Source organism: Solanum dulcamara, chromosome 9, assembly GCF_947179165.1.
Source record: "Solanum dulcamara chromosome 9, daSolDulc1.2, whole genome shotgun sequence".
Taxonomy (NCBI): domain Eukaryota; kingdom Viridiplantae; phylum Streptophyta; class Magnoliopsida; order Solanales; family Solanaceae; genus Solanum; species Solanum dulcamara.
In genome coordinates, this window is record NC_077245.1 from 10,151,919 (window position 1) to 10,205,155 (window position 53,237).

At 31.9% G+C, this 53,237-nt stretch overlaps 4 protein-coding genes across 6 annotated transcripts; 2 read left to right on the top strand and 2 right to left on the bottom strand.

The window, feature by feature from the left end:
- The first annotated feature begins 1,128 nt into the window (after positions 1-1,128).
- LOC129904053 (uncharacterized) lies at positions 1,129-6,868 on the top strand. 2 transcript variants are annotated; one of them, XM_055979578.1, is made up of 6 exons: positions 1,129-1,319; positions 3,343-3,470; positions 3,543-3,722; positions 4,156-4,254; positions 4,776-5,018; positions 6,236-6,868. In XM_055979578.1, the coding sequence occupies exons 2-6, from the start codon at positions 3,396-3,398 to the stop codon at positions 6,656-6,658; spliced, it is 1,020 nt and encodes a 339-aa protein (XP_055835553.1). In that variant the 5' UTR covers positions 1,129-1,319; positions 3,343-3,395; the 3' UTR covers positions 6,659-6,868. The 2 variants fall into 2 exon arrangements, with proteins under 2 accessions (XP_055835553.1, XP_055835554.1); XM_055979579.1 differs by having other exon boundaries at positions 3,546-3,722.
- Positions 6,869-7,791: 923 nt separating this feature from the next.
- On the bottom strand, positions 7,792-11,573 carry LOC129904444 (2,3-bisphosphoglycerate-dependent phosphoglycerate mutase 1-like). Of its 2 annotated transcripts, none has more exons than XM_055980015.1 (9): positions 11,104-11,573; positions 10,247-10,518; positions 9,815-10,038; positions 9,438-9,556; positions 9,192-9,348; positions 9,005-9,106; positions 8,799-8,918; positions 8,182-8,235; positions 7,792-8,102 (listed from the first exon to the last, which is right to left on the bottom strand). In XM_055980015.1, exons 2-8 carry the CDS (start codon positions 10,515-10,517, stop codon positions 8,191-8,193), a joined length of 1,038 nt encoding a protein of 345 aa, XP_055835990.1. In that variant the 5' UTR covers position 10,518; positions 11,104-11,573; the 3' UTR covers positions 7,792-8,102; positions 8,182-8,190. The 2 variants fall into 2 exon arrangements, with proteins under 2 accessions (XP_055835990.1, XP_055835991.1); XM_055980016.1 differs by lacking the exon at positions 11,104-11,573 and adding an exon at positions 11,016-11,102.
- Positions 11,574-24,919: 13,346 nt separating this feature from the next.
- LOC129903161 (probable cellulose synthase A catalytic subunit 3 [UDP-forming]) lies at positions 24,920-29,440 on the top strand. The gene is made up of 14 exons (XM_055978664.1): positions 24,920-25,000; positions 25,085-25,280; positions 25,354-25,553; positions 25,643-25,748; positions 25,839-25,995; positions 26,216-26,482; positions 26,565-26,910; positions 27,023-27,160; positions 27,247-27,372; positions 27,467-27,679; positions 27,771-28,038; positions 28,141-28,328; positions 28,418-28,768; positions 28,856-29,440. The coding sequence occupies exons 1-14, from the start codon at positions 24,920-24,922 to the stop codon at positions 29,438-29,440; spliced, it is 3,222 nt and encodes a 1,073-aa protein (XP_055834639.1).
- Positions 29,441-36,506: 7,066 nt separating this feature from the next.
- LOC129902712 (FCS-Like Zinc finger 5-like) lies at positions 36,507-37,431 on the bottom strand. Its single transcript, XM_055978084.1, has 2 exons — positions 36,957-37,431; positions 36,507-36,858 (listed from the first exon to the last, which is right to left on the bottom strand). Exons 1-2 carry the CDS (start codon positions 37,268-37,270, stop codon positions 36,675-36,677), a joined length of 498 nt encoding a protein of 165 aa, XP_055834059.1. The 5' UTR covers positions 37,271-37,431; the 3' UTR covers positions 36,507-36,674.
- Between the last annotated feature and the right edge of the window lie 15,806 nt (positions 37,432-53,237).

A 53,237-nucleotide genomic window follows, 5' to 3' on the forward strand; every position in this document is an offset into this window, starting at 1 on the left:
TATCTTTTTTACTTATTACATGAAATTTTCTTGAAGTTGCACTTCCGTTCTCTTTATGTTTTTCAATTCTTCTCCCTTTTTTAGCCCCCCCCCCCCTCCCTCCCCCTTTTTTTCCCACTACTGGTCCGGGATGGACATGATAAGGTAGATATATTATATCGATAGAGAAATTTCTAATATCACGATTTCAATATTATGATTTTGGTATGATATTTCGTACTTATATTATGAAAATTTGGAATTCGGTCTGTATTGAAGTATGTAACTACATATAAATTTACATATATTATTACGTATAATACTAGCAAATATATAAACTTTTTATATATGATTATAATAATAGCAAATATAAAATAATATAAGTACAAAATTAATTATTAAGATGTTAGAACTTTGATTATTATATTTTGATTGAAATGTTCTTTTTGGGTGGTTTGATTTAATGAAAAAATTGTTTGTACTTTTCTAAAAATAATTTATATATATGTAAGGTGTTACTAATAATTGAGGCGTTTTTTGAAAAATCAAATTTATAATTCTTTATTATAAGTTGGAGTCAATCAAACTATAATTACCAAATCTAATTTTAAAATATCAAATTAATTTGATATAATGATAATAGAGTATAATTTAAAGAAAAATTACTTAAATACACAACTTATTTTTATCATATTCTCTAAAATTTTCTACCATTTGAAACAAAATACAAAAATCTCTACTCTCTCTTATTCTCGAAAGTGATGTATCGATCGGATACATTAATTTACGTGATGTATCGGAACGTCGGATACATCACTTTATGCAATGTATTAATCAGATACAATATTTTACGTGATGTATCAAGACATTTTGGAATGTATTCGGATTCCATTAAATTTTTTTTTTTATAATTTTAAAAAAAATAAAAATAAAATATAATTAACTCTTAAAATTATGAGATTCGTGTAATAGTTGTTAATTTAAAACCAAGAATGGAAATTATCGTACTATACTATAAATTCCCTACCGGTGGTCAACTTGAGGGACCAAAAGTAAAAATTACCTTACCTGCTTGGAATTTTTACGATTTTGACGTTTTGTCCCTTTGTCACGACCAGGAGGTCCTTTTATATAGGACTGACTATCTTGTGATTTTTCTCACATGGTGTGCGCCATTTATACTATTAGTCTATTATTCCCATTTTTATATATGTTTAATCACTATAAACAATGCTGTAATCTCTGCCAAAAACTGACCTTCTTCCAGTTGACCCTGTTTCTTGATCATTGAGGAGATCTTATACACCATTATCAAATTCTTTAAATTTACAGTCACCCAGGTAACAACTACTCAATTCATCTTCTGGGATTTTTCCTTTTTTGAAAATAATATTTGGTTCATGTTTTCTTGAGATTATAACCTGTATATTGAATTCTATGATCACTACAACTGTTGGAATTTGCTTTTCTGCCTTTTAGCAATTATGAGTAAGTTCGTTAACAAGATGATAATTGGACTTAAACCCCAGAAAGAGGATACTAGAAACAAGGGTAAATTGCTGATGTAACGCACTGCATACTGGAAGTATATGCAATTGCAAAATTTCAATCACTGAGTTCTGTATAATTCGATTGAGGGAAATAATTTGTTGACTTTTGATCTGAGCATTCAATTTGCTTATTGTTTCTTGTTACAATGAGGCGGCTGGGTTGAGGAAACTAGGTTTGGTCTTGGCTGTGTAAATCTCAGGCTACGCCAAGAATGTGAGAAAAGTGAAGTGTTTTTTTTTTGGTAAAGAAAAGGTGAGGTGGTGTTTTTTTGGAATAAGAATCAATGAAATGAGGATGTGCACTTCAAATATTACCTACGGAAGGGAGCTTCACCTAGAGTTTCTACTCATGTTTGAGCAAACTGAATTTAATGGATGATGACTACCATTTCATCAATAATAAGTTTCTCAATGGTAGTAGAAATGAAGAAGAGATTGATAGATTCTAAGTGGTGTTTCTGATCTCTTGCAGACAAACCATCAATCTAGGTTTGTATTGTTCCTTAGGCAGTTTGTTCCGTAAGAACTTAGTGGATATTGGCAATATTTTTGTGTTTACATTTGCCTGTTGCGTCGTCTGGAAAGCCGAACAGGAAATCATGTTAGGGATTAACACATTTTTCCTCCTCAAAGCTTCTCTTAGTTTGAATCTTGACTTTTCAATCAGGTAATTTGAAGATTTTATACTAAACGTATTGCTCTGTAGAGTTTTTATCCATCAATTATCTGATTATGACATGTCATGTGATGCCTAAATGGCTTAATGACATATTTGGCAATTGAAAAGGGAGTGCTAAACTTGTGGTGGTGGTGTCTGGTATAAAGTGTTGATCAAGTAAGAGTGGGTAAAGAGAATGTTCTATTATCATTTTCTAGTTAGAATGTCATCAGTTGTGACTTTGAACTTCATATATCAATATCAGAAGATTTGTTGCAAACTGCTGGTGAGTTCCACTTTGAGGTGCTAATGTACTGGTAGAAAAACTAGAATCTTTAATGTGCTATATCATAAGATATTATGATGAAGATACACGATGAGGTTTTTGATGCTTTTAACATGGCTTGCTAGTTTAAGGGCTAAACATTCAAAATGTTCAAATTCCGATGTTAGTTCAATGGAAGCTAACTAATGAAAACATGCAAAGGATAGTAGTAAACATACATGAAATACCTAGTCAAAGATGATAAATGAGGTGATACAAAAAAATTGTGGTAGGCTATTATGCCTTTCCTTGCATGAGTCCCATGAACCAATGAAGGCTGATTAGGATTTCTCATCTACTATATAGTGCTCAACAGATTATCCTGCTTACACAAGTTGCAATCAGCAAGTTTCTTGTTAGAATTATAAACGGAAAAACTGATACTAGGTATGTTTTGTAAATGTGATTTAAGCGTGCAACTAATGTCATTTTTGAGATGGTTTTAACTTCAAGGTTTATGTTCAGAATTTGCAATCCCACACAGTTGCTAATATTGGGAGGTGTTTCTTCATATTCACGTCTTGCAAAAGTTCATCACTCTAATGGGGAAAGGGTTCTCTTCTCCTTTAAGTCCTTGAGAACAAAGGGCTGCCTGAATAAATAATTAGATGGGCTTTTATTTATTTTTCGTTTTTTGATCTCAAATTTTTTTTAACAAGACAATGAAAAAGTTGCAACTATTTTCTGCTACATTTATGAGTTTTTTTTTTCCTTTCAATCTGTGGCTCTTGCTTGAGTTGCGTTTGTTCTGATCTGTGGTTATAGCTGTGTTCTTTTCAGGGTTGCACTATTACATATGAAATTTTACTTTGTAGTCATTTTCATTACAGTGTGCAGTGGTTGAATAGTTTAACTGATTACACCAGTAGAGTTCCCTGAAACTATGAGTACTGGTCCAACAAAATCCACACCAAATGGCTTTGAGAATTCTTTGAGATCGGAAGAAGAACAGAACAAGGTATCTCAACTTTTTAAGTTTCTTTCATGGTTTTAAGCTGGGTTGTGCTAATAAACAGTACTTTATTTCTAGCAGATTGACGAGATGAGAAAGTTGATTGGGCCGCTTTCAGGTAAGTTCGCCCTTTATTGTTCTGATGTATCCATTTCAAGATATTTAGTGGCTCGAAGCTGGAATGTAAAGAAGGCAGCTAAGATGCTTAAAGCGACCCTGAAGTGGAGATTGGATTACAAGCCTGAAGAAATTCGCTGGGTACTGTTACAGAAACCCCTTTCTCTCTCTGTCATGTTGTTTTTTACCATCTTCAAAAGTGTCTAGATGCTTGTTTGGCACTTATTTCTTGATGAACTTATGGAACCTGCTTTTATGGGTCTTTCATTCTTTTTCTTGTCCTTTTCTTTTTTGTGGAGGAGGGAGAATGATGCTTTTGTTAATTAAAACTAACTTCTTTTGAGATTAACGCCCCCTCAATTGGTAGAGACCTGTGGCATGATCTGCTTTATAATTATCATTTATTGGTGACTTTTTTTCCTGACAGATTGTATTGTGCATTACCTCAGTATATCTGCAGGATTGTAACCTTGAAACCTGATAGCAGTATTTGTGCTGATCATGTTGATAATAGTATCCTCTGTTGTTTCTTGCTATTTTTTAATTCTTTTTAAGAAGCATTTCTTTGATACAGGATGATGTGGCTAGTGAAGCAGAAACAGGGAAAATTTATAGGTCAAACTATAAAGACAAGCATGGGAGGCCAGTTCTTGTCATGAGACCTCGTTGCCAGGTAGGTTTCAGTTTTGCTTTTTCTTTCTTGGGTAAAATACTTGTGTGTTACAATCATATCACTTATGATTTTCTTATCCAATTGGTTAATTGAGAAACTAATTGCAAGGAAAATGAACATTTTAAAACCATTTAAACTCAACTTAGTTTAAGTATGTGGACTTGTTTATTTGTTGATACGTACTCGATATGTGTGTGTGTGAGTATTTTATATGGGCAAATGCAGTTATATGCTAATTTTCAGAGTATTGAACATGTCAAACCTCTTTGACACGGCTATGTCAAGGCAAATAAAGGATCTATGTTATATAGGCCCCAAAGCTACAATGTCTCTATCATTCTTTTTGTGTTATTTATATTACCTTTATTTCATGAACTGATTCAAATTGATTATGCTCGTCAGTCGTCTGTCAGCAACTAAGAAAATATACTTCAAAAACTGCAATTCATAAGTTATACCAATTAAAGTTTGGCTAAAGGAACTACACAAGCTTGATAATAGCATTTTGTCTCTCCTTGCAGAACACTAAGTCTGTAAAAGGACAAATCAAGTATTTAGTATATTGCATGGAAAATGCTGTAGTAAATCTCCCAGAAGACCAGGAACAGATGGTCTGGTTGATTGATTTTCATGGATTTAATCTGTCAAATATCTCCATCAAGGTGACAAAAGAAACGGCTCGTGTTTTGCAAGACCATTATCCTGAAAGGCTGGGGATAGCTATTTTATATGATGCACCCAAGATATTCGAACCATTTTGGAAGGTAATTTGCCCTCAAACTTGTTTAAGTTAGCAGTTGTTAATTTTGTGAATGTTACCCAACAGGATTCTGCTTTTTAATTTGAACTGAATGAACTTTTGATTATAATCATTGGCATGGACTGTGACCTCCAATGTTAATATTGAAACTAAAGATCATCTTAAAATAAGAAATTTCCCCTACCTTTCAAAACGAATACGAGATTTCCTGACACCAGATAAAAGGATATACTTTTGGTAAATTAAGATTGCAGCAATAGGCTCAGTGTCAGGTAAATGCCAAAGAAAAATCTTCATGCATGGGGTAGTATGAGAATCGCATGACTTCCGGCATGGTCAATTGGTGTTTGCAATTGTTATATCAGCTGTTTCACTTTTTAATACTCCTGTATCAGTCTTCTGTAGGCCTAGTCCTTTTGCTCTGAGTCTGAGTTTGCTGGTAGCTTGTTGTCATGCAAATTGGGACTAGCTTTGTTAGCCTAAACTGAGTCGAATTGTAATGACTTCTGGCCTTCTGGGGCTCCAAGAGATTGTATCTGCATGTCTTGCATCTTTTGCGCAGTTGTTATGACTTAATTAGAAATTCAGTCGTGGCTGATGGATTTTGGTACAAACAATGGCTTTCCCAAAGGACAGAAATGCTGAAATTTTGAAGGATAATGTCTGCAGTAGAAAACTTAATTCATGTATCACAATGCATGTAATAGAGTAAGAAGAAAAGAGGACAGTGTTGTCAATCAGATGATCATGGACTTCTATTTTTATGAAATCTGAACAGACATTGAAACAGAGAGAACTATAAAAAATAAGTGAGGGAAGAATGGCACGTGAGAACTGAATCAGGGCTTTTGATGAAAGTTAGTTTTACTTGATCAAGAAAAAATAACTGGAAAAAGATAGGCCTTCTGAAGAATAGACAGAACAGTGAAACCAGGATTGTTGACAGATAAATTATAAAACCAGGAAAGTAGGAGTTAAATATCAACTACTTATCCTCCTCCAATTTGGTTGGGTTATTCCACGACCATTAGAGCAAAAATATGTGCTTGCTTTAATTTTAAGCATTACAAGTTATTGCATTACTTAAGGTTACTTTTGCTTGATTCCAAGGAATTCCCTTTGGACTCAGTTTTCTCAAATAAAGATGACGCATCCCTTACTTGCAGCATCTCCATTTGGGTTACCAGGCAACCAATTCTTTTATTTATTCAAAACTTGCAGATAGCAAAACCTTTTTTGGACCCAAAGACTGCCAGCAAAGTCAAATTTGTGTACTCAGATGACCCCAACAGCAAGAAAATGATGGAAGAACTGTTTGACATGAGTTTGGTGGAGTCTGCATTTGGCGGAGATGATAAGGCTGATTTTGATGTCAATAAATATGCTGTGAGGATGAGAGGAGATGATAAAAAGTTGTCTTCTTTCTGGAAGAAAGACGATAATTCTGCATCAAGTGCACAACCAACTGTGACAGCTGACCCCTCTTTAGAGCCAACAAATTCAGATTCTGATTCCGAAGTCTTATATGAGAAAGCAGAGAAACCTTCTCTTGATGTTGATGAAGAGGAATTATCAATTGAAGAAACTTTGCCTGGAACTGACAGTACAAATGAGAATATTGACATATTAAAGCAGTGTAACTGAGGGGCAATGTCTTCAACTTTTTAGTTTTTACTGTTTTTCTTTTGTAATTGCTCCAAGTTTTGCTGACTAAATGCTCACAACATGGGCAAATTAACCATTTCTCCAAATGGTTCAGAACTGAAGTACTCAGCAGTCAGCAGAGAACATTTTAATCAAGGTGATGTACTGAATGATATGTTATAAAATGAATGTTGTGGATATACTTACCAATTCTCCAACACAAGAAAATGTGGAGAAAGTAGCTTTAGCTCTAACCCCAAAGTACTTAAAAAACAAAATAACCTCTATGAGCAGACTTGTAACCTCCCCAGATTAAGTTTATTTTCTTGATAGACAATAGATGTCCCTTTTGCAAACTGGTAGTTCATTCACCGTCGTCTGCGTAACTAACTGTCGTTAGCCATCAAATTGCTTTTTAGGAAAGTTCAGAATCGAAGCTGCAGCAACATGAAGCAAATAGGAAGCTAAAAGGTGCTTCAAATTAGTTTTGTGCGCATGGAGATTGAATTTTACTAGTGTATATAGTTGATAGCGGAAGAAAAGATTGTAGAAGTTGGAATATTAATTTGGCCGTATGAAAAGTTCTATGAAACAAACATTTTTGGAACGATCCAAAAGGTTCAACTTGTTGAGTATGCATTGAGAGATGGAGTATCAAATAGCATTCTTTGATGAACTCAGTAGGGGAAATCCACAGCATGATTTTGCAAGAGACAATTTGTGCAGGCATACAATGGTGGGGGAAAAAAGCTAGGCTGCACAGAATTTGGTGCAAAGCTTTTTGATTGTCAAGTTATACAGGACTGAGCAACATCCAACAACTCCAATCCTTCTAGTTTAACTGAAGTGGCTTAAGTAGCCCTTGAGGAGTCCATTTTTTCTCTCCATCTGAGCTTTCAAAGATATACCGACTATCAGATGCCGTAGGTTGTCTATCTTCTAACATTACCGACATTTTGGATTTTCATAAATTTCACATAAGATAAAAGGCTCTTTTCTATCGTCAGAAACAAATTTTGTGTTTCCATTTCAACACAAGTGAACATGAGCTTGTTTTCCATGTGGCAATTATTTGATCAATACTAGAAAAAAGGAGAGAAGGAAATAGCATAGTGCAAATGGAACAACATAGCTAGCTGAGAAAAGAAACCCCATGTATATTCTACATTGTCCTATTTATGGACTGTATAGATGAACAAAAACACTAGTGGCTCATTGTCTTTTTTCTGTCTACTCATACAGATCAAAACCAACATATTCTACATTACAATTCACAGCATCAACAGATACAGAACAACACTTATGAAAAATGTGGCCGAGTTGTTTGGCCTATCTATGCGAAGACTACATTGAAGGTAAACTGGAAAAAACAAATCACTCCCATTTGCAAGAGAAACTAGTCTCCAAGAGGCATATCAAATCTACTTCAAATGAAAGCAAACCCCTGCACAAACCATGAAATAATTAGATTCAAGAATCATAGCAGATGTTTCAAGGAATAGAACACCAGTAAATCCCCATACCTTGTCACGTTACTCAAACATATCATCTAGCTTTTGTCTGTACTGAGCCAACTTCTGTGATTAAGAAAAAGAAAGGAGTACATGGTCATACAAAGATAATCAATTAGCTATTATCGGCTAAATGCTAAAATGCAGGACTTTAAACAAATGTAAAGACTACTTGTTTTGCATTTTACTATGTTCCTTTTTGACTTGTTTCTTCTGTACTAGCTGGGTCTACAAAATAAGATGGGGTTGGGGTGCTCTATGCCCGACTAGAATATCTCAATTAATATTGGAGAATTCTTATTCAGACAACTTAAATCAAATGAAACTCCAAAGTATAGAGGTAGCAAAAAACCTAATTTTCCGATTCTTAACTATATGATTAAACAGCATCATACTTGTTTAGCAAACTGTTTGAAGTTCAACTTTGTGCTATAACCCAATTGTTATGCCCAAGAATAACCTTTGCATGTTCAAAGCTATTTTTCTTTATCGTTCCCTTAAATCAAATTAACCAGTAGAGCAACATGATTCTTCCATACTGCACTTTCATCTGACTGTTCGTTAAACAAGAATGTGACATCTAGACAAAGACGAAACGACTTCAAACATAACTTTGAGAAGTTACATACCTTCGTATAAGCATAGACCCCTGCCTCGGTTGGTGCTGGAGGACTTCCTCTGCGAATAAACCTTCCTTCTTTGAATATGTAAAGCATGGGGATTCCAGTGGCAAGTTCCAAACTTATAACCTGATAAGAAGAGTTTCAATTCATAATGTTTCTTAACATGGCAAGACATAAAATGCAAGAAATTCCTAATAAGTTTGAAATTCCACCTCTTGGGATGTTAGCTTGTCAAGATACATAATGATGGACCTCAATGAGTTCCCATGGGCTGCAATCATTATATTTTTTCCACCTGCCAGTTCGGGTTCAATCTGCAACATTACAGTAACAATGTCATTCCATGAAACCCAAAACAGGATTGGTATTATGATGGAACAGAAATATGCTTCAGCTTACGTGCTCTTTGAAGTAGGCAACAGCTCTCTCTGCACACATTTCCAAACTTTCTCCGTTTGGAGGAGGAATATCATAGCTACGACGCCACTCATGAACCTGCTCATTTCCATATTTATCAGCTGTTTCCTGCTTATTAAGACCTTGTAATTCCCCATACCTACAAAATAACAAAGTCATACATCAGAACCATCAACTGATATATTAAGGTGTAGGAAAAATAACCTTAGAAGGAGAAGATATTTTTACATTCTCTCATTTAGTTGCCAAGCTGTTACAACTGGTATACATTGCATGTTGGTCTCTTCACTAAAGATCTGACTCCAAGCTCCTGCTTGCTCACTCTCTTCATGAATGATTGTTGGCACCTAAATTGACATGAAAGTGGCAATGATAAGTATTTTACGGTACCAATACAGAAGCCTCAAACACTTCAGAGCGGAAGGGTAAACCAACTTGAAAGGAGTCTACTCCAGTTTGAAAGAATGTCTAGGCAAACACACTAAGCTTCTAATCAACCATAATATTTCTATCTGTTGCAATACAGTTTCACCCAAACACATCTTATCCTTGTGAACTGAAAGTAAGAAAAATCCAAATGTTACAAGCTTTAACCACAAAATTACCTTCTTGCGGCGGTGCTGAGTCATGGCAAGCATGGCAGTCATTTGAGCACGAATCAAAGCAGAAGTATAGATCATGTCGACAGGTATATTGCTAATTCGTTTCCCGGCTTCAACAGCCTCTTCCACACCCTTTGTAGTTAAAGGCACATCTACACAACCAGTGAACAAGTTCTTTTCATTCCACATAGACTCTCCGTGTCTAATCAGGATCAAAGCAGCTTCACCTGAAGGGAAAAGGGGAGATGGGAATTAGATGTGGTGCTGTGGAGTAGCTTAAAACAATCATATAATTTATCCCATGAAAATCATTTCTGGGAAGGGGGACAAGTACTTCTTAATGTGATAATGAAAAAAATGCTCACAGAAACTTTTATCTTATGTTGTGCTTATGATTATTTTGAAAATAACAGTTCAAGAGATGGACTATCATACTTGTTTTCTTGTTGGAGTTACTGGTAGTGGTACTTGATGGTGCTGAAGCTTCATCGAAAACCGTAGCCTTAGAAGCAGATGCTTGAATTACACAAGCACTTCTCTTTCTAGAACAAAAATTTCCTCCTCTCAACAATCCCACATCAACCTTGAAACCCTTGGACACCGATCTAAAGGAAACATGCCCATAATCAGGACACAATCCAGAGTTACCATTGTTTCTACAAGACTGAAGAGTCCCAACCGATTGGTGAAGTGTCGTTGCAGCCATACTAAGATCAGAGAAACCATAATTGTCAATGAAAAATTCATGCAGATCAAAAACAGCAGCATTTCAACTAGTTAAGATGAAACAAAGAAAGTACAACACAGTATACTCATAGAAACATCAGAACAGAGGAACTAATTCTTGAGTTCCAAGAGTTAAACACAAAATGTTGCCCTCCTTCATAAGGGAAATTTCTACATCAAGATGAAAATGAATGTGCTATGAACACAAACAATGATAAACTTCCCTAAAATCCCATCAATTGAATAACTAAGCATTACCAATAATAAAATTAATCAGCAATCAAGATAGATCTAATTCAAGATTAAGAACTACAAAACCTACTGACTAACGAGTAACAAGATATGGCGTCGATTAATCAAAGTGGGGTTAGCCCATATCAAATCATACATACATTTTATCAACAGATAAAAGTAGAAATCGTAAAATCACAAATCAACCTATTTACATCGAACATATCGAAATGAAAACAGAACTCACATAACCAAGAAAAAGAAAACCCAGTGAAGAACACAGAGATCAACACCAGAAAATGCAGAATATACAGAGAATTAATAAGAGATCATACGCTTATTTATACGGCCAAACGATGTGAGGAGATGCTTGCGAGTCGGTGAAGAAACCAAAGCAATAGAAACTAGAAAAATCTTGTTTTTTTCTCACTTTTTCGTTTCTTTCTTTTGGTCCGGTTAAATGGGGGAAAACGAAAAAGGGTGTTGAGTTTATATCAAGAAAAGTTGGCGGAAAAGAAGATGGAATTTTTTTTATACAACCCCAGTTTCTTCACATTACATGCATCAAATGGTATATAGATTCTGTTTTTATATGGTAGAAAGTGACTGAAAAATCAAGATTATGAGGGAAAGGGAAGTTTAGAGAAATCGTTTTCTTGAAAAATGAAGAAAGAAAAGCCAAGAAATTTCTGCCCAGAAAGTGTGTATAGTTGGCAATTTAAAGTTGAGGAGAATATAATATAGTGTCAATGTGGGTAGGTATGGCTGTATGTGTGACATGGTATTTCAATTTCCTTCTATTTCCCTTCTCATTTTGACCATATTTTTAATCTTTTCCCATTTTGACTCCCTCCTCTCTTCCTTTTTGTTTTTTCATTATCGTAGTGTCTCAAATTAGGAGCATGTATCGGTCAATTCGGTTTGATTTTATATATTATTGATTTTTGGTTTTGAAATATGTTAAATCAATAATAAATTGATAAGATATTTTTTTATCAGTTTTCGATTTATCGTTTTTGATCCTTAATGGTTCTGTTTCGGTTTAACCAATAAGATTATATAACGTCTCCAAGTTGCAACTTGACGCAATAAGAAAATAATATAACTTTACGGAATATTCATAAAATAAAAACAATAATGACTAACATGAAAAGAATTCTACAAGTGCAACATAAATAAAAGAAAATATAGTAAGCAATAAGGTATTGATATTAATATTTAATATTTATTTAGGGGTAAAGTAGTAAATTACTATTGTCTTAATGGGTTAACGGTTTATCCAATAACCCAATATTAAAAATCAATATCAAACCAATAACCCGATAATTTGTTTTATAAGACCATTAAAAATCCATTAACCCAATAACCCAATAACAATAATCCAATAACATTTTTTTCAATTCGATTTTTGTATACCCCTATTTAAAATAGCTTATATGTACATACCTCAATCAATATTTGTTATCTTTCATCGATATAGAGAATAAGTCTATTATTCAAAATTTAAACAATTGAATAATGATTTTTAGGGAAGATGTTCTCATAATTAAAAAGCAATCTCTACTTAGTTATGATATTTGTCAACTAACAACCCCTTGGTCAAGTGTATGCGAAGTCAAAGTACTTATTCTTTTTAGAGTTTAAAGTATTTGGCAAAGATTTTAGAAAAAATAATTTTTTTAATGTACGTAAATTATTTTTCAGAAGCTGAAAAAGACAATTTGTTTATTAAGTCTTTTTGAAATATTGGTCACATATAAATTGTTGTTTTAATATTTTTTTTTAAAAAAACAACTATTTTTGAAAGTATTTTGCCAAACACAAGTTATTACTTTTCAACAAATAAAAACAATGTTGTAAGTTTGATCAAACACAAAACACAAAGACTTAAAAGTTTGAGCAAACATATGTTAATTCCCTAAATGAGAATTCATATTTGATTTTTTTTTCCTTAATTTTTTTGAGAGTGAATAGTGATGAGAATAGAATTTAATATTTAATCGTGTGTCATTATTTTATGATATAGGGATCTAAGTCATTTAAAAATTACCTATACCAATTTGCCTAATTATAACATTTAATCAATCACATTTATTTATTTATTTAAAAATGTAAATAGTGAAAGGTTGAATTCAAAGTTAATAAATGGTGGTTAGTCGACAATCCTTGAAGGGTTCATAGGGACATAACCCTTTTTGAGTCTCAACAACACAACGACCTTTTTTTTTTTTTTTTAATTAATACAAACACCAAACAAATATATTAATTTGCAGCTCTTCAAAAAATTGGTCATTAAGATCACCTAACTCCTGCACGTGCCTCCCTTTAATGTCACGTGCTTTGGAAGTTAAATAATCTATGGCTGCTAATTCCATTTCCACCCACCGAACTAACAAACAAACAGGACAGGGATGCGTACGTTCAGTAATTCTGATTTTGATTCTCCTAATGGCTTCACACATTTTAACTTTTAATAAACCTGTGCTTTTGATTTCTTTTATGTAGATTAGACGATTGAATAGTTAATAATAATACAATTTTAACATAATACATGAATGGTTAGACGATTGAATAGTTAATAATATTGAATTTACAAATTAAAATTATGAATCATCCTTTTAATGGATCTTATGTTGGATTGTTGACCTCCTACCATCCTTTCCTTTTCTGCAGAGTGGATTTTTCATACGATTATTGAACTAATAGCTATTATTTTAAATCCTAATTTTCTTGTGCATTATTTATTTATTTATATAATTTCTGGAGCATTACTTATGGCAACTCAGATTATAGTCAAACCTAATACTCTATTCGTTCTTTTTTACTTGTCAAATTTTGATTTGGTACATCTATTAAGAAAATAATAATCGGTATAGTTAGTTTACTATTTTATCCTTATTAATTGATAGAGTTTTAAACATATTTACTCATTATATTTTTCAAAGACATTAACTCAATGTTAATAAATTGAGGGTATAATAGAAAGAAAATAATTGTCCTTTCTTGATTTGTCAAAATTGACAAGTAAAAAAAAATCAAATTAATTTTTTTTTGACAAGTAAATAGAATAAATTCGAACGGAGGGAGTAATAAGTTGGTGAGGGAAAAGAAAGATTCGGACCTCGCAAAAATATGCTCTTTGCAATTCAAACTTAGTCGACCTAATGCCTACTTCCCAAAAAGCAAAGTAGGAGAGCATATTTGGACCGTTTATGAAATGAAAATAATTTTTTTATAGATTTTCGGGACTAGTCTCTTGGATTAGACTCTCATATTTGATTTATAATATTGGTATTATTATAGGATATCGATCAACGCTTAGAGCTCTGACTTAAAATAGTGGCCTAGATCCAAGAGAGGTGTCAATCTCCTTGGTCCTCAAGCTGAGTGATTATTTGTTAACTGTCCTTGATTAATTAAAAAAGAAAAGTACTATTGGGTTCGTAGGCTAAATGAGTTCTCCCACCTAATAGACTAATCTTTTGAATTGTGCTCCTTGGTCTATAACATAGATTGTTGGTTAGAGGAGAGTTATTCATGTATTAAAATTAGCATAACCATATCCAATGTTTGGTTATAAAAATAGGAAAAATGATTTCCACATAGAATGTAGCATAAATTATACAATGTTTTGATTGTTCATTTTCTCTTTTCCACATAAAAACCTAACATTGCTCCAAACGACCCCTTAGAGGACAATCTTGTTTGTTCTGTCTGAGTCAGTGCCATAGCGGAGTTTTCTGACATAGTAATGTTCATTTCTTGTTATTTCAGCTAAATTTTCAGGCATTAATTAACGCCTAATTCTCTCTTTGCAGTAAACGAACTATGGCGATGAAATCAATAACAGTTTCACTGAATTTATTTCTGCTGACCAATGATGCACAGGTAACAAAATGCCACATTTATAATAAATCGGCTCTTAACTACTCATCTTAATAATGCAATAACTTCAGCACACAACTAAAAATTCATGCTTTTATTAGGGACATTGATTTTGTAAATTAAAAAAATGCAGTCCAATGCACTAAGCTTCTACTATGTGTGGGGAAGGGACGTTGATTATGTATTCTAAGCAAATACTACATTTTCAAATTATCTAATCACAGCTTGTTAATTTTGGTTCAAATGCATGTATTTTATTTTTTCTAAAGTATACCTTCAAGTATTTAAAGTCAAGTAATGTAAGATATTGAAAGATGCAATGCCCTTTCAAATTGGGAAAAGGTGGAAGTCACATAAACATTGGCATAATGCTTAGCTCAAAATTGCAGCACTGTTTCATATTTTACTACAGATAGAGGAAAGTCAACATCATATTAGCAATTGTTTGGAAATTTGAAGGCTGTAATAAAGTTTGGACCTTAAATAAATAGACATATACAACATCTATTTGGGAAAATAAAAAGGGGGACAGGGAAGGGGCGGGATGTCTGTTATAATCACGATTGTGTCACAAGCTGACACCATGGGTTCTTTACTTTTTTGATAGGACGGAGGGGTTTTGTTCATTATAGAACAAGCAGTGACTACTTTTTCAAAACCGTGCTTGATGCCCTGCAAAACTCTGCCTATAGGTTAATTCCCCTGTCCCTCTTTCAACTCTTATGGTGCTACATGGGGTTAGGGTTATTATAAAAATATTTTGGACAACAGAAACCAACAAAACAATGACTCTATATGGATCACCAAATGATCATTCATACTATTCAGCGAGCTACTATTTGAGTTGGCCTTTTTTTTCTGGATGTCTAAGAGGCGCGAAACAAGACCAATAGAACATATTTGTTGTATCTAAAGTAAAATATGGAAGCTAGACGCATAATGTAAAATAAGATGAGAGATCAAATTTGAGTGTTTGTATTTACAAAACACATTAAACGCACAACAAAGTCGTCAAACTCAAATATTGCCAAATCATAGTATCAATGTAGGCATTACTCTTCAAACTTGCAGCATTCAAATGGTATATTGTGCTAAGTAGGATGACACATTAATTTTCCCCTTTGCAGACTTGCCAGAAGCAGTCAAAGGTACAAAATCGAATAGTATTCTTTCTTTCTCGTACTCATTCCACATAGTACACTGATATACTATGTTGCTCGGACTCTCCAACAACCCACATTACCAAACTCGTGAACTTGGTTGAAATTTCCCTCAAATCAACAAAATGTTCAGGCCAAAATCGACATGTACTTGTTTTTTTTTCTAATCTTGTGAACTACTAGATGATTTCAAAACAATCAATCTATGAAAAGCATTCTACTATAACTTAATATTGCATATTCGAATGATTTTCATATTATGAAATGTGAACTACAGGAAAAGAAAAGGCGGACAGGATACGTTTAATTATGAAAGACAAATAATTTACCTGTTGCAAGTACTATGGCACAACAACAATGAATCAGATAGGATATTAGCAAGCATTTGAAGCTCAAATTTGAAGTTTTGATTTGAAATCGATATTTTTTATATAATGTTTGAACAAAACTTCAACCTCAATTTAAATGTTGATTTCAAATCTCAAATCATGGATTTAATTCCAAGTTTGTGATTTCAAATTTTTTTCAAGTATTGTTGATTTACTGTACCAGCTGATCTTTATAAACCTATCTATATTTGAAAATTTATAATAAAATATAATTATAAATAACATGTAATCAAGTATATTTATTTATTTTTTTAAAAATGAAAATATGTGATTTATTAATTCGACTAATTAACATTTCCGTCGGTAAAATTGTGTAAGAATTTAAAAAAACTTGATAATTTTTACAAATTAATGAATTTCCATGTTTATAAGGAGACGAAAAATACTGCCTTTGAACTTTAAACTCCCAACAAGACTTCACTTTCTTATTGTATCCAAGATCATCTTCAGAAGAATCAGAACCATTACTTAAAATACTTGTCAACTATCAACAACTCCCAATAAGACTTCACAAATTTTCGGACTAAACTAATAGTTGTATCAAACATAAAATAAAATAATCCCACAATTTATTTATAAATTATATTTAATTCTTTATTTCACCAACCAAATGGCCCTTAAAAGTTTTGCTTCTCCACTTATAGGGATAAAATTTTGGATTGAATGCGCCCTCCTTTTGCTCGAGGCTCACTCTTCGGTCAGATCTCTCTATTTATTCAAAACTAGGGTGATGAAATCAATACATGAAAAAATATTTCACTTAACTCATTCAATTTATTTCTTCTAGTTCAGCTTATCAAAAATTGGGATGATATGAAGTAAACTAAATCATGAAAAAAATTGTTAAAATATTTCTTATTAATTAATATGTTATATATAACTATAAAAAATATATTATTTTATTAGATACTAAAAAATAAGATAAGAACAAATAAAAGAATTAAAAACTTAGTATAAATTGGACAAATTGAATTATAACCCTCATTTTAACGGGTCATTCACATAAATGCCCCTATTTAGGGGTGATCTTTAATTTTTGCCCCTCAAAATTGTTGGCCTTAAATTTTTACCCATCATAATTTTAAGTTTAAAAAGGGCCGAAAATGCCTTTGGCAGCGAAAAATAAAACAAAAATTGCAAGGGAAAAAAAATCCGCAAGACATAAGTTATGACCCAACACAAAAGAAATTAAGTCAAGACACGGATTATGCCCCAAGACATAAGTGTAGTGATACAAACTTTCTCAAAAGGCAAAGATATAAGTTTAGTGACTCAAGTGTTACTCCTCCTGTATTAAGGTATGCAAATCAGAAATAATAAAAATAAAAATTAAAAACAGTATCTGAGTCCACAAAATTCACTGTGTGTCCTTAAGAAATTTTATCCCCTCAATGTACTCGAGGTTATGGATTATTTCCTCCCAAAATAAAACGGATAAACCATTAAAGAAGTAGCGGTACCTCAAACTTCAATAATTTCAGCGAACTCAAAAGTCAGCAACAAAATCACACAAAGACTCAACTTTGTTTGAAAGAAAATATATATGCAGAAGAAGGAGAAATTTGATGTTTTAAAAATGAGAGAAAAATCCTCTATTTATAAACAACAAAGGGTAGTGTGAACAGGTGCTTATTGTGGCTTATCGAAACAGACACAACCCTTCTCAAAAGTCACAATCTTTCAGAAAAATCGCAACTCCTTAAAAAGGTCACAATTTTTTGGAAAAGTCACAACCTTTTCGAAAATCATAACCTTTCAAAAATGTCACAACCTTTCATTTCTCATTCACACCTTTAAAACCCAACAATCCCCCACATGAATGGAGAAATGATTATTGTTAAAACATATGCATAAAAAATTGTTTGATTTGTAAGTAAGAATTAATTGCATTTGGATAAGTAGGTTTTCCTTTGAACTTTTCATAGTGAACATATATCGGATATACTCGGTCAATCGATAGATTTGATATCTTTGAACCGTCGAGCTTTGGTGTATACTTAGACAACATAAGTCACACAATCAACCCTTTAACTATTTTTAGTTCTCATTGTTTTGTTCGTTTTAGCCATGAACACTTCTTGGTTCATAAGTGCGTAGAGAACTGGCCTTACCAGATTCTCCTTGAAGCAACTTACACTTCACACTTACATAGGTGATATCTAAATGTGTTATCCCCATAGAAACACCATTTAATATGTCCTGTATCAAACTTAGATATCATTAAAATATTTCAATGTCTTATCTTTGTTACTGAACATTGTTGCAGCATGAGAATGAATCATAAAAATTATTTTGACAATGTTGAATCATCATAATAACTTTGTTTGATCTCCTTGAACCTAGATTTTGGGATCTCCAGTCTTCTAGGTAGAGTTACCGCCACAATGATTTGTCCTCGGCCATAGTCTCACTCACTTTGATGATCACTCAACTCCCTATCTAGTTAGGCCTTTTGTAAGTGGATTCGACACATTATCCTTTGACTTTACATAGTCAATTATGATAATTCCACTCGAGAGTAGTTGTCTAATGGTATTATGTCTTCATCGTATGTGACGAGACTTACAGTTATACATAACGCTATTAGCTCTTCCTATTGCAGCTTGACTATCACAATGTATGCATATAGGAGCCATTGGTTTGGGCCAAAATAGAATATCTTCTAAGAAATTCCAAAATCATTCTGCTTCTTCACTGGCCTTGTCTAAGGCTATAAACTCAGACTCCATTGTAGAGCGAGCTATATATGTTTGTTTGGATGATTTCTAAGATATCTCTCCTCCATCAATGGTCAAAACGTATCCACTTGTAAACTTAGTTTCAGTTGACCCAGTAATCCAATTCGCATCACTATATCCTTTAACAACTGCTAGATACTTATTGTAATATAAAACAAAGTTTTATGTATGTTCTAAATACCCCAAAACTTATTTCATTGCCATTCAATGATTTTGGTTGGGATTACTTGTGTATCGACTCAATTTACTTATAGCACAAACTATGTATAGTTGTGTACTGTTCATGATGTATATCAAACTTTTCAACACTCTTGTATAATCCAATTGAGCTTGACTTTCACCTTTATTCTTAGCAAGATTAAGATTCACATCAATTGATATTTTTGCACTTTTGAAGTTTAGGTACTTGCATTTTTAAGTACCTTTTGGATATAATGAGTTTGAGACAATTCTAGACCTTGAAAAGTTTTGTGAATTTTAATTCCCAATATCAAATCGGCAACTCCTACATCTTTTATAAGAAATTTACTAGAAAGCATATCCTTAGTAGCATTTATGTTTTCAATGTTGTTACTCATTATTACTATATCATCCACATATAAGCAAACAATAACAACTTTGTTTGAAGTATGTTTAATGTAAACACATTTATCACACTCATTAATCTTAAATTCATTTGTCAACATGGTTTGGTCAAACTTCGCGTGCCATTATTTGGGTGCTTGTTTTAGTCCATAAAGTGACTTAACAAGTTTGCAAACATTATTTTATTTATCAGGAAACACAAAGCCCTCAGGTTGTCCCAAGTAAATTTCTTCCTCCAATTCTCCGTTTAAAAAAGCTATTTTTACATCTATTTTATGGATTTCAAGGCCATATACTGAAGCTAGTGCAATTAACACCCAAATGGATGTAATCATAGTTACAGGTAAGTATGTATCAAAATAATCAAGGCCTTCTTTCTATCTAAATCCTTTAACGACAAGTTTTGCCTTATATTTGTTAATAGTTCCATCAGCTTTCATTTTTCTTTTGAAAAATCCATTTTGAGCCTAAAGGTTTGTTTCCTAGAGGAAGATCAACCAATTCCCAAGTATGGTTGCTCAATATTGAATCAATCTCAATATTGACAGTCTCTTTCCAAAATGATGAGTCCGCAGCGGACATAGTTTCTTTGAATGTTTGAGGCTCATGTTCAAGAAGAAATGTTACAAAATCATATCCAAATGAAATAGATGTCCCTTGACGTGTACCGCGCCTTGAATTCTCTTTAGTAGGTACATTGTCCTTTGGTTCTTCTCGAGGTCGTTTAGACCCTTCATTAGATACTTCAAATCTAGTTTTATACGGATAGATATGTTTAAAAAATTCAGCATTATCTGATTTTATTACCGTATTGTCATGAATATCCGAATGTTCGGACTTATAAACCAAAAATCGATATGTTTTACTATTTGTAGCATATCCAATGAAAACACAGTCCACAATCTTAGGTCCTATTGTGACCCTCTTAGGTTCAGGAACTTGAACTTTGGCTAAACACCTCCACACTTTGAAATATTTCAAGTTTGATTTTTTTTCTTTCCATTTCTCATATGAAATAGACTGTGTTTTGTTGTGGAGAACTTTATTGAGTATTCGATTTGCTATAAGGATGGATTCCCCACACAAGTTTTGTGGTAAACCTTAACTTATAAGTAAGACATTCATCATTTCCTTTAAAGTTCAATTTTTCCTTTCTGCAATTCCATTTGATTGAGGTGAGTAAGAGGTAGTAATTTGATAGATGATTCCATTTTCCAAATATATTTCTGTAAAAGGAGATTCATACTCTTTACCTCTATCACTTATCATTTTTATCTTTTTACCTAACTGATTTTCAACTTTAGTTTTGTATTACCTAAATACTTCTATTGCTTCATTATTACCACTCAGCAAATAGACATAACAATAGTGCAATTGTCAATAAAAGTTATGAAATACTTTTTTCTACCACGAGATAGTGTTGACTTCATATCACAAATGTCAGTGTGAATCAATTCTAAGGGATCATTCCTTTCAATAGATTTACAAGAATGCTTAGTTTACTTAGATTCAACACAAACTTGATATTTTGATTTATTGCACTCAAAATTAGGTAAAACTTCTAAGTTGATTAGTTCTCACAAGATTTTGTAATTGACATTTCCCAAAAGTTCATGCCATAAACAATTTGACTCAAGCAAATAAGAAAGACCAGAAATATTGAGTTTGAAAAGACTCTCCGTGAGATTAATCTTTTTCTACAAATATTTTATTCTTATTTATTAGAACTTTGCCAAATACAACCATTGTTTAAAGTCAATACCTTGATAGTTGTCATTTCTAAGAGGACCTTTTCATAACCTTCAATTTTGATTGTTGCAGAATACCCATGAACATAGTCTCATCGGGTCCAATAAGAGCATATGAACCGAATGTTTCTTTATAATAGAAAACATGACACATGATTTTTTTTTAAAAACAATATTCATGTCTATACAAATAATTGTATTTTAATATACATGTATTTTCATGAAAGATCACAACATTTTAAGTGACACTTTTTCATAAGAGAACAAAACTCTTTTGAACAAGTGTGTGTATATATATATATATATATATATATATATTTAATTTGATAGTTTCATAAGAGTCATATCATATCATATACTAGTAAAAGAGAAACCCAATGACCAAAATATACTCTAAAATATTTGTGGGTCTAACATAATACAAGAATGTCATTCAATTTCATATCTTCTGCTTCCACATTTAAATTAGATATCAAGGCTAATTATGTCTTTATCACAAGCAAAGAACCTCCATATTTTAAATATGATCTCAAAATATATATTTTTCAAGTATTTAAAAATAATTTTTTACATATTTGTTTTCTCATGCTTTCAAATGTATACTATCAAAATACATATTGACAGCATAAACCTCTTTTAAAGATAATATTCTACAAAAAAATTGTAGTGCTTCCATTTCCTCTGACAATGTTTACATACTGTCAAAGTTTAATTTATAGAGGCATCCATTGCAGGCACAAAATCATTAATTTTATGTCACTAGTATATTTTTTTTTCTTCTGTCAAAATTAGATAAACCACTTAGTATTGAAAATACTAACACTAAAGACTACATCTTTGTACGACTTATTTCTTCTTAACAATGAAGTTTTTATATTCTTCAAATCGTCAACTGAATGAACTTTGAATGCTGATGAAGTTTTTATGACTTCAAATCAATTTCAAATTCAGACAGAGCAGAAAATCAAGAGATTTTAATCTCCAAAAACCAAAAATACAACACTGTTTTTAGTTAACGATGAAGTTTTTGTATTCTTCAAACTGTTTATCCTTTATATTCTTGACGAAGTTTTTATACTCTTCAAGTCAGAATATTCATTCAAACATAGTGTTTAATAAATTGGTGAAGTCTTTACATTCTTCAAATCAAATGCACAGTCTGATTTATTCGGTGAAATTTTTATATTCTTCAAATCAAAGGAGTAGAAAATCAAAAGATTTTAGTTTCCAAACATCAGACACAATCAAATTCCACACAGAGTAGAAAACTACACAAGTTTTAGTCTCCAAAACGAATTAAAAAAATCATAAGAATATGATTTTCTTTTCAAAAAACTTTCCCTCATTACCAAGTTTGTTGGACTGACTTTAAATCTATGAATGGTAAATTCTATAGAGTTTCCACGTAGTCAGACCAAATAATGGCTTTTTTATGGAACAAATTTAATATTCGATGAAGTTTTTTATATTCTTCAAATCAAATATTAAACTTTTATTTTCTTCTTCTTTTCTGGAAAAAAAATATCTTGCTATCTACGTTCTTGGATTAAGATCCTTGAAAGATGCAACCAATATTGGATGTAATACACACAAAAGTATTTCTCTACCCAATTTTATCACAACAGATAATAAACCTGTGAAAATAGTTTGTGAAAACTATTAAGACAATAACACAGTATTTAACTTAATTATCTTTAATTTGACCAAGGTTATGGTAAGAAAAAAATTATTACTTTGTAGTTTCAAGTCTGAGTTTCCTTCATAATGTACTTACTTAAACATAGCAGAATCATATAAATACCATGGAAATGACTTCTAAGATACGTCATGCCCAATCCAAAAATCTTAAATACAGAAAAAATATATTAAATTCCTTAAGCTTGTTACTCCTCCTGTATTAAGGTTAGCAAACCAGAAACAATAAAGATGGAAATAAAAAACAGTATCCAAGTACACAGAATTCACTGTGTGTCCTTAAGGAATTTAATCCCTTCACTATACCCGAGATTATGGATTATTTCCTCCCAAGATAAAATGGATAAACTATTAAAGAAGTAGCGGTACCTCAAACTTCAATAATTTCAGCGAACTCAAAAGCCAGCAACAAAATCACACAAAGACTCAACTTTGTTTGAAAGAAAATATATGTGCAGAAGAAGGAAAAATTAGATGTTTTAAAAATGAGAGGAAAATCATTTATTTATAGACAACAAAGGGTAGTGTGAACATGTGCTTATTGTGGCTTATCGGAATAGACACAACCCTTCTCAAAAGTCACAACCTTTCAAAAAAGTCGCAACTCTTTAAAAAAGTCACAACTTTTTGGAAAAGTCACAACTTTTCATTTCTCATTCACACCTTTAAAACTCAACATCAAGTTATATCTTGGCACAAAAGTTTAGTGGCTCAACTTATGCACATGATAACATAAGTTATGTGGCACAAGTTATGCCCCAAAAAAATTAGTTATGACTTAGACAATAGTTTTCTAAAAGTCTTGCCCTGCAAATAAGGAATTATCTATAAAGGTAGAAGTTATGCCCAACGAATTTAGGTCATAGTTAAAGGTACTTTGACACATAAAATTTCTTTAAATGAATAGTAGGGGGGAAATCAAATACAACAAATTTGAGGGGCAAAAATTAAAAATCTCCTCAAATAGAGATAATATCAAAAAAAATCTACATTTTAACTCATTTCAATTTAAATAACTCTTATTTCATTTTGATCCACTCAAATTGAGTCCAATATACCCAACTCCTCTATTCATAACCAATATTAAGCATATGTTGATAGAATAGAAAATAAAAATAGTGAGTGATGGTGCCAACTAAGAGAAATATAACTTATGTTTATACAAGACGAGTAACACTTACAAATTAGGCGGTGCAATGCAACCAAAATTGGTGACGAGATTGACCGATCGAGAGAAGATGATAGAAAAGTGAAGTGTCCCTTTTTGTCCAATGACAACTATATACCTTAATAATATGCCAAAAATATAACACAGGATCAATGTTGATGATGATAACAAGAGTCAAAGAAAATGATATAAATAGAAAATTAATCCAAAAGTGTGTGAGAGAGACGTGAAAGAACGGCACAAAACAGTTGGAAATAACGACATGAATCTTCCTAATTTTGTCTTTTTTCGTAGTGCACATGTTCTAATGAATTGGTGGTCTGCTTATATGTACTAGAACAATTTAAGTGATATTAGAGCCAAGTCCATCTATGTTTGGCTTCCCTATCCAGCTCCAATTGGACCTGAGCATGAAGGGGTGTTAGAATATATATATATATATATATATATATATATTTGTTAGAATAAATTAGAATCCCACATGGATTGGAAAATGAAATGATGGTCGGCTTATATGGATTCTGTCAATGTTGTAAGCACATTCCTAAAAAATGTACCATGATGAATTTTTGAAAATTTTTGAGTTTCATACAGAGAGCAGAAGTAGAAAACAAAAGAAGTAAAAGTAAAAATGGGATCAACTAGAAACTGCTTTCTGTTCAATTTGGCTTATGTAATAAATATTCATATATATATATATATATGTATGTATAACCATCAGAGCTAACGTCTGTTTCAACATTGAATTTTGAGTTAAAATCATTTGAGGCCAAGACTAATACCATGGAGGTCAGTGCTGGTCTAGTTGCAGGTACTCACAACCGGGATGAAATAGTGGTTATTCGTCGTGATGGTGAATTTTCTGTAAGTTGTCTACTTGATCAAGTCGTGTTTTGTAGTTCTTGTTGCAATGCTATGAATGTAATCATGTTGATTTATGGTCATCAGGCAAGGTCAATGCAGCAGCAGAGTGGTCATATTTGCAAAATTTGTGGAGATGAAGTGGGGTTCACAATAGATGGAGAGCCCTTTATAGCTTGCAATGAATGTGCTTTTCCAGTTTGTAGGACTTGTTATGATTATGAGCGACGAGAAGGTAGCCAAGTCTGTCCTCAGTGCAAAACTCGTTACAATCGTCTAAAAGGTAATGTGAAATGTACTGTTATTAACTTTTTTGGTTACAGTTTATATTTCTGATTCTTGAACTTTTTTTATAGGGTGTCCTAGAGTACATGGTGATGAGGAAGAAGATAACATTGATGATGTTGAAAATGAGTTCAATTTTGAAAATGATCGCATAAAACATGATTTCCAGTATTATGGTTTTGAGCACTTTGAGCAATACATGCCTTCTCGCGACTCAAGACATCAACTTCCACAAGTTCCTCTGCCCACTGTTATGCATATGCATTATCATGTAATGGTTCATTCAGTTTTAATTTTCTTTTAGCTATGATAATGTATTGATGAACAAGACTAAGATAACATATGTACATTGCTTTGCAGGTAGATACTGATATCGATCCAGACAAACATGCATTGGTACCGATGGGGTCAGCAGCGTTCAATGGCAAAGGGGCACTTGCCCTTCCCTACCACTACAACACCAGAGGTGATACACTATAATAAGACATTGAATCCAAAGTCGGAATATATACAAGCTGCAGGGATATTGGTGAATTCTTGAATTTTGTTTTTGCAGTGCAACCAAGATCTCTGGATCCTACAAAGGACTTAGCTGTTTATGGATATGGAAGTATAGCTTGGAAGGAGAGGATGGAAAGTTGGAAACAAAAGCAAGAGAAGCAACAGATGATGAAAGACGGGGAGGATCGCGAAGATGAATTTGATTTATCAGTGTAAGTTCTGTACAAAGAGTAGAGGAATTTCATGTTGAAAATTGTATTATGTGCATTTCAGCTAAAGTCAACCTTCCAGTTAATTTTTTTATGTAACTCCCAACTCCCAACTCATTACTCAATTTCGATTAATATGGCAGCAGTTAACAGCTGGTACTATTTAATCTGTTTATGAAATTGTCAAATTTGCTGATTTTTCTATTGCTTTTCGTGAAATCAGGTTGAATGAAGCAAGGCAACCATTATCAAGGAGATTGCCAATTCCATCTAGCCAAATCAACCCGTATAGAATCATCATCATGATCCGGCTTGTCGTTCTTGGTTTTTTCTTTCATTATAGAGTCTCTCATCCTGTTGATGATGCATATGGATTGTGGCTAGTCTCTGTAATATGTGAAATTTGGTTTGCTGTATCATGGATTCTTGATCAATTCCCTAAGTGGCTTCCCATTGAAAGGGAGACTTACCTCGATCGATTGTCCCTCAGGTACTGTGGTTAACCAAATTTACTCCTCTATCATGTTTACATTCCCTTTGTTAATAATAGCTAGGTAATTTGTGCCTTTTAGATATGAAAAAGAAGGGCAGCCTTGTCAACTTTCTGCAGTGGATATATTTGTGAGTACAGTAGATCCACTTAAAGAACCTCCTCTGGTGACTGCAAACACGGTTTTGTCCATTCTAGGGGTTGACTACCCTGTCGATAAGGTGTCATGCTATGTATCAGATGATGGGGCTGCTATGCTGACCTTTGAAGCATTATCAGAAACAGCTGAGTTTGCTAAGAAATGGATTCCTTTCTGCAAAAAATATAATATTGAGCCTCGGGCTCCTGAGTCCTATTTTTCTCAGAATATGGATTATCTCCAAGGCAAGGTTTTGACTTCATTTATAAAAGAGCGACGAGCAGTGAAGGTAAATTATCATGAGTCATGACCCCAAATATTTCCAGGAGTTGCTTTCAAAAAATACTGTCTTTGGTTATTGGTTGGTGTTTCTTTTGAATAGAGTTTTCCTGACATTGCAGAGAGATTATGAGGAATTTAAAGTACGTGTAAATGCTCTGGTTGCTAAGGTGCAAAAGGTTCCCGAGGGAGGGTGGACAATGCAGGATGGGACTCCTTGGCCTGGGAATAATGTTAGAGATCATCCTGGCATGATTCAGGTGCTGAAATTTGGATTTCATTATTAATGTTGGTTATTTTGTTCAATCTAGCTGTTGTAATTTCTTCTTATGGTCATCATTTCCAGGTCATCCTAGGCCAGAATGGGGGGCTAGATACAGATAGAAATGAATTACCTCGACTAGTATATGTATCCAGAGAAAAAAGGCCTGGATTCAACCATCACAAGAAGGCTGGTGCAATGAATGCGCTGGTTTGTAATGCATAAAGATTTATTTTTGCAGTAGCTTCTGAAAGCTCTATAGATACGCAATGTTTCTGATGATGAGCTTAAATCTATTTGATAGGTCAGGGTGTCTGCTCTGCTCACTAATGCTCCTTATTTGTTAAATTTGGATTGTGATCATTATATCAACAACAGCAAAGCCATCAGGGAAGCTATGTGCTTCATGATGGATCCATCGCTCGGGAAGACAGTTTGCTATGTTCAGTTTCCTCAGAGATTTGATGGCATTGATAGGAATGATCGGTATGCTAATAGGAACACAGTGTTCTTTGATGTAAGTGCAAACTTGTACAATCAATGATAACATATCTGCTTACGTTTCTTTGAACTTGAGTGAAGAGTATAATTGCTTTTACATGAATTAGATTAACATGAAAGGATTGGATGGAATTCAAGGACCTATATACGTTGGAACTGGATGTGTTTTCAGACGCCAGGCACTTTATGGACTCGATGCACCCAAACCGAAGAATAATCCATCGAGGATATGCAGTTGCTGGTTAAAGTGGTGCTGCTGCCAAAGCTGTTGCTCGGGAAAGAAAAAGAAAAATAAGAAGCCTAAATCGGAGGTCAAGCCTCTTTTAAATGACGAAGACTCCCTTGCATTAACGGTCTCTCAAGAGGTCACACAAGGTAAACTGATTCAGACATCCCTCTTCATATTATGCTAGTACCATTTAATTGAAGTTCATCAATAGAAAGTTCAATTGTTTTATGTCAATGTGGTTTGAGCAGGTGAAAATCGAGCTCTTATTTCTGACCACAAGTTAGAAAATAAATTTGGACAATCTCCTGTTTTTATTGTATCAACGCTGCTAGAAAATGGCGGGACTCTTACAAGTGCTAGTACGGCTTCTCTACTAAAAGAGTCCATTTATGTAATAAGCTGTTGCTATGAAGATGAAACAGAATGGGGAAAAGAGGTAATTCAAATCCATCTCTTAAAATTTCTTGCTTTCTAATCGTGGTCAAAATGTACTGATTGTTCAACCGAACTACGTTGAAAATGCAGATTGGCTGGATATATGGTTCAGTTACTGAAGACATATTAACAGGCTTCAAAATGCATTGTCATGGCTGGAGATCCATTTATTGTATGCCTAAAAGGCCTGCATTTAAAGGATCAGCACCGATCAATCTATCAGATCGTCTTCACCAGGTCCTTCGATGGGCTCTTGGTTCTATTGAAATCTTTTTCAGCAGGCATTGTCCTCTCTGGTATGGATATGGTCGTGGTCTCAATTGGCTTGAACGTTTCTCATACATAAACGCCACCATTTATCCATTCACATCTATTCCCCTTGTCGCTTATTGCACTCTACCTGCTGTATGCTTGCTAACCGGAAACTTCATTACACCTAAGGTGAAAAAAAAAAGACTTCCTTATATCTACATGATCAAGTTATATTGAACTCATCAAAAGGATAATTCATTCTGTTCAATGTTGCAGCTTGACAATATTGCTAGCCTGTGGTTTTTGTCACTTTTCATTAGCATTTTTGCAACAAGCATTCTTGAAATGAGATGGAGTGGAGTAGCGATAGATGAATGGTGGAGGAACGAACAATTTTGGGTGATCGGAGGAGTTTCAGCACATCTATTCGCTGTGTTCCAAGGTTTACTAAAGATGTTAGCCGGTGTGGACACAAACTTCACAGTAACATCAAAATCAGGGGATGATGAAGAATTCGCGGAGCTTTATGCATTCAAATGGACAACTCTACTCATACCACCAACCACATTATTAGTCATAAATATTATAGGAGTTGTTGCTGGTATCTCCAATGCTATAAACAACGGGTACGAGTCATGGGGACCGTTATTTGGGAAGCTTTTTTTTGCATGTTGGGTGATTCTTCATCTTTATCCATTCTTAAAAGGACTTGTGGGTAGAAAGAATAGAACTCCTACAATCATCATTGTCTGGTCAATCTTACTTGCGTCCATATTTTCACTTTTATGGGTAAGGATTGATCCGTTTTTGGCGAAAACAGACGGTCCGCTTCTTGAAGAGTGTGGATTGGATTGTAACTAGCCAAGTTCAATATTTGTAAGTACAGTAGATCCACTTCTTGTTGCTTTGGCTAATTAGTTTTGTTCTTTGGGATTCTGAGGAGTCTTGTCTCATTAACTTTTTGTACCATCCATTGAGCTATGTCACTACAACTCCAAGCAAATGATCTTTTTTGCACAAAACATAATGAAATCATGAATTCATCTCCTACTACATGGTCTACCATCGCTCACCATTATTAACTACTATCTTCGTCGTCGCCTACCATTATCAAATGTCACCCATGCAATGCAACACCACCATCCTTTGTCACAACCACCATGATGTCATTACTACGATAAACCATCGCCATCACTGGCCAACATATACTACTGATAATCACCACCATAGTCATCACTATATATTATCAAACACCATCATCATTTACCCTCGCTATTAGCTATCAGTATTATCCGCCACAACTATCAAACTTCATCACCAACTACCATCATCAATGACTACCTATTACCTACAACAACACCATCCCTAATTGGCACCAACAACCACCATCACTAGCCATAAGCATCAAAGATACAATGTTATACTTACAAATATTGAAAAATAAATGGCATAATTATTAGTAGTATTTATATGTATATTTAGATTCAAACATCTAAATTTTAATACATATTTTAATATTCAGATATTGTTATATTTTAATATTCTCAAAAAAGCCCTTACATATTTAGTGAACAGACAAGTGCCAATATATGAACATCGAAGTCTCAAGTTCTAATCAAGAATTGAGATGAACATATTCCAAAGATAAGATTTGTTGTTGTCACATACCAAGACAATGAATTAAGCCCTTAATTACTATACGTGGAGCAGTGCTTCCATTAGAATTTTATAATTTTTTTTATGATGAGCACTAATTAAACTGTATTTATTATCAGACAAGTGTAACTTTAGTAACTGACCAAAGTGGATTCCAAGGTATATAGTACCATAAGATAGATTAGCCTTTCTGGAGGCATAATTACTTTGCCAATTAATTCCTATCCCATGTTAGTGGAAAACATATATATGATCACTATCAACCACCAACACTTTCAATTGGCAATTGCAACATTGATCATTAGTTATATATGATGCTCTTAAAAATGAAATAATCTCTTTTTACTGCTGATAAGAATGTATAAAATTAAAGTCACTCTGTAGTAATCAACGAAGTGAAAAAGCAAAGAGAAAATGACAAAAATGGCCCTTTTATGTTTGGAAGTAGGTTCAAAATAGTTTCTTAAGTATGCACTAAATAGTTTTGGTCCTATAAATTTATCAAAAATTAACATTTTGAGTCTCCGCCAAATGCTTACACAACTTTGTTAGTAAAACTAAACTTGAAGAATCTTACACCTTTGTTTAGATGATTGTTACCCGTTATATTATATTGTATAGTTAATTTAAATACAATATTTGTTTTGATTGTTATTTAAATTTATTGTATCGTATCTTTTAAATTCAACGTTAGGTAATACGAAAAAACCCATTTTGTGTAACGACCGACCTGATGTGATTGCGTCATTACCTTAATATTTTTTTTCATTTTATCTTTACTTATTATTTAATAATCTTATTTTATTATTTACTTTACCTTTTCATAGTACTCTACAGTCTACCCTGTATCCTACTTTTCTTGTAGATTTATCATTCATGTGACATTATGTAATGACGGAGAACGATACAATTTATCTAAATATTATATTCATTATCGATATAATACAACACAATACAATACGATAGGATACATTATGAAACAATACATAACAACTATCCAAATAAAGTGTTAGTAGCTCAATTAGTTGGCTACTGTTTCACCCACTTTATTATTGATGAGGATTCAATTCTTCACCTTATAACCCTCTCGTAAAATTCTTGAACGGATTGTTATCCTTAATTGGATTAAACAGTGGTTGACTTGACTTTCTTGTTATCATACCGTCCCAGATTAAAAAAAAAAAAGTAACACTAGACCTTTTTGAAGAGTGTTGTCTTTTTGTGGCATTGAAGAAAGGTGAGGGAATTTATGGAAGGAGACAAATAGCGCTATCAAACAAGCTGTTTCTCATGAAGTTGAAAAATCTAAGAGAGCACCACTCACACTCACTATTCACTAATAATAATAATAATAATAATAATAATAATAATAATAATAATAATAATAATAATAATAATAATAATAATAATAATAAGGTTCCAGAATGCCACTAATAATGGTTCAGACCTGACACTGGACAATTCTTTTTCAAATGTAACCCAACATATATCTATAGGCCGGGTCTTCCCCAATCACTTCTTTCACCTAACTAGTTAAATTTTCAGAAAATTTCACAAAATATACTGATATTTTGAGCCTATATTATCAATCATAGCAATAATTTACATCTATAAATTCCTTTTGTGTTTGTTGTGCCTGATCGCTCTATATCGAGTTGTTTTATGTTTTAGCGAATAGATACAAAGCGAATTGATACAGTTCCAAATGATAACAACAATAATAGCAATAACATATATAGTGAAATTCCACAAATGGAGTTTGGAGATGCTAGAGTGTATGCAGATCATACCCCTACCTCGTGAATGTAAAGAGGTTGTTTTCTGATCAAGTACTCTTAGCTAGAGTACAACATATCAAAGTCGGTATGAAAAAGGAAACACGACGGTGAAGAAACAAAATTACTACTCCCTCCATCCCAATTTATGTGACACCTTTCAGATTTTGAGATTCAAACAAGTCTATCTTTGATCGTAAATTTTTCATATATCTTTTAAATATTTTGCATTGTCAATTATTGAGAATTATAGAACTTTTTACATAGTTTACAAATATATAAATTTCATTTCAAAAATTTTGAAGATTCCATGGGCAAATTTCCGGTCAAACTTTAATTGTTTGACTCTTGAAAAATAAAAAGTGTCACGTACATAAGTTGGGACAGAGGGAATAATAAAGAAACAGTAACAACCACAGAATAGTGTGATAATCAAAATACAATAAATAACAAATAAAGATGGAATCAAAAGAAAAACATTATAAGAATATAACTACCCTATGAAAAACAAGACAACACTTCATACCTACTAACCTTTCACCCTAATATGCGACCTCCATAGCCTACTATTTAAGGTCATATTCTCAGTAATCTGGAGTTGCATCATATTCCGTTTAATCATGTTTCTCCAAGTGAAACAGATAAAAATCAAACTCTCACTATGTATTGTAATTTATTAAAATTCTCACTACTATGTTGGGTAAATACAGAATATATGGTTGCTCAATCGGGGAATTTTCCATTAAAATTTTTACGCGATTATTGTAATTTATGGATTTTTTTAGATGATAAATAAGAAATAAACTAGGATTTTGATTTTAATTTCATCAAAATTCTTTTGCTTTCCCTTTTTTTAGTGAAGAAACCAAAAGGAGGTGGATATTTTTTCCCTAAAAGTTATCCATCATAAAGTAAAAGAAGTAAGAAAAGTAGGGAGATGATGATTCATGAAATTAAGGAATTGCTTTCATGACGTAGTGCACTTTAATTATATACTAGTGAATTAGTGGAATTTGCTTACGAAACCCACTTTTCAACTAATTCATTCATCATTCTTCTGTGATGCATTCTCAATTAATTATACTATATAGTTCTTGATATATGCTGATGAAATAACATAGGACTTGTCTAGATTTTCTTTTTTTGCTTATTAAGCCTAATCTTTTATTTGATTGGGACATGATCGAAACACCGATTTTGTGAAAGAAAATGCTAGCAACAATGTAAAGTAATGTCTATGGTTCAAAGTTGAGATATCAGACCTATTTGATTTTTAAAGTAAAATTAGAAAGGAAAAATGATTTTTTCCCTAGAACAAATATAGGCGTATTAGAAGACATACTATACCACGGTGAACTTTTTTTAACGAAAATCTGTCTATTTTAATTTCTTCCAAGTTAAAAGGGCTCTGGGTCCAAAATAATATTCCCTTTATTTTATTTTATGTGGCACATATTATTTTTATTCCATATCAAAAAAAATATCATTTTAATATAATTATAAAAATTAATTTTAATTTTTTTTATTCATAATAAAATGATTTACAATAATATAAATATCTAAAAAATATGTTAAACTATAAATTTTAAAAATATATTTTTTTAAAAAATATCGTATCAAATCAAAAGAAAAGAATAAGGAATAATAAGTGAAGTATGAAATAAGTGTGAACTAGTGAGACCTTATTGACTTGCGGTGAATCTGACATGCATAATTTAATTAAGTATAGCGGGCAGTGTGGCAGCAATTCACCGCACGAGCACATCCACTTTACCATAATCCCTCCTCCCCTTTCCTTTTTTTTTTAAAAAAATCTAAAATAATTTGCAGCCGTTTTCTGTCACAATCTCTATTTTTTGAGTGAATATTTTGTATGCATTGAATAAGTTTTTATATGTAATAACTTAAAAATTATATAAAAATATAAATCACATTAAGCAATCTTTTTTCTTTTTAACTTTATTTTCTGTTCTTCTACTCTGTGAAGATAATTCGGGATAGCTAAGATGATAAATATAATTCATCTTCAATTTTAAGTTTATGAATTTGAGATGGAGTAATGAAAAAGCAAAAGGAAGTGGTTAAAAAATATATATTGTGATGACGAGATAAATTGTCACAGTTATTTCTTTGTTTGATTATTTAACCGTATCGAACTCTGCTCCTTCCGTTTGTTTATCCGAGAGGGTTAGCACCAATGCTTTACTTCTTAAATATTCTTCTTTGAGAAAAAAAAAAGAAGAAGATTAATTAAATTGTTGGTTCTTGTATGGTTCATTTACATTTATACTTACTTTAATTATAAAAAGAAGTTTATGATATGGTCCCCTCAATAATTTATAGATTCTAAATTTTGTGATACCTTGCTCACCATCTTTTTTTCCTTCTGCACTCTTCCTGTGTCCTAGGAAAAAAAAATTCAAAAATAAGTAAACATATAAATACTCCCTCAGTTTCTATTTATATGTGACTATTTTAGATTTTACGTGAAACTAAATAAGTTTATTATTCTATCTTTATTTTATTTTTTTTATAGTCAAGTTTTCAGTCAACGAACATGAATTAATTTATTTTAATTAATTAATTTGATCAATGGACATGAATTATTTACTTAATTTTTTTATGTTGGTCAATCAAGACTAATAACTCACAGGGATAAAATAGGAAAAATAATATCATTTATGTATTGATTTTGTGAAATGACAAAATCTATTTTTATAGGAACGGAGGGAGTAACTACTTTTCTTTCTTCTAGAAAATTATTTTTACACTAATTGAACTTCGTTATTTGTCTAACCAAGGGAGTTGGCACACTGATTTGTGTATGGATCAAAACTAAAAATCCGATTTTGAAGTCCGAATGTATCAAAAGGCGATACGTGATAGTTAGAGTTTAGTTAAAACCAATTCAACGACGTTGAAATCGAGTGTGACTTTGTGTCGTCCCCAACATCTAATTTTCATCATAATAGCTCTATTAGTCACACATTTATAAACTCAAGCTTTAAAACTCTCATGTTATTGCTTTTTCGATAACATTAGCAGACAGTAAGGTCGAAAATAATCAATAAGAATTACTTTTTTGCCTTACTTCATTACAATTTATTGTCTTCACATATTATTTCAATCATTTCTTTTGTAGCAAGTTAAATATATAGTATCAATGATATAATATTTGTTCATAACAATTCACACGCCCCTAATTCCCTACTACAAACTCAATTGATATCTCGAATCACCGATTTAGGGTATAAACACTTTGGTTACTTGAATATATTTTTGGAAAAAATGAAATTGATGATTCTTATATTGTTTATTTAGTTTATGTTTTCAATATTAAAACAAGACTATGATCTCGTCCCCTCAATCAATTATTGGCATATTTTCATTTAAATAATAACTTGTTCACCATCCTCTTTTTTCCTTCCACAATGTACTAGACAAGAAATTCAAATTAAAAAAAAAACATATCAGAGCAGATTTTTATCGTTCATTGAGAGAGTTAACACCACTAATTTGGTTACTTAAATATTCTTCATTCCTGAAAATTTAATTGATTGTTCTTATATCGTTCATTTACTTTTATACTTTAATTATTAAAAAGAAATTTATGGTCTGGTTCCCTCAATTATTAATAGATTCTAATTTTTCTCCCCTCCCCTCCTCAATATACAAATGGGGTCGAAAAGAAATGATGAGTACGTAAATTTTATTTTTATTTTATAAAAATAGAAAAATTATTTATTTTGAATGACTCTCGATTTAAACAAAACATATCAGAGCAGATTTAGAGAGGAAGTTTATAAATAACAAAAAAATAAAATCAGTAAAAAAGAAAAGTACATTATAATACATTTTAATTATAATAATGCTAAGAAATGACAATAATGAGGGGATACCATTTTTATATTCCCAACTGGCTTTACTTTAGATGGGGTTCTCATTGCTGGCCTGCCCCAATCAGAGGGACAAGAGGTATCACACAACTTCATCCCACTCACCAGAGAATCTCGTCGTAGTATAGTAGTAGTAAAACACATGAGCAAAATAATTTCATTTTTTCTTTTATTTTTTTTGGAAAATTACATAAACCATATCTTTTATTAGGAAAAAAGAGAGAACAAAATCATCACATCATGGTCTACTAAACTCCAAAATCCAACTTCAACAATAACAATATATATGATGCAATCTTGTAAATAAAGTCTTGAAAATAACAGAACATGAGCATAACTTACCTAGCCTCGAAATAAAAGTTACTCAGCTCCAACTCCAAAAAGGAAAAAAAAGAGCTTTGGGTAGCAACAAATTAATAAGAAAAAAAGTTAAAAAGAAAAACTCAGGGTTTTCCTAAAATCTGGTAATTTTTTTAGATTTTCTTCCATTAAAGCATAATAATAATAATAATAATAATAATAATTAAAATGGCTTCATACAAATCATTAATTGGAGCCTTGCAAAACTTGTTCATCAACAGCCTAGAGAATTTTGTAGAGAGAGAGAGAGAAATATATTTATATAATGATTCATCATGCAGATCTTACTCCCACAACATGTATATACATACATATTATATGTAGCAGCTTTGATATGCATTTTTTGTGTGGGTAACATAGTAATTAACCACTCATGATCCATACATAGCCTAATCAAATATCCACTAACTAAACGGCGGCGACAGTCTCGCTTGTGGCGGAGACATCAGATCCCTTCCCGCCGGCTACGGCGGCAGCGACAGAATTTGTCATGAAGTCCTTCCTAGATACAACCAATGAACACTTGTCCTTCTTCTCGTCTAGATTCATTTGCTGCTGTCTACACTCTAGGCTGCAAAAAGCACTATCTCCTCTACAAATTTGATAAAATTGAAACAAATTAACCATCGATCCTTCAATGAAATAGTGAGAAAGCGATGTATTTAAACTGAATCGAAGATTATTTAATACCTGTACATGTAGATATCACGACCAGGGATTAAGCGGCGTTTACAGAGGAAGCAAGCTTTCAAAAAATTGGCAGTTTCTAGAAAATCAGCAGATTTACGGCGGTTTCTGGGGGATACACTCGTTTTAGGTGCGTTCAATACCCGTTGTTGATCTAGCTGAGTGTTTGCAGGTGAGATAGGTGTGAAAGGATCAAATGGATTATTGTAATTAAGAGAAGAATTAGGGACAGGATTATTGAGATTGAGATCTAAACTGAATTCTGTCATGCTTGTTGTTCTCTTCATGGGTGGCCTTGTCCTCTTCCCGAGCAACATTTTTTTCTTCTTCTTTGGTTAAGGTTAGTATAGTTAATGGCGATAAAGGTGAAAGAAAGGGAGAATTTAGAGAGAGAAAGAAGAAGAGGAGTGAGAGTGAGGAAGATGTGTTGGGAAGATAAAGGAGAGAGCCAAAGGGGCAAGGAGAGAATCTCCACCCTTGATTGTATATTATTTCATCACATACTGTTATAAAAATATTTTTAGTATATGATTTTCTAAGATTCCATCTTTTATTTATTTTTTTAAGCGTATTTGGCTAAGCTTTTAAAAGATTTTTTATTTTAAAAGTATTAAGATATTTGTTAAAATTTTAGAAAAAAGATCAGTGATTTTGAGTCGCAGTAAAAACAGTTTTTAAAAAATTAAAAAAATATTTTTGAAATATTAGTTGAATATAAAGTACTATTTTAAAATTGATAAAAGTATTTTAAAAATTAATTAGCTAAATACAAATTATTACTAATTTATTTTTATAAAAATGAATAGATTTTTGAAAGTTTAGCCCAAATAGGCTATAAGTCTAAATCCATCATATATGTCCTTAATTTTAATTTATGTGGTACATTTTTATTATTTTTTAATTTTTAATTATTTTTTTTTTATACAAAATTTAAGAAATAATTATTTTATTTAAATTAATCAGAAATATTTATAGAGTTATAAATTATTTAATTAAAATGATATTTATTTTAAGACTGAAAAGTATTATTTTAGCGTTAATGATAGTTGACTTTTTGATGCTCACCACTAATATGAAAGTCCATTCTTTTATTATGAGTGAGGAAAATGGAAAGGTATGTGTACTTTAACTTTGATCATCACTCAATTAAAAGTGTAATTAATATTAATATTTAACTTATATGGCGTGTTAAATTTTGTGCTACACAAATGGTTTTACATAAAGTGTAATGGAGGAAATATGAATAGCAAATAATCTCCATTAATAATATTTTTGGAAAAGAAATAAGAACCCGATGGGCTTAGGCCTCCTATATCCGGAGAACTCTACGACAATCAGATGGGATTGGTCATGCATCCTTAAAAATAAAACAGAAAATCAATGTATCTTTTTTATGGGAAATTTATGAATATATACTTTTGGACCAACTAGTCTACTGATTAAATGTATAATAAATGTATATTAAGTAGATGTTTGGAGAAAGCCATTTCATTTTGTTATTTGAAATTATGAGATGAAATTAGCATTTGAATATAAGATAAAATTTCAAATTCTTCAAGAAAAAATTTAATTTGAGAATTTCATATCATAATTTTATATTTTTTAAATATAATAATTGACTCACAAGTTTATACTTTATAAAAAAAAATTATATCTACTTAATTTTTTGCGAGAATACTAAAAAAGTGGTGAAATATTCACGGAATATGAACATGATGATATAGTTACTAATGATATTGACCATCTTCAATTTTATAAAAGAATCGTACACTACAACTCATGTTCAATTTTACTTTTTTATTAAACTAAAATTCGATCAATAATTTTGATAGTTTTCATAACTTATGAAGTTTTTATGTATATTTACAAAAAATAAAGTTAAATTTAAATTACATATCCAAGCAAAACTTTAAATTCATCTCATATGATTTTAAATCATCTTTTCATCTTACATGATCAAATGAACCTTTAATATACATTTTATAAAAAAAATTATGAAAAACAGTGGACAGCACAGTAATTTTTGAATTAAATGAACCCATCAAATATAAATTTTGATTTGACATAATATAAATGGAGAAATAGTCATGATGTGATTGTTAAATAGTAGTAAAACTTGTGTTTAGTGGAAAATTTCCATTCATGTTCAATTAATCATCCTATTAAACCAATCCAAATGTCCATTTTACTTGGCCTTAATTATCAACTTTTTTGTTGCAAAATTAGAAAATGTTATATTTGTAATGAAGTTTCCAAAAAAAATGAATGATCACACTTTTAATAATTAGATTGGGACACTTAAGCAGTTAAAATGGTCATTAAGGAATCAAGTTATTCAATAATATTTTGATTAGTGGAAGTATCTGATTATAATCTTTTTTAAACTCTTGTTGAGTATAACTGAAGTTCACCTTATTATATGTAATATCTTAGCTGTAAATATGGTTTAAGTATTCTATAAATAAAAATATATATCATAATTACCTACGTTTAAAATTCTATTCCTCAAATTTAAATTTTGAATTACGATTATTTTTCGTAGGGGATTAATTTTATTTTGTAGAGATATAGGAACAGAATGAACAGCTAAGTCAGCATCCCATGAATTGGGCCCCATAAATTTCCCATTATTAGATGGGAGATTCAATGGGTATTTGGTGAAAACAGTCCCCCACTCAATGAATTCGTTTGTCTCCCTTCACAAAATCTCAACCACACAGTTTTAGATTCCACTTTTTTACTCACTTCAGTTTTGATTTGATACGAAATTTTTTAAATTTGATTTTAATCTATAGTATATTGAATGTATCAAAATATCATTTAATTTTACCATCTTAAACATATAATGTAAAAAATTATCATAAAAAACATTCCTTTTAAAACAATCTAAAAAAGAATGTAAAACAAATAAATTAAAGAAAACTTACATAGTAAGGCAAATATATGGTATGTATTTACTATACACTACTATAATTTGAATAATTATCATTCACATCTACTTCTTTATAAATATGGCTATCCTAATGTCCCCCTCTCTCTCTCCCGCCTCTCTCTCTCGCCTCTCTCCGTTATCTCTCTGCCTTATTTCACTTGTCTCTCTCCTCTACCTGCCCCCTCTCTCTCATCTCTCCCTCACTATCTCTCTGCAATACAAATATAAATGATAACAATTAATGATACAAATATAAATGGTAACAATCATACAATTGTATTCGGATACCAATTGTATTCGTTAATATACCTGATACAATTGATTTGCATCAATAATCTTTAATACAGTTGTGTTCATTGATACAAACCAATTGTATCAATTGTATACAATTACCAGTCAGATATACAAATCAATTGAATTTTCCCAGATCTCGCTCGCCTGTCTCCTGCTTCTAGTGGCTATTTTTTTATACAAATCAATTGTATTCATGATACAATTATCGATTAGATATACAAATTAATTGTATCTCTCTCCTCTTTCTCTCAAATCTTGCTAGCTTCTCTCTTCCCTCTCAATCTCGCTCGACTCTCTTCACCTACCAATCGTAATTAAGCAAACTCTAGTTAAGGAGCCTGATTATGTTTAGTCTTAGCTATTTTTGAAACATGTAGCTACTTTTTTAAAAAATATATTTTTCTTTGCCTTTTTATTCTCCTTTTACGCAAGAGTACATAAATCTGAATTCTGATCCCATCTTTGGATTACACCACCCTACATTTCTAAGATTATTTTGAAGGTAAAATGAAAAAATAAACGAGCTGGAAGGGAAAAATAATATAATACTCCTACAATACTAAAATATTTGGCTCTTTAATATTTCCATTTTCCTTATTTATTTATTTTATATATTAATGGACATCTATATTAAGAGAACCTTTATGACTAATTGAACAAATGTACTTTTGATTGAATCATAATAAATGGGAGGATTTGCACAAATAGGTGGATTTGAGGCCACCTGTTGGTCCAATTGTTCACAAGTTTGGCTATAGCACAACATAGCTTTAGTACTACCTTTATTCTACTTTATCTTATTTAATCGTTCACAAGCTTAGTTGATTGATCAAATCTTGTTTTATTCATGAGTTTTTATCGAATTTATTCAAGGTTTAAAAAGTAATAACGTAATACGATTTATCAGATAATTGAGATATTTTGGAAAATCTAATGATGGAATTTATAAAAAAGAGAGAATCCAATAAGAATTTGGCTAAACGATAAAAACTGATCCTAGAAGACAAAGCAACAACAACAAAAAAAAAAAAAACTAACTAAAAGTCCATTTAATTAGGAATGGCAAATAGGGCGATGCTATAACATGGTAAACCCGCGTAAAACTATGAAGACTTCAATCTATCCGCCTCGTCCTGCCCCGCATAGTAAAATAATTCTATTTTCGATCCGCAAATAATTAGAAGAAAAAAAAAAGCATATCACCAATTTTAAAATTAGATTATTGCTCTGAGACAAATCTTAGAACACTAGATTGAAGGAATAAATAAGAGATTTGGGAGGCTCAAAGAGGGTCACAAGTTGGCCAATTGGATCAGAAAAGAATTTATGAGTTGGAATATATAAGGTTAATAATTATTACTACTTTAATTTATTCTTTATTTGATTCTCTTTCTTGGGAATTTTAAACAATTCCCTCTTTATTTTTATTATGAATTATGATCAAAGTTTTGGTAGTTCTTTTTAGTTTTTAACTTAACTTTTGTGCTGTCATGTTCCTTCAAGGCATATCTAGACATAAAGTTCAATTTTTTTTATCACACCAATTTGTGTGCACCTTAACCAGGTGTTAATTTAAGATTTGTAGTTTATAAGTTTTATATTTTAGCTCTTTTAAATAAATAACTTATAAATATTACTTTTTTGTAATTAAGACAAATACGATATTTGGATCAAAAGTCCCAATCACGATCTAGGACCCATCTCAGCATCTCTACCAATTTACTGTTACATCAAGTGTCTATTACCTCATTACTAATGGAAAGAAAATTTATCTTTTATTGTATGTGCTGATCTATTATAAGTTCAATTTGTGCATCAAAGTTTTAATATAACTTCAAATATGTTTTGGTTGTCGCTGTGTGTTGATTATCTTGCACTCATTATCTCCCTTATACATAATTTTGTTTGTCTTATTGTCCTTTTTGTCTTTCCTTCATATTTTAAGTTTTAATTAAAATTAATTTTTTTTCCAAATTTAGCTTAAAGAAAACACAATACTAATGGAAAGAAAATTTATCCTCCAAATGATCATGATAAGATTATCGATTAGAGTAATTTGTTAAAGAGTAATTTACACTTTAATTGAAACAGTGTTATTTATTTATATTATATAGTAGGTTGAATTTAATTTCTTGATGCATGTTGCTCCAATATGGATTACAATCGACATGAAGGCCGTATTAAAAATTATGCTTCCTAGTTCCTCCCTTCTAAAATGGTCGTTACATTTTATTTTTCGAGAGTCAATTTGATTAACTTTTAAAACTAAATTTGATTAGATTAATTTAATATTTTTTAAAATTTACAATCTAGATACAAAAACAATACAAAAAGTATATTTTTTTCTCATATTAATATAATAAAAAAATACATCTTAAAATATTGATCAAAGTTTCTGACTTTTAAAAAAATATTGACGATTAAAAAAGAACCGAGAGAGTATCTGATAAATAAATGTATGCAATCGTACAATTGAAGTAACAGTATACAATTAATTAAGTTATACACAACATTACTTTAAACAATACTCCCTCTGTTTTATATTAATTGATCACTTTTCATTTTGCATGATGCTTAAAAAATCATAAATAAGAAGATAATTTTATTAATTCACCCCTTAAAAATCTTCTTGGTAACTTTACAAACAAATGTAAATACATTCAAAAAGAATTAATTGCAAGATTAATATAGAAAAGAAATTAGTTAGTACTTTTTATTGTGAGAAGTTAAATAGTTGAAGGGTAGAAGTGTCATTCTACCAGAAATTAGTTAGTGGAACTAACAAGTTGTTAAGTCTGTTAGTGTAACTAATTTCAGTTAACAAGTTTAATAAAGTGTGTATATATATACACTAATTGTAGTTGTTGGAAGTAGCTGAGAAATAGAAAAAATATCTTTGCCTCTCTCTCTCACTTTACTCTTCACTTCTCTGCATTCTCTCTTCTCCTTCATCTTCATCTTCTTCTTCTTCTTCTTTCTTTCTTCAATTTGTACAGCTCATGTTTTTCTTCATGGTATCAGAGCAGGACGGCACAATTGTCACTGTGAGAAGCTGATCCTCGATGTGGAGTCAAAGAGTTGCAATGAGACTCACTGATTCATATGATGTTTCTTTGTTTTGTGTTTGACAGATCAACAGATCGGAGCTCCGATCTGTGTTAAAAGTTAGTGATTGTGTTACTGGTGGAAGAAATGGCAGGTGACACAGCGGCAGCAACAAGTTCACCTCAAAATCTCAACCAAAATCACCAACAAGCTAGTGTGCCAGCCTCCTCGAGTAGCAATCTCACTCTAGGGCAAGGTATTGACTATAATCACCCGTTATTTCTTAGTCCTACAGATATAAGTGGAGTTAGCATAATATCCTTTCAACTGACTGGTGTTGAGAACTACACTCTGTGGAGTCGTTCAGTCAAGTTAGCCTTGTTAGGGAGGAACAAGTTGGGGCTGGTTGATGGAACATGCAGAAAGGACGTATACAGTGAAGAACTGTGGTGTCAATGGGAGAGGGTAAATGCAATTGTCTTGTCGTGGTTAATGAACTCAGTCTCAAAGATTTTACTTAGTGGAATTGCGTTTGCCTCAAGTGCATTGCAAGTGTGGGATGATCTACAAGAGAGATTTGATAGAGTAGATGGATCAAGGACTTACAGTTTACACAAAGAAATTATTACTCTACAGCAGGGTACTAACTCTGTCTCAGTATATTATACGAAGCTGAAGGCATTGTGGGATGAATTTGAAGTGTTAGTGCCCTCACCTTGTTGCAACTGTGAAAAATCCAAAGGATTTGTAGCTCACATGAATAGACAAAAGCTGTATCAATTTCTACTGGGATTAAATGATTCATACATTCAGGCTAGGAGTCAGATTCTCATGATAGATCCATTACCAACTATAAATCAAGCATATGCCATGATAGCAGGAGATGAGAGCCACAAATCTGTAGTAACAGGCATTAATAATTTGGGCTTGCATTCGTCTGTTCTAGACTCAGCTGCTATGTACTCTAGAGGTGGCAGTAGTTCAGGTGTAAGTAATAGGTACAGGAAGAATACACCTCTACTTTATGACTTTTGTAAGTGTAGAGGCCATACCAAAGAGTTCTGCTACAAGGTTGTTGGATATCCACCAGATTTCAAGTCCAAGAGGAAGGCACAAAGCACATATGTTGATACAAATGTCTCTAATCATACTCAGAAATCAGGCCAAGCTAATTTCTCTTATGGTTTGAATATAAATGTAACTAATGATTTAGTGTGTGGTAGGAATATTACAGGACAACACTCTCTAGACACAACATCAGCTGAAGCTTCAAATCTGAGTCAGGTGAGAAAGATGTCAAACAACTACTTCAAGGTTGCACATTCACAAAGGAACAATATGAACAGATACTCAAGATGATGAATCAACAGCCAGGAACTACTGCATCTGCTACTACATCTCACTGTAATAAAGCAAATAATGCAGGTAAAGCCTTGTTTGTAACTGAAAACAGTGATGTGTGGATTGTGGATACAGGAGCAACAAATCACATGGTATCTAAGTTAGATATGTTACAAAAAGAGTCTGTTCTCAAGCTTGACACTCCCAAGGATGTATGCTTACCAAATGGTGGTACTACAAAAGTTACTCATATTGGCTCTTGTAACCTATCAGCTAGAAGTATGATCACTAATGTGTTTCATATACCTGAGTTCAAATATAACTTAATGTCTGTCAGCAAAATAACAAGGGAGTTAGGCTGCTCAGTCTCCTTCTTCCCTGATTTTTGTGTTTTCCAGGAGCTTTACACTGGGAAGGTGAAGGAAGTTGGTAAGGAAGAAGGAGGACTATACCTGCTGTGGAGACATTTAACTCAAGGTAGTGTCAATAATGTCAAGGAATCTGCTAATGCTGTTGATACAATTCCTTCAAATGGTAAGGAGTCAGACATGAAGCTATGGCATCAAAGGCTTGGACATCCCTCTTTTACAGTACTCTCAAAGATGTTTGCTGACTACAAAATCACTATGTGTAAAGTGTCTAAATGTTTAGTTTGCCCATTTGCAAAACAAACTAGACCTGTATTTCCTTCTAGCAACATTAAAAGCAGTAGATGCTTTGACTTGATACATGTTGATCTCTGGGGGCCCTATAATACAGCTACGTTTGATGGCAATAAATACTTTCTTACAATTGTGGATGATTTTTCACGAATGACCTGGTTATTTCTACTTAAACTTAAGTCAGATGTTTCTGTATCTCTTCAAATGTTTTTGCAATATACAAAAACACAATTTGACAAGGTAGTGCAAATTGTCAGATCTGATAATGGTACAGAATTTGTTAATTCTGTGTGCTGCAAACTGTTCCAAGACTGGGGCATTATTCATCAAAGGTCTTGCCCTTATAACCCTCAGCAGAATGGTGTTGCTGAGAGGAAACATAGACACCTGCTGGAAGTGACAAGAGCCCTGAGATTTCAAGCCAAAATACCTATCAAATTTTGGGGTCACTGTGTTCTAGCTGCAGCCTATCTCATCAACAGACTCCCTAGCAGTGTCATTGGTTTTCAAACTCCCTATGAAAGACTATATGGCATCAAACCAGGGCTATCTCACTTAAAGACTCTTGGATGTCTGTCCTTTGCTAAAAACCTTGCTGAGCATGACAAACTTATGCCCAGGTCAAGGTTAGCAGCTCACATGGGCTACTCTGAAGTGCACAAGGGATATATTTTGTTTGACTTACTTAACAAATCATTCTTTATCAGTAGAGATGTTATTTTCAGGGAGGATATCTTCCCATTTGCCAATAAAGATGATGCTGATTCACAACAGCTATTTGTAGACAGTTTACAAGAAGCAGATATGACCATTCCAGGTTTATCTACTATAACTCCCATATCTTCTAACAATATTGATGAGAATCCAAGCCTTCATATAGGATGTGAGCATACTACTATGGAGCATTCTGAGGATCAAATACATGCTGCAGATGATGCTGGCTCTAGGGAATCAAGCCTTGCAGAAGTACCCATTACTGAGGACCCTAGTGCTCCTAGAAGATCTGTAAGATCTAAGCACCCTCCAAATTGGCTGAGGGACTTTGTTTCACTAAACATAACCAGTGATGTTCACTATCCTTTATCCAACTATGTGAACTATTCTCATCTGTCTCCCACATATCAGCATTATATTGCTGCTACTTCTACTATATCAGAACCTACCAGCTATGCAGATGCCATCAAGGATTCAAGATGGGTTGATGCTATGCAAGCTGAGATTCAAGCATTAGAAAACAATAATACCTGGGAGATCACTACCTTACCTGCAGGTAAAAGACCTATTGGCTGTAGGTGGGTTTATAAAATCAAATACAAGTCCACGGGTGAAGTAGAAAGATTCAAGGCTAGGTTAGTTGCCAAAGGATACAGTCAGAAAGAAGGTATTGACTACAAAGAGACATTTTCTCCAGTTGTGAAGATGGTCACAGTCAGATCTATTCTAGCTCTTGCTGCCTCCAACCAGTGGCATATCCATCAAATGGATGTGTTCAATGCATTTCTTCATGGGGACCTTGATGCTGAAATCTATATGCAACTTCCTCAGGGGTTTGTCAGTCAAGGGGAGAAGGTATGTAGACTGACAAAGTCCTTATATGGACTTAAGCAAGCCCCAAGACAGTGGAATCATAAGCTCACTGAGGCCCTTATCTCCCTTAAATTTAAACAGAGCCAATATGATCACTCACTCTTCATCAGCAAATCAGAAACAGGAATTATACTTATACTTGTGTATGTAGATGACATGCTGATCACTGGAAGCTCATTGAAGTTAATAGAAGACACAAAGGAGGCTCTACAAAAGGCCTTCAAGATGAAAGACCTAGGGGAGCTTAAATATTTTCTGGGAATTGAGTTTACAAGATCCACAGAAGGGATACTAATGCATCAAAGGAAATATGCCCTTGAGCTTATAGTAGAAGTTGGAATGGGAGCAGCTAAACCAGCAGAAACACCTATAGATGTTAATGTTAAACTAACATCAAGAGAGTATGATCAACATGTGAAGAAAAGGCAAGAAGCAGATGATGATCCTCTAATAGATCAGGTCAGTTATCAGAAACTCATAGGGAAACTATTATATCTCAATATGATAAGACCAGATATTGCTTTCAGCACTCAGACACTTAGCCAATTCCTGAGTCAACCAAAAAAATCCCACATGAAAGCTGCACTAAGAGTGGTAAGGTACTTGAAGAAGCAACCTGGACAAGCAATACTACTGTCCAGCAACCCAGACCACAAGATTACTGCCTTTTGCGATGCTGATTGGGCCTCATGTCCACTCACCAGGAAATCTGTAACAGGGTTCATGATTGTAATTGGAAAATCCTTGGTTTCATGGAAAGCCAAGAAGCAAACAACAGTATCAAAGAGTTCAGCTGAGGCTGAATATAGGAGCATGGCCTCTACTGTATCAGAATTGGTATGGATGCTTGGAATGCTGAAAGAAGTAGGAGCTGAAATTGAGCTCCCAGTACAAGTTTACAGTGACAGCAAGGCTGCAATCCAAATTGCAGCAAATCCAGTCTATCACGAAAGAACAAAACACATCGAAATAGATTGTCACTTCATTAGAGAGAGGCTACAACAATGTTTGATCAAGGTGGACTATCTATCTACTCAAGAACAACCTGCAGATATACTAACTAAAGGACTGTCCAGGATGCAGCATGAATATCTTCTATCCAAGCTAGGAGTTTTGAACATATTTGCCCCTCCTAGCTTGAAGGGGAGTATTGTGAGAAGTTAAATAGTTGAAGAGTAGAAGTGTCATTCTACCAGAAATTAGTTAGTGGAACTAACAAGTTGTTAAGTCTGTTAGTGTAACTAATTTCAGTTAACAAGTTTAATAAAATGTGTATATATATACACTAATTGTAGTTGTTGGAAGTAGCTGAGAAATAGAAAAAATATCTTTGCCTCTCTCTCTCACTTTACTCTTCACTTCTCTGCATTCTCTCTTCTCCTTCATCTTCATCTTCTTCTTCTTCTTTCTTTCTTCAATTTGTACAGCTCATGTTTTTCTTCACTTTTTTAATTTAGTAAGATAGATATAATTATGAGACAATTATTTTTAATATAATGATCAACTAATATGAGACCAGAGGCAATGCTAGCCAGTAAAGTAAAGAAAGATAATATGCCTCTGAATTAAATAAAATCTCACTAATCAATAACATAAAAAATAATCACGGCCCTCTAACATTGGTAGAAACATAATTTTGTTTTGAAAGTATATATATCATCTTGATGAGGTCACATATGGTGTATCAAAATTAGTAAACTAATTAAATATGTTAGTATTAATTAATAACACATTGGAAAACGAAATAAAATGTTAGGTTGCTTCCATTACGGGGTTTTGGGGTGTCTCTGCAGATTACAATCTACATTATTTGCCGTCGATGAGGAAACAGTTGCCAAAATCAATGTTTTTAATTACTCCCTCCATGTGAATTTATGAGGTAATATATATATATATTAAAAAAATATTTAAAGACATAATTTGAATTATATATATTTTTTACTATTGTCTTTTATAAAATTATCAATATAACTTTGTAAGTAATATGATTTATCTCCTAGAAAATATAAAATTTTAATAAATAAAAGGACAAATATAAAAAAAAATTTAAATATCTATCTTAAATTTTAAATAATTTAATTATTTTAAAAAATTCTTTAAAAATTTACTTAATATGAAATGTATGGGGTAAGTATTAAGTATTTAAAAGACATGTACTTTGATTATTATCTTCCCAAAAATCTACGTACTTCAGGCTAAAGTTACGTCATTTTTACTAGTTGTACTTATAGAGGATAAAAAAATTAATTAAGGAAACAAAAAAGAGAACCAATCAAGCTGGCATCAAGTTGTACAAGTGGACGCCTGTCTACTTCCAATGTTAGTTACTCCTATTAAAATCCTATTCTAGTACTCCTCTGATTGCGTTCACTTTTAATTATTTACTTTTTTACTTGTTAAATTTGAAAAATCATAAAAATAAATAAATTATAACTTAGAGCTCATTTGACTCGGAAATAAGTTACTTTCAAATTAATTATCTTGAAATTAGTTATTTTAAAATTGTTATTCCATCTTCAATATTGAATAAATACAATTTTGAAATAATTTATACCGCAATTTTATTCCGAATATGTGATAAAGTCATACTAAAAGTAATGTCGGGATTAATTATCTTTCATTCCTCGTACTAAACAAGCCTTTAGTTCTTAATGTATCTTTATTATTAATTATAATTATTATATTTTTCAAAATATTGAATTTATTATATTCAAAAAGTGATATAATAAAATTATCATTTTATTTGTTGCACCTTAAGAATTATGTCAAATCAATAGTGAACAAGTATGGAGAGAGAGAGAGGGATTATAATTTTGGCTTAACATGTAATTTAAGAAAGTAAAAAAAAATGAATCTTGTGATCTTAAATTAAAGATATATAATACAATAACAACAATTCAATAAAATTCCACAACGTAGGAAAATTAAAGATATATAATATGTACCAAAATATAATTTAATTCTATGATCTTTAATATATCATGTAAAAAATTAGATTTAAAAACTTGTCAATAATTTTTTTTTAAAACAAGCTAAATAAAAAGGAGCAAGACAAATAAATTCCCTAAATTAAAAAAGGAAGTACATAATTTATTGAGTTGTTAATTTGATTAGTACAACTGCGGCATTAATTAAAAAGTTAAGTCAGGTGAGCCGTGTCACTGACTCGAAAGATTCTTAATGAGTTAGTACGACGGTCAGGTCCGCGTCATGTTCTAATACTTAAACTTTTTATCCTAATGTTTTTCGTCTTAATTTATATGACATTTTTAAAATTTTAAAATTTAAATAAGTTTATTTTTTATCATAATTTTTTAATTATTTTGAATTGTTAATTATCGTGACTTATACTATTTTTTACGTAGTTTACAAATATATAAATTTTATTTCAAAAAATTTAAAAATTTCATGTTCAAATTCTCGATCAAACTTAAATTATTTGACTTTAAAAAAATGAAGAATGTCACGTAAATTGAAATAAAAAAGTATTAATCTAAACTCTAGCTATAGGATGAATTATTTTCTAAACAGGTTTATAATCCTGTGTCTTAATTAGGTTAAAGGTGAAAAGTTTGTCTGTAGACATACTCCAGCCTTAAAGAAATAATAGATAAAATAACATTTTTACTAAATTACTTCTAACTATTATAAATTATCTAAATATTAAAAAATGAATAATAATAATTAATAATAAAGAAAAATAGATATAAAATAATAAATTATTTCTTAAATTTATAAACTAAATATGCGAATATCTATTTAAATATAATGAACCAAGAAAAATGACCAGAAGGAGTGTTATTTCACACAAAACAAGATCAAACTTTTGTTAAGCTTTTCTCCACTCATAATTCTGTATTCAAATTTCAAACTCATTAAGCCACATAATATATAACATGTACAAGAAGTTGTCGCGTTATATAAACGGGTGTGTATGTGTTCAAATGTGTTCTTTTATTATATTGTATAAAGTATCTTAATTTTATCCGATGTTATTATTTAGAGTCATTCATATTCTTGTCTTAGCAAATCATTTCCTATTTACCTTAAATTAATGGAATTTCAGCATATACCAATTAACCAACTAATTTTAATATCATGTGTTGTTACATTATTTAATCTATTAAGTATTATTTCTATATATGCATGACAAATGTTACCCATCACAACAAAAAATAGAAAAAAAGAAATCAATAAACATACTTGGAAAGACTAATTAAGGAGACGTTTGAAACATGCATGTGGAAAGTTATGATTAAAGAGTTACAACAAAAGTAAAGAAATATATTTTTTTGAAACATACTAAAAAAGAAAATAAGATAAATAAATTGAAACGAAGGAAATATGTTAGCGGAATCGTGAAAATATAAAGAACAAGAAAGAAAAATAATATTTAACGTGGTTCGGATCAGAATGATCCTATGTCCACCAAAGAACAATTGTCTTTATATTAACAAAGAAAGGAGAGAGATCCCAAATACATCTAAGAGAATTGTTCTATCAATTCTCTACTCTTCTAATGTATTTTGCAAATTGTTTAAAATATGAGAAGACAAGAGAGAGAAGTGATAAGAGGTGTGTTTCAAATGAATCAAGAGCTACTTATTTATAAGAATATATTCTTGCTCTTGATGTCATCCATGATATCACGTTGTGTCAAGATATCAAAGTTTACCAAACTTTCACCTACCAAATTGCTACATTAATTTATCTAGAATCTTGTCAATTTTAACAAAATATATATTAAGTTTATACAAAATTAAATATGTGATCCTCTAGTAGATTCAGGGGCATGCAGGGCCAGTAGTACTATTTCCTTTTTCAATTTGTCTACAAACAATATATCAATCTTTTCATCTTTGTTGTTATAAAAATGTGAAAGACTTCAAACAAATGTTATTACCGTACCCAAAGGCTATTACTAATTTTATTTTATTTTCAATTTGCATAGTTGAATTGATTTGATTCGAATAATCACATTCGACAATTTTTAATTCCCAAAAAAACTCAAGCATAAAATAACAAGAGAAAGAAGAACATGCTGAATATGTGAAAACTAGCTCCCAAATCATCCATGGCCACAAAACCAAATCTTGGAATCTTACTAGCTAGGAGAGTTATTGTTGAAGAACAAAATTTGTAGCTTTCCACTCAATTATTCCAAGTTACAATGTTCTTTCTCAAGCTAGAATCTTTTTTTTTTCTTGTCAAGTGTCCCCGTGTTAGTTGAGCGAATCAATTATTATTTCTTTACTTATATATTTATTTTGAACAATCCTCACTTAAGCAGTTTTTTGAAATTGAATTTAATTTGATTCAAGCTAGTCCATTTTCCTTATCAGTGAGTTCGCCTTATCCTATTCCTCCAAATTTTACTTTATCCAATGCTTGACTCCTATATTATATTGTCCATGTGATTTCAAATGTCCAATTCAAGGAGAATTGGGAGCCGATAGAGCGTTGAGTAATAAAAACAGTAGTTATTACCTTCAGAATATTCAAATAATCTTGATTACCTATTGTTGAGCTCACACATGTTATACATACAAAATATCCATTTCTAGCTATTCAAATGAGCTTTAATGATTTTAAACTAATTTTTAAAATTAAATTAGGATAAATATCCAACTTTTTTTTTTACCAAATAATTGACAAGATCAATGTAGTAGGGTCATTATAAGAGGCCTCAAATAATAACACACTCACTTTTCTAACTTTACACCTAAGCATTAACCTCTAACAATGTCACATTTCTAGTTCTGTCACCAATGTCAACCACTTGTTTAATTTCTACCTTTCATTATATTATACATAGTTCTCCTATTTGTTTGGATATGCCCCACTCATTTTCTCTTTGGCTATTTCTAGTGACCTTTCTAATTCTTAAGGGGTTCTTTTTCTACTTTTCTTCGCATCACAAACATACTTATAATTCTCTTTTTAAAAAAGCAAAAATATAATAATAATATATATATATATAGAGAGGGGGTTTCATTTATTATATGTTGTCTTTCGCTTTCGACAAGACTCATATAATTATAGTGGGGATTGGAACACTTCTTTTTATTTAATGTTTAGATTGTCAAGCTTAGGCTTACCAAACAGGACCTTCTGACATTAAATAATGAATATTAGGTGCTAAATTATCATTTGTAGAAAAATACACTCTTTGTATTGACTAGCGACCTTAGACTCTCAAGATATATTTCAAACTAATTTAATAGCATAAACATATATACATTACATTGTATGTTATCAAGTTCTCTAAGCTTTTATTGATACATTATATTTCAATATAGCACTTATGGTCCCTAAGTTATTGTAAATTCTACTTTTGGTCCTTGTGATTTATAACTCACATAATAAAAGCTCTACCTAACACATAATAAACTAAGAAGTGGAATATTTAATAATTGTGGTGAA

Bases quoted from the DNA above. Each gene is read 5' to 3' on its own strand.
- LOC129902712 (XM_055978084.1), bottom strand. From the start codon at position 37,270: ATGTTGCTCGGGAAGAGGACAAGGCCACCCATGAAGAGAACAACAAGC. The intron at 36,859-36,956 runs GTATTAAATAAT...TCAAATTTGTAG, and splicing joins CGTGATATCTACATGTACAG to AGGAGATAGTGCTTTTTGCA.
- LOC129904053 (XM_055979578.1), top strand. From the start codon at position 3,396: ATGAGTACTGGTCCAACAAAATCCACACCAAATGGCTTTGAGAATTCT. The intron at 4,255-4,775 runs GTAGGTTTCAGT...CTCTCCTTGCAG, and splicing joins TCATGAGACCTCGTTGCCAG to AACACTAAGTCTGTAAAAGG. The intron at 5,019-6,235 runs GTAATTTGCCCT...CAAAACTTGCAG, and splicing joins TATTCGAACCATTTTGGAAG to ATAGCAAAACCTTTTTTGGA.
- LOC129904444 (XM_055980015.1), bottom strand. From the start codon at position 10,517: ATGGCTGCAACGACACTTCACCAATCGGTTGGGACTCTTCAGTCTTGT. The intron at 10,039-10,246 runs GTATGATAGTCC...TTTTCCCTTCAG, and splicing joins TAACTCCAACAAGAAAACAA to GTGAAGCTGCTTTGATCCTG. The intron at 9,557-9,814 runs GTAATTTTGTGG...ATGTCAATTTAG, and splicing joins CTCAGCACCGCCGCAAGAAG to GTGCCAACAATCATTCATGA.
- LOC129903161 (XM_055978664.1), top strand. From the start codon at position 24,920: ATGGAGGTCAGTGCTGGTCTAGTTGCAGGTACTCACAACCGGGATGAA. The intron at 25,281-25,353 runs GTAATGTGAAAT...CTTTTTTTATAG, and splicing joins TCGTTACAATCGTCTAAAAG to GGTGTCCTAGAGTACATGGT. The intron at 28,769-28,855 runs GTGAAAAAAAAA...TCAATGTTGCAG, and splicing joins GAAACTTCATTACACCTAAG to CTTGACAATATTGCTAGCCT.